The 72,089-nt window shown below is 36.8% G+C and overlaps 2 protein-coding genes and 1 long non-coding RNA gene across 5 annotated transcripts in view; 2 read left to right on the top strand and 1 right to left on the bottom strand.

Annotated features, from left to right (window-relative positions):
• LOC100020542 (sodium-coupled monocarboxylate transporter 1-like) overlaps positions 1-5,674 on the top strand; it is a 229,483-nt gene extending 223,809 nt beyond the window's left edge. The window contains exons 33-38 of the mRNA XM_016425807.2: positions 972-1,028; positions 2,005-2,061; positions 3,033-3,089; positions 4,032-4,088; positions 4,452-4,508; positions 5,477-5,674. Coding sequence (XP_016281293.2) covers positions 972-1,028; positions 2,005-2,061; positions 3,033-3,089; positions 4,032-4,088; positions 4,452-4,508; positions 5,477-5,659 — 468 coding nt within the window. The 3' untranslated portion in view covers positions 5,660-5,674. The remainder of the gene's footprint in view (positions 1-971; positions 1,029-2,004; positions 2,062-3,032; positions 3,090-4,031; positions 4,089-4,451; positions 4,509-5,476) is intronic.
• Positions 5,675-13,575: 7,901 nt separating this feature from the next.
• Positions 13,576-69,231, top strand: LOC103101886 (uncharacterized). 3 transcript variants are annotated; one of them, XM_056798752.1, is made up of 15 exons: positions 13,578-15,804; positions 16,780-16,836; positions 17,822-17,878; positions 18,852-18,908; positions 19,792-19,848; positions 20,826-20,882; positions 21,869-21,925; positions 22,906-22,962; positions 23,333-23,389; positions 23,766-23,822; positions 24,829-24,885; positions 26,958-27,008; positions 28,326-28,451; positions 29,969-30,106; positions 69,135-69,231. In XM_056798752.1, exons 1-14 carry the CDS (start codon positions 15,703-15,705, stop codon positions 30,026-30,028), a joined length of 909 nt encoding a protein of 302 aa, XP_056654730.1. In that variant the 5' UTR covers positions 13,578-15,702; the 3' UTR covers positions 30,029-30,106; positions 69,135-69,231. The 3 variants fall into 3 exon arrangements, with proteins under 3 accessions (XP_056654731.1, XP_056654732.1, XP_056654730.1); XM_056798753.1 differs by lacking the exon at positions 28,326-28,451 and having other exon boundaries at positions 13,576-15,804; XM_056798754.1 differs by lacking the exons at positions 26,958-27,008; positions 28,326-28,451 and having other exon boundaries at positions 13,576-15,804.
• Positions 42,094-47,635, bottom strand: LOC107650071 (uncharacterized). The gene is made up of 3 exons (XR_008912140.1): positions 47,382-47,635; positions 44,067-44,237; positions 42,094-43,308 (listed from the first exon to the last, which is right to left on the bottom strand). It is a non-coding gene; the product is annotated as an uncharacterized LOC107650071 (long non-coding RNA).
• Positions 69,232-72,089: the final 2,858 nt, after the last annotated feature.

Genomic DNA, 72,089 nt, shown 5'->3' with positions numbered 1-72,089 from the left:
AACTAACAAAAACAAAATGGTGGGTAGGGAGGACACATCTGGGCAATTATTCTACAAGGTAGCTACAAATTCTTTGTCACAGAATTATCACTCCCTAGTAGGAAGAAAAAGTAAAAAATACTATGACCAAGATGACTGTTAGGCTTGTATTGCTGGTCAGCATTCAACCCTACTACCAAAGGGAGGTTGAAATGTCTTGCAACACTCTCTGAAAGACCTCATTTTTTCTCCTCTTTGGGAAAGTAGTTTTGAATGCTCAGCCACTAAAATAACCAGGCAAGAACCACCTGCAGCATGACACTACCTAATGCAACCTCTGATTTCAGATTGCCTACCTTGGTAGTTTCTTGGTTATTTTAATGGTGAAATTCAAGTACAAAGGAATGGCCGTGTATAACAAAGTCTACCTAATTTCATTTCTACTTGGTCAGGGAGGAAAATATAAGAAAAAAGCCAATATACAAAGTTTTCCAAATATTCTTATCTCAACATCGTTTATAAGATTTTGAAAGGCAGGAAGCAACAATTCTGGGTCACTACCTTTTCCAAGCTCTTCTTTGAGTTTTAGTAATAGATTGGTTGCCTTATTCTTTGAGATCTGAAAATGAATGAAGAAATTGGTGGCAGTGAAATGCAAGAGATTAAGTGACATGCCATTTGTTCTCAATGAATAATTGAGGGAATTAGAAAGAAGCAGTCACAATTCAATGTTTTCTTAAAAAAATGTCTACAAAACTCTTTGCAAGAGTTCATAGGAAAATTCAAATAAATAGAGAAGATGTCAACCACAAAATTGCTAAGGGAGGAACTTAGGACATTTACTCTGAGGGTTTAGGTGTTAGCAGATTAGGGGCACATGATTCTGGATTTTGGGGGCTTGTCTTCCATGACGGGGATCAAAGGAAAGACTGAGTGAGAAACACAATGAGAGCCAGGGTACCCAGGATCGTCTGCAACATTATACATTACAGGAGGACTCGACCACAAGAAAACTCAGTGTTGCTGAGAGCACCCAAGAGGAAGCAGAGGTGAGCAGAACTAACAAAAACAAAATGGTGGGTAGGGGAGGACACATCTGGACAGTTATTCAACAAGGTAGCTACAAATTCTTTGTCACAGAATTATCACTTCCCAGTAGGCAGAAAAAGTCAAAAATACTATGACCAAGATGACTGTTAGGCTTATAATGCTGGTCAGCATTCAACCCCAATTACCCTACTACCAAAGAGAGGTTGTACTTTCTTGACACATTATCTGAAAGAGTTCATTCCTACTCCACTTTGGGAAAGGGGTTTTGAATGCTCAGCCACTAAAATAACCAGGCAAGAACCACCTGCAGCATGACACTACCTAATATAACCTCTGATTTCAGATTGAATACCTTGGTAGTTTCTTGAAATTCAAGTACAAAGGAATGGCTGTGTATAACAAAGTCTACCTAACTTCATTTCTACTTGGTCAGGGAGGAAAATATAAGAAAAAAAGCCAATATACAAAATTTTCCAAATATTCTTATCTCAACATCCTTTATAAGATTTTGAAAGGCAGGAAGCAACAATTCTGGGTCACTACCTTTTCCAAGCTCTTCTTTGAGTTTTAGTAACAGATTGGTTGCCTTATTCCGTGAGATCTGAAAATGAATGAAGAAATTGGTGGCAGTGAAGTTCAAGAGATTACATGCCATGCCATTTGTTCTCATAGAATAATTGAGGAAATTAGAAAAAAAGCAGGCAAAATTCATTGTTTTCTAAAAAAAATGACTACAAAACTCTTTGCAAGAGTTCATAGGAAAATTCAAATAAATAGAGTAGATGTCAACTACAAAATTGCTAAGGGAGGAACTTGGGACACTGACTCTGAGGGCTTAGGTGTTAGCAGATTAGTGGCACATGAGTCTGGATTTGGGGGCTTGTTTTCCATGATTGGGAGGAAAAGGAAAGTCTGAGTGAGAAACACAGTGAGAGCCAGTGTACCCAGGATCGTCTGCAACATTATACATTACAGGAGGAATCGACCACAAGAAAACTCAGTTTTGCTGAGAGCACCCAAGAGGAAGCAGAGGTGAGCAGAACTAACAAAAACAAAATGGTGGGTAGGGAGGACACATCTGGACAGTTATTCTACAAGGTAGCTACAAATTCTTTGTCACAGAATTATCACTTCCCAATAGGCAGAAACAGTCAAAAATACTATGACCAAAATGACTGTTAGGCTTGTAATGCTGGTCAGCATTCAACCCCAATTACCCGACTCCCAAAGGGAGGTTGAACTGTCTTGACACACTCTCTGAAAGAGTCCATTCCTACTCCACTTTGGGAAAGTAGTTTTGAATGCTCAGCCACTAAAATAACCAGGCAAGAACCACCTGCAGCATGACACTACCTAATGCAACCTCTGATTTCAGATTGCCTACCTTGGTAGTTTCTTGAAATTCAAGTACAAAGGAATGGCTGTGTATAACAAAGTCTACCTAACTTCATTTCTACTTGGTCAGGGAGGAAAATATAAGAAAAAAGCCAATATACAAAATTTTCCAAATATTCTTATCTCAACATCCTTTATAAGATTTTGAAAGGCAGGAAGTAACAATTCTGGGTCACTATCTTTTCCAAGCTCTTCTTTGAGTTTTAGTAACAGATTGGTTGCTTTATTCTTTGAGATCTGAAAATGAATGAAGAAATTGGTGGCAGTGAAGTGCACGAGATTATGTGCCATGCCATTTGTTCTCATAGAATAATTGAGGAAATTAGAAAAAAAGGCAAAATTCAATGTTTTCTTAAAAAAATGACTACAAAACTCTTTGCAAGAGTTCACAGCAAACTTCAAATAAATAGAGAAGATGTCAACTACAAAATTGCTAAGGGAGGAACTTAGGACACTGACTCTGAGGGCTTAGGTGTTAGCAGATTAGGGGCACATGAGTCTGGATTTTGGGGCTTGTCTTCCATGATTGGGAGAAAAAGGAAAGTCTGAGTGAGAAACACAGTGAGAGCCAGAGTATCCAGGATCGTCTGCAACATTATACATTACAGGAGGACTCGACTACAAGAAAACTCAGTGTTGCTGAGAGCACCCAAGAGGAAGCAGAGGTGAGCAGAACTAACAAAAACAAAAAGGTGGGTAGGGAGGACACATCTGGGCAATTATTCTACAAGGTAGCTACAAATTCTTTGTCACAGAATTATCACTCCCTAGTAGGAAGAAAAAGTCAAAAATACTATGACCAAGATGACTGTTAGGCTTGTATTGCGCAGGTCAGCATTCAACCCTACTACCAAAGGGAGGTTGAACTGTCTTGCAACACTCTCTGAAAGAGCGCATTTTTTCTCCACTTCGGGAAGGAGGTTTCTGAATGCTTAGCCACAAAATAAGCAGCCAAGAACTACCTGCAGCATGACACTACCTAATGCAATCTCTGATTTCAGATTGCCAACCTTGGTATTTTCTTGGTTATTTTAAAAGTGAAAACCAGGTACAAAGGGATGATGACTGTTAGTCTACCTAACTTTATTCCTACTTTGTCAGGGAGGAAAGTATAAGAAAAAAGCCAAAATACAAAGTTTTCCAAATTAATTCTCAATGTCCTTTGCAAGATTTTAAAAGGCATGAAGCAACAATTCTGGGTTATTACCTTTTCCAAGCTCTTCTTTGATATTCAGTAACAGATTGCTTGCCTTATTCCTTGAGAGGAGAAACTGAATGCAGAAATTGGTGGCATTGAAGTGCAAGTGTTTATCATGGCCATGCCATTTGTGCTCATAAAATTACAGAGGAAGTTTGAAAAAGGCAGGAAAAATGCTAAGTTTTCCAACAAATCAACTCCAACCCTCCTTGCAGCAGTTTGTAGTAAACATGAACTGAATTGAGAAGATGTCAAACAGAAAAATGTTATGGGAGAAATTTAGTACACGTTGAGGGCTTTAGTTTTTAGCAGTTTAGGGGCTCATGATTCTTGATTTCAAGAAAGACTGAATAAGAAACAGAATGAGAATCAGAGTACCCAGGATAGTCTGCAACATTATCCATTGCAGGAGGACTCAAGTACAAGAAAACTCAGTGTTGCTGAGAGCACCCAAGAGGAAAAAGAGGTGAGCAGAACTAATAGCAACAAAATGGCGGGGAGGGAGGACACATCTGGACAACTATTCTCCAAGTTGGCTACCCATTCTTTGTCAAGGCATTATCATCTCCAGTAGTAATAAAATCCCCAAATTACTATGATTAAGGTGATTCTTGGCCTCACTGGTTAGCATTCAACCGTACATGCACAAAAAAGTTATGGGAGGAATTTTAGGACTCTTGCTCAGGACTTAGGTGTTGGAAGTTTAGGGGAATATAATTCGTGATTTCTGGGACTTGACTTCCATGATGAGGAGGGAAAGGAAAGACTGAATAAGAAACAGAATGAGAGCAAGAGTACTCAGGATACCCTGAAACATTATACCTTACAGGAGGACTCAAGTACAAGAAAACTCACTGTTGCTGAGAGCACCCAAGAGGAAACAGAGGTGAGCAGAAGTAACAGCAACAAAATGGTGGGAGGGAGGACACATCTGGACAATCATCTTCCAAGGTGGTTACCCATTCTTTGTCATGGAATTATCACCCCCCAGTAGGAAGAAAAGCCAGAAATGCAATGACCGAGATGATTCTTAACCTGTATTGCTGGTCAGCATTCAACCCTATTTATCCTACTAGCAAGTAAAGGTTGAACTTTCTTCGTACATTCTATGAAACTTAGCTCATTTATTCTCCATTTTGAGAAAGAGCTTTCTGAATGCACAGCCACAAAAATAACCAGCTAAAACCCACCTTCAGCATGGGCCTACCTAATGCAAACTCTGATTTCAGATTGCCTACTATGGTGGTTGGTTATTTTAAAAGTGAAATTCAGATTGAAAAGGATGGCAGTGGATAAGAAAAGCTCCCTAACTTAATTCTTACTTGTTGAAGGAGGATTGCATAAGAAAAAAAGCCAAAATACTTTGTTTTCTAGCCATTTTATCTCCATGTCCTTTGCAAGATTTTAAAAGGCATGAAAGAAAAATTTACTACCTTTTCCAAGTTCTCCTTTGAGATTAGTTAACACACTTTATGAATTATTCCTTCAGAGATGAAAACAAATGAACAAATTGGTGGGAGTGTAGTGAAAGTTGTTACTTGTGTCATACACATATAACATGAGTGAGGAAGTAAGAAAAAAGGCAGGCAAATTACTAATTTTTCCAACGAAATGCACTCCAACATTCCTTCGACAAATTTCGAGCTAATGGGAAGGGAATTGAGAAGATGTCTAGCACAAAAATGTTATGGGAGGAATTTTAGGACTCCTGCTCAGGGATTTGTTGTTAGCAGTTTAGGGGCACATAATTCTCGATTTCTGGGACTTGCCTTCCATGATGAGGAGGAAAAGGAAAGTGTGAGAAACAGAATGAGAGAGAGTGCCCAGGATAGCCTGAAACCTTATACATTACAGGAGGACTCATCTTCAAGAAAACTCAGTGCTGCTGAGAGTACCCAAGAGGAAAAAGAGGTGAGCAGAAGTAACAGTCACAAATTGGAGTGTAGGGAGGACACATTTGGACAATTATTCTACAAAGTGGCTACCCATTCCTTGTCACTGAATTATCACTCTACAGAGTTACTAGGATCAAGATGATTCTTGACCTTTCTGGTCATCATTCAACTGTATTTACCCTCCCACCAAGCACAAAAAAGCTTTGTGAGGAATTTTAGGACTCCTGCTCAGGGATTTGGTGTTAGCAGTTTAGGGGCACATAATTCTCGATTTCTGGGACTTGCCTTCCATGATGAGGAGGAAAAGGAAAGTGTGAGAAACAGAATGAGAGAGAGTGCCCAGGATAGCCTGAAACCTTATACATTACAGGAGGACTCATCTTCAAGAAAACTCAGTGCTGCTGAGAGTACCCAAGAGGAAAAAGAGGTGAGCAGAAGTAACAGTCACAAATTGGAGTGTAGGGAGGACACATTTGGACAATTATTCTACAAAGTGGCTACCCATTCTTTGTCACTGAATTATCACTCTACAATAGGAATAAAAGCCCCGAGTTACTAGGATCAAGATGATTCTTGACCTTTCTGGTCATCATTCAACTGTATTTACCCTCCCACCAAGCACCAAAAAGCTTTGTGAGGAATTTTAGGACTCCTGCTCAGGGATTTGGTGTTAGCAGTTTAGGGGCACATAATTCTCGATTTCTGGGACTTGCCTTCTATGATGAGGAGGAAAAGGAAAGTGTGAGAAACAGAATGAGAGAGAGTGCCCAGGATAGCCTGAAACCTTATACATTACAGGAGGACTCATCTTCAAGAAAACTCAGTGCTGCTGAGAGTACCCAAGAGGAAAAAGAGGTGAGCAGAAGTAACAGTCACAAATTGGAGTGTAGGGAGGACACATTTGGACAATTATTCTACAAAGTGGCTACCCATTCCTTGTCACTGAATTATCACTCTACAATAGGAATAAAAGCCCCGAGTTACTAGGATCAAGATGATTCTTGACCTTTCTGGTCATCATTCAACTGTATTTACCCTCCCACCAAGCACAAAAAAGCTTTGTGAGGAATTTTAGGACTCCTGCTCAGGGATTTGGTGTTAGCAGTTTAGGGGCACATAATTCTCGATTTCTGGGACTTGCCTTCCATGATGAGGAGGAAAAGGAAAGACTGAGTGAGAAAGAATGAGAACCAGAGTACCCAGGATAGCCTGAATTCTTATACATTACAGGAGGACTCATCTTCAAGAAAACTCAGTGCTGCTGAGAGTACCCAAGAGGAAAAAGAGGTGAGCAGAAGTAACAGTCACAAATTGGAGTGTAGGGAGGACACATTTGGACAATTATTCTACAAAGTGGCTACCCATTCTTTGTCACTGAATTATCACTCTACAATAGGAATAAAAGCCCCGAGTTACTATGATCAAGATGATTCTTGACCTTTCTGGTAATCATTCAAATGTATTTACCCTCCTACCAAGCACAAAAAAGCTTTGTGAGGAATTTTAGGACTCCTGCTCAGGGATTTGGTGTTAGCAGTTTAGGGGCACATAATTCTCGATTTCTGGGACTTGCCTTCCATGATGAGGAGGAAAAGGAAAGTGTGAGAAACAGAATGAGAGAGAGTGCCCAGGATATCCTAAAACCTTATACATTACAGGAGGACTCATCTTCAAGAAAACTCAGTGCTGCTGAGAGTACCCAAGAGGAAAAAGAGGTGAGCAGAAATAACAGTCACAAATTGGAGTGTAGGGAAGACACATTTGGACAATTATTCTACAAAGTGGCTACCCATTCTTTGTCACTGAATTATCACTCTACAATAGGAATAAAAGCCCCGAGTTACTAGGATCAAGATGATTCTTGACCTTTCTGGTCATCATTCAACTGTATTTACCCTCCCACCAAGCACAAAAAAGCTTTGTGAGGAATTTTAGGACTCCTGCTCAGGGATTTGGTGTTAGCAGTTTAGGGGCACATAATTCTCGATTTCTGGGACTTGCCTTCCATGATGAGGAGGAAAAGGAAAGTGTGAGAAACAGAATGAGAGAGAGTGCCCAGGATAGCCTGAAACCTTATACATTACAGGAGGACTCATCTTCAAGAAAACTCAGTGCTGCTGAGAGTACCCAAGAGGAAAAAGAGGTGAGCAGAAGTAACAGTCACAAATTGGAGTGTAGGGAGGACACATTTGGACAATTATTCTACAAAGTGGCTACCCATTCTTTGTCACTGAATTATCACTCTACAATAGGAATAAAAGCCCCGAGTTACTAGGATCAAGATGATTCTTGACCTTTCTGGTCATCATTCAACTGTATTTACCCTCCCACCAAGCACAAAAAAGCTTTGTGAGGAATTTTAGGACTCCTGCTCAGGGATTTGGTGTTAGCAGTTTAGGGGCACATAATTCTCGATTTCTGGGACTTGCCTTCCATGATGAGGAGGAAAAGGAAAGTGTGAGAAACAGAATGAGAGAGAGTGCCCAGGATAGCCTGAAACCTTATACATTACAGGAGGACTCATCTTCAAGAAAACTCAGTGCTGCTGAGAGTACCCAAGAGGAAAAAGAGGTGAGCAGAAGTAACAGTCACAAATTGGAGTGTAGGGAGGACACATTTGGACAATTATTCTACAAAGTGGCTACCCATTCCTTGTCACTGAATTATCACTCTACAATAGGAATAAAAGCCCCGAGTTACTAGGATCAAGATGATTCTTGACCTTTCTGGTCATCATTCAACTGTATTTACCCTCCCACCAAGCACAAAAAAGCTTTGTGAGGAATTTTAGGACTCCTGCTCAGGGATTTGGTGTTAGCAGTTTAGGGGCACATAATTCTCGATTTCTGGGACTTGCCTTCCATGATGAGGAGGAAAAGGAAAGACTGAGTGAGAAAGAATGAGAACCAGAGTACCCAGGATAGCCTGAATTCTTATACATTACAGGAGGACTCATCTTCAAGAAAACTCAGTGCTGCTGAGAGTACCCAAGAGGAAAAAGAGGTGAGCAGAAGTAACAGTCACAAATTGGAGTGTAGGGAGGACACATTTGGACAATTATTCTACAAAGTGGCTACCCATTCTTTGTCACTGAATTATCACTCTACAATAGGAATAAAAGCCCCGAGTTACTATGATCAAGATGATTCTTGACCTTTCTGGTAATCATTCAAATGTATTTACACTCCTACCAAGCACAAAAAAGCTTTGTGAGGAATTTTAGGACTCCTGCTCAGGGATTTGGTGTTAGCAGTTTAGGGGCACATAATTCTCGATTTCTGGGACTTGCCTTCCATGATGAGGAGGAAAAGGAAAGACTGAGTGAGAAAGAATGAGAACCAGAGTACCCAGGATAGCCTGAATTCTTATACATTACAGGAGGACTCATCTTCAAGAAAACTCAGTGCTGCTGAGAGTACCCAAGAGGAAAAAGAGGTGAGCAGAAGTAACAGTCACAAATTGGAGTGTAGGGAGGACACATTTGGACAATTATTCTACAAAGTGGCTACCCATTCTTTGTCACTGAATTATCACTCTACAATAGGAATAAAAGCCCCGAGTTACTATGATCAAGATGATTCTTGACCTTTCTGGTAATCATTCAAATGTATTTACCCTCCTACCAAGCACAAAAAAGCTTTGTGAGGAATTTTAGGACTCCTGCTCAGGGATTTGGTGTTAGCAGTTTAGGGGCACATAATTCTCGATTTCTGGGACTTGCCTTCCATGATGAGGAGGAAAAGGAAAGTGTGAGAAACAGAATGAGAGAGAGTGCCCAGGATATCCTAAAACCTTATACATTACAGGAGGACTCATCTTCAAGAAAACTCAGTGCTGCTGAGAGTACCCAAGAGGAAAAAGAGGTGAGCAGAAATAACAGTCACAAATTGGAGTGTAGGGAAGACACATTTGGACAATTATTCTACAAAGTGGCTACCCATTCTTTGTCACTGAATTATCACTCTACAATAGGAATAAAAGCCCCGAGTTACTAGGATCAAGATGATTCTTGACCTTTCTGGTCATCATTCAACTGTATTTACCCTCCTACCAAGCACAAAAAAGCTTTGTGAGGAATTTTAGGACTCCTGCTCAGGGATTTGGTGTTAGCAGTTTAGGGCACATAATTCTCGATTTCTGGGACTTGCCTTCCATGATGAGGAGGAAAAGGAAAGTGTGAGAAACAGAATGAGAGAGAGTGCCCAGGATAGCCTGAAACCTTATACATTACAGGAGGACTCATCTTCAAGAAAACTCAGTGCTGCTGAGAGTACCCAAGAGGAAAAAGAGGTGAGCAGAAGTAACAGTCACAAATTGGAGTGTAGGGAGGACACATTTGGACAATTATTCTACAAAGTGGCTACCCATTCTTTGTCACTGAATTATCACTCTACAATAGGAATAAAAGCCCCGAGTTACTAGGATCAAGATGATTCTTGACCTTTCTGGTCATCATTCAACTGTATTTACCCTTCCACCAAGCACAAAAAAGCTTTGTGAGGAATTTTAGGACTCCTGCTCAGGGATTTGGTGTTAGCAGTTTAGGGGCACATAATTCTTGATTTCTGGGACTTGCCTTCCATGATGAGGAGGAAAAGGAAAGTGTGAGAAACAGAATGAGAGAGAGTGCCCAGGATAGCCTGAAACCTTATACATTACAGGAGGACTCATCTTCAAGAAAACTCAGTGCTGCTGAGAGTACCCAAGAGGAAAAAGAGGTGAGCAGAAGTAACAGTCACAAATTGGAGTGTAGGGAGGACACATTTGGACAATTATTCTACAAAGTGGCTACCCATTCTTTGTCACTGAATTATCACTCTACAATAGGAATAAAAGCCCCGAGTTACTAGGATCAAGATGATTCTTGACCTTTCTGGTCATCATTCAACTGTATTTACCCTCCCACCAAGCACAAAAAAGCTTTGTGAGGAATTTTAGGACTCCTGCTCAGGGATTTGGTGTTAGCAGTTTAGGGGCACATAATTCTCGATTTCTGGGACTTGCCTTCCATGATGAGGAGGAAAAGGAAAGTGTGAGAAACAGAATGAGAGAGAGTGCCCAGGATAGCCTGAAACCTTATACATTACAGGAGGACTCATCTTCAAGAAAACTCAGTGCTGCTGAGAGTACCCAAGAGGAAAAAGAGGTGAGCAGAAGTAACAGTCACAAATTGGAGTGTAGGGAGGACACATTTGGACAATTATTCTACAAAGTGGCTACCCATTCTTTGTCACTGAATTATCACTCTACAATAGGAATAAAAGCCCCGAGTTACTAGGATCAAGATGATTCTTGACCTTTCTGGTCATCATTCAACTGTATTTACCCTCCCACCAAGCACAAAAAAGCTTTGTGAGGAATTTTAGGACTCCTGCTCAGGGATTTGGTGTTAGCAGTTTAGGGGCACATAATTCTCGATTTCTGGGACTTGCCTTCCATGATGAGGAGGAAAAGGAAAGTGTGAGAAACAGAATGAGAGAGAGTGCCCAGGATAGCCTGAAACCTTATACATTACAGGAGGACTCATCTTCAAGAAAACTCAGTGCTGCTGAGAGTACCCAAGAGGAAAAAGAGGTGAGCAGAAGTAACAGTCACAAATTGGAGTGTAGGGAGGACACATTTGGACAATTATTCTACAAAGTGGCTACCCATTCTTTGTCACTGAATTATCACTCTACAATAGGAATAAAAGCCCCGAGTTACTAGGATCAAGATGATTCTTGACCTTTCTGGTCATCATTCAACTGTATTTACCCTCCCACCAAGCACAAAAAAGCTTTGTGAGGAATTTTAGGACTCCTGCTCAGGGATTTGGTGTTAGCAGTTTAGGGGCACATAATTCTCGATTTCTGGGACTTGCCTTCCATGATGAGGAGGAAAAGGAAAGTGTGAGAAACAGAATGAGAGAGAGTGCCCAGGATAGCCTGAAACCTTATACATTACAGGAGGACTCATCTTCAAGAAAACTCAGTGCTGCTGAGAGTACCCAAGAGGAAAAAGAGGTGAGCAGAAGTAACAGTCACAAATTGGAGTGTAGGGAGGACACATTTGGACAATTATTCTACAAAGTGGCTACCCATTCCTTGTCACTGAATTATCACTCTACAATAGGAATAAAAGCCCCGAGTTACTAGGATCAAGATGATTCTTGACCTTTCTGGTCATCATTCAACTGTATTTACCCTCCTACCAAGCACAAAAAAGCTTTGTGAGGAATTTTAGGACTCCTGCTCAGGGATTTGGTGTTAGCAGTTTAGGGGCACATAATTCTCGATTTCTGGGACTTGCCTTCCATGATGAGGAGGAAAAGGAAAGTGTGAGAAACAGAATGAGAGAGAGTGCCCAGGATAGCCTGAAACCTTATACATTACAGGAGGACTCATCTTCAAGAAAACTCAGTGCTGCTGAGAGTACCCAAGAGGAAAAAGAGGTGAGCAGAAGTAACAGTCACAAATTGGAGTGTAGGGAGGACACATTTGGACAATTATTCTACAAAGTGGCTACCCATTCTTTGTCACTGAATTATCACTCTACAATAGGAATAAAAGCCCCGAGTTACTAGGATCAAGATGATTCTTGACCTTTCTGGTCATCATTCAACTGTATTTACCCTCCCACCAAGCACAAAAAAGCTTTGTGAGGAATTTTAGGACTCCTGCTCAGGGATTTGGTGTTAGCAGTTTAGGGGCACATAATTCTCGATTTCTGGGACTTGCCTTCCATGATGAGGAGGAAAAGGAAAGTGTGAGAAACAGAATGAGAGAGAGTGCCCAGGATATCCTAAAACCTTATACATTACAGGAGGACTCATCTTCAAGAAAACTCAGTGCTGCTGAGAGTACCCAAGAGGAAAAAGAGGTGAGCAGAAATAACAGTCACAAATTGGAGTGTAGGGAAGACACATTTGGACAATTATTCTACAAAGTGGCTACCCATTCTTTGTCACTGAATTATCACTCTACAATAGGAATAAAAGCCCCGAGTTACTAGGATCAAGATGATTCTTGACCTTTCTGGTCATCATTCAACTGTATTTACCCTCCTACCAAGCACAAAAAAGCTTTGTGAGGAATTTTAGGACTCCTGCTCAGGGATTTGGTGTTAGCAGTTTAGGGGCACATAATTCTCGATTTCTGGGACTTGCCTTCCATGATGAGGAGGAAAAGGAAAGTGTGAGAAACAGAATGAGAGAGAGTGCCCAGGATAGCCTGAAACCTTATACATTACAGGAGGATTCATCTTCAAGAAAACTCAGTGCTGCTGAGAGTACCCAAGAGGAAAAAGAGGTGAGCAGAAGTAACAGTCACAAATTGGAGTGTAGGGAGGACACATTTGGACAATTATTCTACAAAGTGGCTACCCATTCTTTTTCACTGAATTATCACTCTACAATAGGAATAAAAGCCCCGAGTTACTAGGATCAAGGTGATTCTTGACCTTTCTGGTCATCATTCAACTGTATTTACCCTCCCACCAAGCACAAAAAAGCTTTGTGAGGAATTTTAGGACTCCTGCTCAGGGATTTGGTGTTAGCAGTTTAGGGGCACATAATTCTCGATTTCTGGGACTTGCCTTCCATGATGAGGAGGAAAAGGAAAGTGTGAGAAACAGAATGAGAGAGAGTGCCCAGGATAGCCTGAAACCTTATACATTACAGGAGGACTCATCTTCAAGAAAACTCAGTGCTGCTGAGAGTACCCAAGAGGAAAAAGAGGTGAGCAGAAGTAACAGTCACAAATTGGAGTGTAGGGAGGACACATTTGGACAATTATTCTACAAAGTGGCTACCCATTCTTTGTCACTGAATTATCACTCTACAATAGGAATAAAAGCCCCGAGTTACTAGGATCAAGATGTTTCTTGACCTTTCTGGTCATCATTCAACTGTATTTACCCTCCCACCAAGCACAAAAAAGCTTTGTGAGGAATTTTAGGACTCCTGCTCAGGGATTTGGTGTTAGCAGTTTAGGGGCACATAATTCTCGATTTCTGGGACTTGCCTCCATGATGAGGAGGAAAAGGAAAGTGTGAGAAACAGAATGAGAGAGAGTGCCCAGGATAGCCTGAAATCTTATACATTACAGGAGGACTCATCTTCAAGAAAACTCAGTGCTGCTGAGAGTACCCAAGAGGAAAAAGAGGTGAGCAGAAGTAACAGTCACAAATTGGAGTGTAGGGAGGACACATTTGGACAATTATTCTACAAAGTGGCTACCCATTCCTTGTCACTGAATTATCACTCTACAATAGGAATAAAAGCCCCGAGTTACTAGGATCAAGATGATTCTTGACCTTTCTGGTCATCATTCAACTGTATTTACCCTCCTACCAAGCACAAAAAAGCTTTGTGAGGAATTTTAGGACTCCTGCACAGGGATTTGGTGTTAGCAGTTTAGGGGCACATAATTCTCGATTTCTGGGACTTGCCTTCCATGATGAGGAGGAAAAGGAAAGTGTGAGAAACAGAATGAGAGAGAGTGCCCAGGATATCCTAAAACCTTATACATTACAGGAGGACTCATCTTCAAGAAAACTCAGTGCTGCTGAGAGTACCCAAGAGGAAAAAGAGGTGAGCAGAAGTAACAGTCACAAATTGGAGTGTAGGGAGGACACATTTGGACAATTATTCTACAAAGTGGCTACCCATTCTTTGTCACTGAATTATCACTCTACAATAGGAATAAAAGCCCCGAGTTACTAGGATCAAGATGATTCTTGACCTTTCTGGTCATCATTCAACTGTATTTACCCTCCCACCAAGCACAAAAAAGCTTTGTGAGGAATTTTAGGACTCCTGCTCAGGGATTTGGTGTTAGCAGTTTAGGGGCACATAATTCTCGATTTCTGGGACTTGCCTTCCATGATGAGGAGGAAAAGGAAAGTGTGAGAAACAGAATGAGAGAGAGTGCCCAGGATAGCCTGAAACCTTATACATTACAGGAGGACTCATCTTCAAGAAAACTCAGTGCTGCTGAGAGTACCCAAGAGGAAAAAGAGGTGAGCAGAAGTAACAGTCACAAATTGGAGTGTAGGGAGGACACATTTGGACAATTATTCTACAAAGTGGCTACCCATTCTTTGTCACTGAATTATCACTCTACAATAGGAATAAAAGCCCCGAGTTACTAGGATCAAGATGATTCTTGACCTTTCTGGTCATCATTCAACTGTATTTACCCTCCCACCAAGCACAAAAAAGCTTTGTGAGGAATTTTAGGACTCCTGCTCAGGGATTTGGTGTTAGCAGTTTAGGGGCACATAATTCTCGATTTCTGGGACTTGCCTTCCATGATGAGGAGGAAAAGGAAAGTGTGAGAAACAGAATGAGAACCAGAGTACCCAGGATAGCCTGAAACCTTATACATTACAGGAGGACTCATCTTCAAGAAAACTCAGTGCTGCTGAGAGTACCCAAGAGGAAAAAGAGGTGAGCAGAAGTAACAGTCACAAATTGGAGTGTAGGGAGGACACATTTGGACAATTATTCTACAAAGTGGCTACCCATTCTTTTTCACTGAATTATCACTCTACAATAGGAATAAAAGCCCCGAGTTACTAGGATCAAGATGATTCTTGACCTTTCTGGTCATCATTCAACTGTATTTACCCTCCCACCAAGCACAAAAAAGCTTTGTGAGGAATTTTAGGACTCCTGCTCAGGGATTTGGTGTTAGCAGTTTAGGGGCACATAATTCTCGATTTCTGGGACTTGCCTTCCATGATGAGGAGGAAAAGGAAAGACTGAGTGAGAAAGAATGAGAACCAGAGTACCCAGGATAGCCTGAAACCTTATACATTACAGGAGGACTCATCTTCAAGAAAACTCAGTGCTGCTGAGAGTACCCAAGAGGAAAAAGAGGTGAGCAGAAGTAACAGTCACAAATTGGAGTGTAGGGAGGACACATTTGGACAATTATTCTACAAAGTGGCTACCCATTCTTTGTCACTGAATTATCACTCTACAATAGGAATAAAAGCCCCGAGTTACTAGGATGAAGATGATTCTTGACCTTTCTGGTCATCATTCAACTGTATTTACCCTCCTACCAAGCACAAAAAAGCTTTGTGAGGAATTTTAGGACTCCTGCTCAGGGATTTGGTTTTGGCAGTTTAGGGGCACATAATTCTTGATTTCTGGGACTTGCCTTCCATGATGAGGAGGAAAAGGAAAGTGTGAGAAACAGAATGAGAGAGAGTGCCCGGGATAGCCTGAAACCTTATACATTACAGGAGGACTCATCTTCAAGAAAACTCAGTGCTGCTGAGAGTACCCAAGAGGAAAAAGAGGTGAGCAGAAGTAACAGTCACAAATTGGAGTGTAGGGAGGACACATTTGGACAATTATTCTACAAAGTGGCTACCCATTCCTTGTCACTGAATTATCACTCTACAATAGGAATAAAAGTCAAAAGTACTTTGACCAAGATGATTCTTGACCTTGTTGGTCAGCATTCAACCCTTCTTAAACTGCTACAATAGAAAGGTTCAACTTTCTTGGCATACTCTGAAGCAGAGCCCATTTTTTCTCTAGTCAGGGAAATTGGTTTTTGAATGCTCAGTTACAGAAAATAAGCAGTGAAAAACTATCTTCAGCATGGTCCTACCCATTGCAACTTCAGATTTAGGTTGCCTACTGTTGTTGCAATTTGTTGATTTAAAACTGAAAATAAGACAGAAATGAATGGCATTAGATACCAAAAGCTTTTAAATTCATTCCCACTTGGAGAGGGAAAGAGTATAAGAAAGAAGGCCAAACATTAATTTTTCAACCAATATTTTCTCAATGTTCTTTGCAAGTTTTTAAAGGCTTGAAGCAGCAACACTGGGTCACTACCCTTTCCAAGCTCTCCTTTGAGATTAGGTAACAGGTTGTTTGCATTATTCAGAGCCGAAAACTAAATGATCAAATTGGTGCCAGTGCAGTGCAAGAGATTACTTGCCATGCAATGTGTGCCTTTATTATGAGTGAGGAAGTTAGAAAAAAGGCAATAAAAATATTAAATTTTCTGACAAAATGGACCCCAACATTCCTTGCAAAAACTTATAATAATAGTCAAAGGATTTGATGAGAAGATGTCAAGAACAAAAATGTTATGTGAGGTATTTAGGACTCTTGGTCAGGGTTTAGGTATTGGCAGTTTAGGGGCACATAATTCTTGATTTCTGAGACTTTTCTTCCAAGATAAGGAGGAAAAGGAAAGACTGAGTGAGAAAAAGAATGAGAAGAAGATAAACCAGGATAGCCTGAAACATACATTACAGGAGGACTCACCTACAAGAAAACTCAGTGCTGCTGAGAGCACCCAAGAGGAAAAAGAGGTGAGCAGGACTAAAAGCAACAAAATGGTGGGGAGGGAGAACACATCTGCACAGTTATTCTACATTGCGGCTACCCATTCTTTGTCACAGAATTATAACTTTACAGTAGGAATAAAAGCCCCAAAGTAATTTGACCAAGATGATTCTTGGCCTTGCTGGTTAGCATTCAACCCTACTTACCCTCCCAACAAGGAAAGCTTGAACTTTCTTGGCACATTCTCTGAAAAAGAGTGTATTTCTTCTCCAATCAGAGAAAGGGGTTTTTCAAGGTTCAGTCACAAAAATAACCAGTCAAAAGCTACATTCAGCCTGACCCTACCTAATGCAACCTCTGATTTCAGATTGACTACCGAGGTGGTTGCTTGGTTATTTTAAAGGTGAAATTCAGGTAGAAAGGGATAGGAGTGTTTAACAAAAGGTACATAATTTCATTCCTGCTTGGTGAATGAGGACATCATAAGAAAAAAGTCAAAATATAAAATTTTCCATATAATATTTACACAATGTCCATTGCAATATTTTAAAAGGCATGAAGCAACAATTCTGGGTCACTACCTTTTCCAAGATCTCATTTTAGATTAGGTAACACATTTGTTGCATTATTCCTTTGGGGCTGAAAATGAATGAACAAACTGTTGGCAATGCAGTGTAAGGGACAACTTGTCATGCTATATGCACTTATTATGATTGAGGAAGTTAGAAAAAAAGCAGATAAAATATTAAGTTTTCCAACCAAATGCACTCCAACACACCTTGCAAGAATGTATAGTAAAAGTCAAGGGAATTGGGGAGAAGATGTCTAGCACAAAAGTGTTGTGTTGGGAATTTAGAACTCCTGCTTAGGGCTTAGATATTACAAGTTTAGGGGCACATAATTCTGGATTTTGGGGGCTTGTCTTCCATGATGAGGAGGAAAAGGAAAGACCAAGTTAACAAAAATGAGAGCCAGCATACCCAGAATAGTCTGAAACATTATACATTACAGGAGGACTCACCTACAAGAAAACTCAGTCTTGCTGAGAGCACCCAAGAGGAAAAAGAGGTGAGCAGAACTAACAGCAACAAAATGGCAGGGAGGGAGGACACATCTGGACAATTATTCAACAGGGTGACTATTCCTTGTCACAGAATTATCACTCTTCCATAGGAACAAAAGCCAAAAGTACTGTGACCAAGATGACTCTTAGTCTTGTCTTGCTGGTCAGCATTCAACCCTCTATATCTTCCTAACAAAGAAAGGTTGAAATTTCTTGGCACATTTTCTGTAAGAGAGCTCATTTCTCCTCCAAATAGGGAGAGGGTTTTTTGAATACTCGGCCACAAAAATAACTATCCAAAAGCCACCGGCAACATGTTCCCACCTAATGCAACCTCTGGTTTCAGGTTGCCTACCTTGGCTTGATTATTTTAAAGGTGAAAATCAGGCAGAAAATGATGGAGTGGATAAGAAAAGCTTCCTAACTATTTTCCTACTTGGTGAGGGAGGAAAGTATAAGAAGTCAAAATACCAAGTTTTCCAACCAATATTTTCTCAATGATTTTTGCAAGTTTTTAAAAGACATTAAGCAACAACACTGGGTCACTATCGTTTCCAAGCTGTCCTTTGAGATTAGGTAACAGATTGGTTGCATTGATTGCAGTAGATTGCTGAAAACAAATGGAAAAATTGGTAGTAGTGTAGTGCAAGAGACTACTTGCCATGCTATCTGTACTTGTAGAGTGATTGAAGAAGCTAATAAAAAGGCAGACAAAATACTAAGTTTTCCACAGAATGCACTCAAACATTCCTTGCAAGAATTTCTAGCTAACGGGAAAGGAATTAAGAAGATGTCAAGCACAAAAATGTTATGTGAGGCATTTAGGACTCTTGCTCAGGGCTTAGGTGTTGGCAGTTTAAGGGCACATAATTCTTGATTTCTGGGACTTGTGTGCCATGATAAGGAGGAAAAGAAAAGACAGAGTGAGAAAATGAGAGTCAGAGTACCCAGGATAGCCTGAAACATTATACATTACAGGAGGACTCATCTTCAAGAAAACTCAGTGTTGCTGAGAGCATCCAAGAGGAAAAAGAGGTGAGCAGAACTAACAGCAACAAAATGGTGGGGAGGGAGGACACATCTAGACAATTATTCTACAAGGTAGTTACCCATTCTTTGTCACTGAATTGTCACTCTAAAGTTGGAACAAAAGCCAAAAATACTATGATAAAGATTGTTCTCATCTTTGCTGGTCAGCATTCAGCCCTAATTATCCTCCTACGAAAGAAAGGCTGAACTTTCTTGGCACATTCTCTGAAACAGAGTTCATTTATTCTCTCATTATTCATTTATGTTGGAGAATGTGGTTTTTGAATGTTCAGCCACAAAAATAACTAGCCAAAAGCCACCTGCTGCATGGCCCCAACTAATACCCAACCTCTGATTTCAGATTGCCTACCTTGGTGGTTAATTGGTTACTTTAAAGGTGAAAATAGGGTACAATGGATGGGAGTGTATTAGATAAGCTACCTAACTTCCTTCTTATTTGGCAAGGGAGGATATTATAAGAAAGAAGCCAAAATACCAATTTTTTCAGCCTATGTCATCTCAATGTCTTTGTAAGTTTTTAAAAGGCATAAAGCAACTACACTGGGTCACTACCTTTTCCAATCTCTCATTTTAGAAATTTAAAATAATTCACAGATTGGCTGCATTATTCCTTCAGAGATGAAAATGAGTGAACAAACTGGTGGCAGTGCAGTTCAAAGGACTACTTGCCATGCTATATGCCCTCATATTATGATTGAGGAAGTTAGAAAAAAGGCCGGTAAAATATTAAGTTTTCCAAACAAATACACTCCAATACTCTTGATTTCTCGGACTTGTCTTCCATGATGGGGGAGGAAAAGAAAAGAGAGAGTGAGAAAAAAATGAGAACCAGAGAACCCAGGGTAGCCTGAAACATTATACATTACAGGAGGACTCACCTACAAGAAAACGCAGTGCTGCCGAGAGCACCCAAGAGGAAAAAGAGGTGAGCAGGACTAAAAGCAACAAAGTGGTGGGTAGGGAGGACACAAATGGACAATTATTCGACAAGGCGGTTACCCATTCTTTGTCACTGAATTATCACTCTAAAGTAGGAACAAAAGCTCAAAATACTATCAAGAAGACTCTCAGTCTTGCTGGTCAGCATTCAGCCCTAATTACTCTCCTACCAAAGAAAGGCTGAACTTTCTTGACACATTCTCTGAAACAGAGTTCATTTATTCTCCAGTTGGAGAATGTGGTTTTTGAATGTTCAGCCACAAAAATAACTAGCCAAAAGCCACCTGCTGCATGGCCCTACCTAATGCCCAACCTCTGATTTGAGATTTGACTACCTTAGTGGTTAGTTGGTTACTTTAAAGGTAAAAATAGGGTACAATGGATGAGAGTGTATAACAAATGCTACCTAACTTCATTCTTACTTGGTCAGGGAAGGATATTATAAAAAAAGAAGCAAAAATAACAAGTTTTTCAGCCAAACTCATTTCAATGTCTTTGCAAGATTTTAAAAGGCATGAAACAACACTGGGTCACTACCTTTTCCAAGATCTCCTTTTAGATTAGTTAACACATTGGTTGCATTATTCCTTCAGAGCTGAAAACGAATGAACAAATTGGTGACTGTGCAGTTAAGAGATTACTTGCCTTTGGATGTGCGCTTGTAGTATGAGTGAGAAAGTTAGAAAAAAGGCAAGCAAAATATTAAGTTTTCCAACCAATTGCACTCTAATGCTCCTTGCAAAAGTGTATAGTAGAAGTCAAATGAAATTGAGATGAAATTAAGCAAAATATGTTGTGAGGAATTTTAGGATTCTTACTCAGGACTTAGGTGTTAGCAGTTTAGGGCACATAATTCTTGATTTCTGGGACTTGTCTTCTATGACAATGTGTAAAAGGAAAGACTGAGTGAGAAAGAATGAGAACCAGAGTAACCAGGATAGCCTGCAACATTATCCATTACAGGAGGATTCACCTACAAGAAAACTCAGTGTTGCTGAGAGCACCCAAGAGGAAAAAGAGGTGAGCAGAACTAACAGCAACAAAATGGCGGGGAGGGGAGGACACATCTGGACAATTATTCTACAAGGTGGTGGCTACCGATTCTTTGTCACAGAATGATCTCTCCTCAGTTGGAAGAAAAGACAAAATACTATGACCAAGATGACACTTAGGCTTGTATTGCTGGTCAGCATTCAACCCTACTTACCCTACTAGCAAGGAAAGGTTGAACTTTCTTGGCACATTCTCTGAAAGAGCTCATTTCTTCAATTTGGGAAAGGGGTTTTGGATGCTCAGCTACAAAAATAACCAGCCAAAAGCCACCGGCAGCTTAGCTTTATCTAATGACACCTCTGATTTCAGATTGTCTATCTTGGTGATTGTTTGGTTATTTTAAAGGTGAAATTCAGGGCCAAAGGGAAGGCAACGGATAACAAAAGCTCCCTAACTTCATTCCTGTTTTGTTAGAGAGGATATTATAAAAAAGAAACCAAAATACCAAATTTTCTAATCAATATTTTTTCAATGTGCAATGTCCATTTTTAAATGGCATGAGGTAACAACACTGGGTCACTACCTTTACCTAGCTCTCAGTTAAGATTAGGTAACATTATTGGTTGCATTATTCCTTCAGAGCTGAAAATGAATGAACAAATTGGTGGGAGTGCAGCACAAGAGATTACTTGCCAACCTAGCTGTGATTATAGAATGAGTGAGGAAGTTGGACAAAAAGCAGGCAAAATACTTAGTTTTCAAACAAATGCACTCCAATACTCCTAGCAAGAGTTTCTAGCTAAAGGCAAGGCAATTGAGGAGATGTCAAGCACAAAAATATTATTTGGGTTATTTTAGGACTCTTGCTCAGGGCTTATGTTTTAGTAATTTAGGGGCACATAATTCTCAATTTCTGGGACTTGTCTTCCATGATGAGGAGGAAAAGGAAAGACTGAGTGAGAAAGAATGAGAACCAGAGTACCCAGGATAGCCTGAATTCTTATACATTACAGGAGGACTCACCTACAAGAAAACTCAGTGTTGCTGAGAGCACCCAAGAGGAAAAAGAGGTGAGCAGAACTAACAGCAACAAAATGGTGGGGAGGGAGGACACATCTGGACACTTATTATTCTACAAGGTGGTGGCTACCCATTCTTTGTCAGAATGATCTCTCCTCAGTAGGGAGAAAAGACAAAATGACTATGACCAAGATGACTCTTAGACTTGTATTGCTGGTCAGCATTCAACCCTACATACCCTACTAGCAAGGAAAGGTTGAACTTTCTTGGCATATTCTCTGAAAGAGCTCATTTCTTCAGTTTGGGAAAGGGGTTTTGGATGCTCAACTACAAAAATAACCAGCCATAAACCACCGGCAGCATGGCTTTACCTAATGCCACCTCTAATTTCAGGTTGCCTACCTTGATGTTTTCATTTAAAAGAGAAAATCAGGCACAAATTGATGGGATTTGATAAGAAAAGCTACCTAACTTCATTCTTACTTGGTGAGGGAGGACAGAACAAGAAAGAAGCCAAAATAGGAAGTTTACCAGTCAATCTTATCTCAATGGCCTTTGCAAGTTTTTAAAAGGCATGAAGCAACAACACTGGGTCACTACTGTTTTCAAGCTCTCCTTTGAGATTATTCCACACATTGGTTGCATTATTCCTTCAGAGCTGAAAACAAATGAATAAGTTGGTGGCAATGCAGTGCAAGAGATTACTTGCCATGCTATGTGTGCTCATATATTAAGAATGTGGCAGTTAGAAAAAAGCAGGCAAAATATCATGTTTTCCAACCAAATGCACTCCAACACTCCTTGCACATGATTTGAATAAAAATCAAAGGAATTGAGGAGAAGATGTCAAGCACAAAAATGTTATGTGAGGTATTTTAGGACTCCTGCTCAAGGCTTAGGTGTTAGTAGTTTAGAAGCACATAATTCTCGATTTCTGGGACTTGCCTTCCATGATGAGGAGGAAAAGAAAAGTGTGAGAAACAGAATGAGAGAGAGTGCCCAGGATAGCCTGAAACCTTATACATTACAGGAGGACTCATCTTCAAGAAAACTCAGTGCTGCTGAGAGCACTCAAGAGGAAAAAGAGGTGAGCAGAACTAAAAGCAACAAAATGGCGGGAGGGAAGACACATCTGGACAATTATTCTACAAGGTGGCTACCCATTCTTTGTCACTGAATTATCATTCTATAATAGGAATAAAAGCCCAGAGTTACTATGATCAAAATGATTCTTGATCTTTCTGGTCATCATTTAACTGCATTTACCCTCCTACCAAGCACAAAAAAGTTTTGTGAGGAATTTTAGGCCTCCTGCTCAGGGATTTGGTGTTAGCAGTTTAGAAGCACATAATTCTTGATTTCTGGGACTTGCCTTCCATGATGAGGAGGAAAAGGAAAGTGTGAGAAACAGAATGAGAGAGAGTGCCCAGGATAGCCTAAAACCTTATACATTACAGGAGGCCTCATCTTCAAGAAAACTCAGTTCTGCTGAGAGCACCCAAGAGGAAAAGGAGGTGAGCAGAAGTAACAGCAATAAAATGGTGGGGAGGGAGGACACATCTGGACAATTATTCTACAAGGTGGCTACCCATTTTTTGTCACAGAATTATCACTCTACAATAGGAATAAAAGCCCCAAATTACTATGATCAAGATGATTCTTGACCTTTCTGGTCATCATTCAACCGTACTTACTCTCCTACCAAGCACAAAAAAGTTATGTGAGGAATTTTAGGACTCTTGTTCAGGGCTTAGGTGTTGGAGTTTAGGGGAACATAATTCTTGATTTCTGGGACTTGCCTTCCATGACGAGGAGGAAAAGGAAAGACTGAATAAGAAACAGAATGAGAGCCAGAGTTCCCAAGATAGCCTGAAACATTATACCTTACAGGAGGCCTCATCTTCAAGAAAACTCAGTTCTGCTGAGAGCACCCAAGAGGAAAAAGAGGTGAGCAGAAGTAACAGCAATAAAATGGTGGGGAGGGAGGACACAGATGGATAATCATTCTCCAAGGTGGCTACCCATTCTCTGTCACAGAATTATCACTCCCCAGTAGAAAGAAAAGCCAGAAATACTATGACCAAAATGACTCTTAGCCTTGCTGGTCAGCATTCAACCATACTTACCCTCCTACCAAAGAAAGGTTGAACTTCTTGGCACATTTTCTGAAACAGAGTTCATTTATTCTCCAGTTGGGAAAAGGCGATTTTGAATGCTCAGCCAAAAAAAAAAAAAGTAACTAGCCAAAAGACACCTGTTGCATGGCCCTATCTAATGTAACCTCTGATTTCAGATCGTCTACCTTGGTAGTGTCTTGCTTGTAGTGTCTTGCTTATTTTAAAGGTGAAAATCAGGTTCAAATGGATGGGAGTGGATTACAAAAGGTACCTAACTTTATTCCTACTTGGTGAGGGAGGACAGTATAAGAAAGAAGCCAAAATACCAAGTTTTCAAGCCAATCTTATCTCAATGTCTTTTGCAAGTTTTTAAAAAGCATGAAGCAACAACACTGGGTCACTAACTTTTCCAAGTTCTCCTTTGAGATTAGGTAACAGATTGGTTGCATTATTCCTTCAGAGCTGAAACCTAATGAATAAATTGGTGGCATTGCAGTGCAAGAGATTACTTGCCATGCTATGTGCACTTATATTATGAGTGAGGAAGTTAGAAAAAAAGTAGGTAAACACAAGTTTTCCAACCAAGTATACTTCCAACATTCCTTGCAAGAGTTTCTAGCAAAAACAAAGGAATTAAGGAGAAGACGTCAAGCACAAAAATGTTTTGTTAGGAATTTTATGACTCTTGCTCAGGTTTAGGCATTAGAAGTTTAGTGGTACATAATTCTTGATATCTGGGACTTGTCTTTCATGATGAGAATAAAAAGAAAATACTGAGTGAAAAACAGAATTTGAGCGAGAGTGCCCTTGGTAGCCTACAATATTATACATTACAGAAGGACTCACCTACAAGAACACTCAGTGCTGCTGAGAGCACCCAAGAGGAAAAAGAGGTGAGCAGAACTAACAGCAACAAAATGGTGGGGAGGGAGGACATATGGGAACAATCATTCTACAATGTATCTACCAATTCTTTTTCACAAAGTTATCTCTCTCCAGTAGGAACAAAGGCCAAGAATACTATGCTTAAGATGACTCTTAGCCTTGTTTTACTGGTCAGCATTCAACTCTAATTATCTTCCTACCAAAGAAAGGCTGAACTTTCTTTACACACTCTGAAACAGTGCTCATTTCTGTAGTTTGGGAAAGGGATTTTTGAATACTCAGCCACAAAAATAACTGGATAAACGCCCTACCTAATGCAACCTCTGATTTCAGATTGCCTACCTTGGTGTTTGCTTTGTTATTTTAAAGTTGTAAATCAGGTACATGGGATTGGAAGTGGATAACTAAAGCTACCTAACTTCATTCCTATTTAGTGAGGAATGGCGTTACAAGAAAGAATTCAAGAAATTAAATTTTCCAACCAATGTTATCTCAATGTCCTTTGTAAGTTTTTGTAGATGTCAAAGAGAACAGACCAAAATATTATGAGATGATGTGTCAGAAATTTGATTTGGGTAATATGTGTAAGGATTATTAGGTGGCAGGTATTTCCTGATATTTGGGATCTCCTAATGAATGAGATGAGTGCACATTCATTGAATCTGTGTAAGAAACTGAGTTTTAAGTATAAGATGCAGTATTATCCTTTGCATATGCATTCACCTACAAGAAAGTTCAATGCTACTGAGAAGATGATGTCATGGCAGACAGAAAAGGTAAGAAGACTTGGGAATGTCAAAATGGATGGGGGAGAAAGTAGATGGAAGGGGGAGAGTTTTAGACAACCACTTTTAATCTGGCCACCTGTCTGTCTTCTTGTAAGGAAGCACCACTTGACCTAAAATAATAAATACTAAAATCCTTAAATTATCCACAATCCTACACTTCCTCTTCACCATCTAACCATATCTATCCTCCTTCCAAAGGTAGGGTTCACTTTCATGTCACTCTCCATGTTAAAAAAGTCAAATCTATAGGAAGGGGGAAGAGTTTAAAAATGTAGAATGTAAAAATAAGGGCCTCAAAGCTCCTATACTGTGGCACACTTGTTCCAAACTGCTCTTTGAGATTGACTAAATGGTTATCTGCATGTTTTTTTTACAGTTGAGAAGCAAAGAATACATGGGGGAACATGGTGTGCAATGAAAAAGGCTATCTAGTCTCACTCCTGCTGTGTGAGAGATAAAGTTAGAAAAAGGAGAATCAAAACAGACTAAAATGTTCTTTTCAAGATTTTGTAGAAAACAACAAAAGAATTGATAAGAACATGCCAAAATAGAAAAAAAATAGAATATGAGGGGAGGCCCTTCAATTGGGGAATGGCTGAACAAATTGTGGTATATGTTGGTGATGGAATACTATTGTGCTCAAAGGAATAATGAACTGGAGGAATTCCATGGGAACTGAAATGACCTTTAGGAAGTGATGCAGAGTGAGAGGAGAAGAACCAGGAGAACGTTGTACACAGAGACTGATACACTGTGATACAATCGAATGTAATGGACTTCTCTATTGGTAGCAATGGAATGATCCAGGACAATCCTGAGGGACTTATGAGAAAATGCTATCCACATTCAGAGAAAGAACTGTGGGAGCAGAAACACAGAAGAAAAACAACTGCCTGATCACATGGGTCGATGGGGATATGGTTGGGAATGTAACTCTAAATGATCATCCTAGTGCAAGCATCAATAATATGGAAACAGGTTTTGATCAAGGACACATGTAAAACCCAGTGAAATTGCTCATCAGCTATGGGAGGGTGTGGGGAAAGGGAAAAACATGATTCTTGTAACCAAGGAAAAATATTCTAAATTGACTAAATAAAAAAAAATTTTAAAAAGGACATGCCAAAATATCATAAAGTCTTAGATGGGGACTCAGGGCTTTGGGTAAGAATAGTTTGGGGGCAAGTAATCCTTGATGTCTAGGATTTTCTTCTTACTAAGGAAAAGGACAGAGTTTTGGTAACTCATTGAAAGTTACTTTGCAGCACAAAATGCACTATTATCTGTTACAGAATGGTGTACCTTTAAGAAAATTCAGACCTTCTGAGGAACTTTCTGAAGAGGTGAGCAGAACCAATGACCAGCAACATGGTGGGAAAGGAGGACAGATCTGGGGAAATTTTTCCATAATGTGGCTAGACATTAACTGCCACAGAGTCCCCAGTAAGTGACTAAAGCCTGAAATTCTCACTAAGCTCACTTCACATCCTGATCATGCTCCAAGCCAACCTAAGTAAAATTTGGGTCCACTTTCAAATCAGACTCAATAAGGCAAAGGTCATCCCTTTTTTTCAGGAAAGGAGGGTTTTTGAAAATATATAATATAAAAATCAGAGCATCAAAACACCTATACCATGTCACCACCTTTTCCAACTCATTTCACATTAAAGAACATGATGACTGCTTCATTATTATGGAGCTGGAAATCAAAACCAACAAATGAGTTGCAGTGCAGGGCAAGAGGTTGCCTGCCCTTAGCTCTACTCTGTGAGTGAAGAAGTTAGAAAAAAAAAAGGAGTAAAGAGACCAGGTTTTCCAAACAACCAATTCCAGTGTTCTTTGCAAGATTTTGTACAAGGAATCAAAGAAATTGATGAGAACATGCCAAAATGTCACATAGAGAGTTCTCTGACTATGACTAAGGAATTCATATGTAAGCAGTTAGGGAACAAGTCATTCCTGATTTCAGAGGCCTTCTTTGATGGTGAGGGGAATAGGGACAGATTGAAAGAATTACAACAAGGGAGGCAGAGTCGCCAGCTTAATATGCAACATTGCCCATTACATTGGGACTCAACTAAAAGAAAACTCAGTGCTGCTGAGATCCAACAGGAGGCATAAAAGATGAGCAGAAGCTAGAGAAATAAAGGGTTAGGAAAGGTATAAGCTATTTGGGTAGCATGTAATGCCTGATACCTGAGATTGAAGGTAAGGGTTTTAAAAAAAAGTTGTCACTTGGCAATATGTCACTAAAGCCTAAAATCCTATGACAAGAGGATCCCCAGGCTTCCTGCTGAGCATCTAATGCTCTCTACCCTGTCGTCAAAATGAGGTCTCACTTTCTTGGAACATCCATTGAAGTAATGCTCCCTCCTTTCTTCATGGGAGGAGAGGGTTTAAAAAAAATACTGAGCCTCCAACAAGGAAACCAAACCACCTAGACAATAACAACAACTCTCATTTTAGATTTCTTTACAAAGTGGTTGCTTGGTCACCTGAGTTGAAAATCAAAGGAATATTGGATGCAATGATTTCTAGAAGGCTACTTAACTTTCTATCTAATCAGTGTGAAAGGAATTTACAAAAACCAAGATTCTGTGAAAAAAACATTTTAGGGACAGGAAATTATGTCTGTGGATTTGATCTCTAATGGAAACTAGGAGGAAGAGTATTGGAGTGAAGCAATGGATGATACCTGGAGTATCAGGGATAAGATGCAATTGAAAAAGGACTCATCTGCAGGAAAACTCAGTGATTCTGAGAAGACTCCACAGGAAACAGAAAGTGTGAGTAGACACAAGAGCACCAGAGTGGAAGACAAGGAAGAGAGCTTTGGGCAATCATTCTGTCACTTAAGCCACAAATCCTTTGTCATAGAGGTAGCATTCCCAGTAAATAACTAAGCCTAAAATTCCATGACCACGCTCACACTAGCCTTACTGGCAAGCGTGTGGCCCTAGCTATCCTCCTGCCACAGCAAGTTCAGTTTCATGTCAAACTCGGTGATTCAAGTATAAAATTCTATGACCAAGCGCCTTCACTTCCTGGCCATGCTTCAATCAACTGTGAATTCAGTGGTTCACTTTTATATGCAATGGCAACCAGCTCCCAAATATGGCCTTTTCTTTGTAAATTTTATTTACATCAGATGGCAAATGGTTAGTTTCTGGTTGTTTTAGAACATAGAAAATAAAGGAGTCCTGGGTTAGGTTGGAGAACAGATGGTCACCTTCTCTATGGATTAGGGAAAAAGAAAATAGAAAACCAAGATCATTTGTTTTCCACCTCAATGTGCCCTTGTGCTCTTTGCCAGAGAGTAGATTTTTTTTTTTTTAGGGAGCTACTGAAGGATTTTATTTTTTATTTAATTTTTCCTTTTTAAAATTTAGACTATTTTTCCATGGTTACATGATTCTCCCCACACCCTGCACACTCTTTTCTCCCCTCTCCTGAAGTCACCAAGTAATTCCATTGGTTATACATGTATCTTTGTTCAAAATCTATTTCCATGTTATTCATATCTGCAGTAGAGTGATCTTTTAACATCAAAACTCCAATCATATCCCTATCACACTACGTGATCAATCACATATTTTTCTAATGCATTTGTTTTCACAATTCTTTCTCTGGATGTGGATAGCGTCTTTCTCCAAAATTCCTCTGGATTGTCCTGGGACATTGCATTGCTGCTAGTAGAGGAGTTTATTCTATTCAGTTGTGCCACAATGTATCGGTCTCTGTGTACAATGTATCGGTCTCTGTGTACAATGTTCTCCTGGTTCTGCTCCTTTTACTCTGCATCACTTCCTGGAGTTTGTTCCAGTTCACATGGAATCCCTCCAGTTCATTATTTCTTTGAGCACAATAGTATTCCATCACTAACATACATCACAATTTAATTATTCCCCAGTGGATGAACACCCCCTCATTTTCCAATTTTTTGCTACCACAAAGAGCGCGGCTATAAATAGTTTTCTATAAGCATTTTTCGTTATTATCTTTTGGGGGTACAAACCCAGCAGTGGTATGGCTGGGCCAGAGGGTAGGCATTCATTTAAAGCCCTTTGCATATAGTTCCAAATTGCCCTCCAGATGGTTGGACCCATTCATAACTCCACCAGCTGTGTATTAGTGTCCCAATTTTGCTACATCCCCTCCAACATTTAGAGAGTAGATTAAAATTGAGGGTGACCAAGAAATCTCAAGGGAAAACATTGAATTATGGGAAAATGTAACAAAAACAGTATCCTTTTTTCAATAAATAACATTTTTATTTTCACTCATTTATCCAACATATAACTAGGATATGGATGAAATGCATAGCACAATAGCTGAGAGTGAGATTTTCAAAGAGCCCTTCTGACTTGATGTACAACAGTTGGAGTCAGCTACAATCAAGCTTGAGGCTGCTGAGAAGGAGAGAGAGCAAAAGGAAAAAGAGGTGAGAAAAATGAAGAATTAAATGTTGGTAAATCATCATTAACTTAGTAAGTTTCACAGGCAACATCTCACTTCTCCATTATAGAAAGAAAATGAATCATGATGCCTGTACTTTAATAGAACAAAGGAGCATTTCTAACAGCTTTCTCAATGATTTCTCTACTGGCTTCTAGTGTTTTCATCTGCTTACAATACTAGCTTTCTAGAATTTCACCATCACATTGGCATTTATCATTTTTACTATTTTTCTAACCCTAACCCTAACCCTAAATTCTTAGCATGAATTCCAGGCTCTTTGGTGCCCACCCTCATTTCTGCTGAACTATATTCCTTTTCTTCTTCAGAAAGCCATAATTTCTGTTTACAAAAGACCCAGTAATTTCATTTCAGAAAGAGCCATTTGGATTATAAAGTTCCACTTTACTCAGTTTTAAGTCTCAACACACTAATTTCTAGAGTTAAGCTCAATGAACTCCCACAACAATAGATTTCATAAATCCAATCTCCTGGCCATTGCAATGAATGGAAAAAAAAGCAGCATTGAAACACAACTGATACTCTGTGTGAAGAAAGAAAACCAAACATAGGCATTGTTAAATCAATGAAACTTTAGACAAAACTCCAAAGCACCAGAAGACAACTCTGCACAATCATTTTATAACTTAGCTAATCAGTCTTTTTTGCACTCATTGAGACTGAGTTCACTTATTCTCCATACTTTTGAAAATACAGATTTTCAGATTTTAAAAGGCAATTAGCTGGTTCAGTGATGCAGAGTAAGGTGTGGAGTAGGGAGTTCCTGGGTTAAAATCTGGCCTCAGGGATTTATCAGTTGTGTAACAATAACCAAGTCACTTAACTCCAATTACCTAGCTATTAATTCTATTCTGCCTTGGGACCAAACCCAGCATTGTTTCTCATTCAGGAGCTAAGAGTTTAAGAAAAATATAGATTTCAAAGAAATTCTAAACAACCTGGACCTCAGGAGCACTATTCCCAACATCTTACCTGAATCTGGCTAAATTGGATGATTGTTAATCTGTGGGATAAAAGTGAGCATGAGTGCCCCAACCACTCAAATATAAAAAACCTAGAGTCAGAGACAGAGTTGAAGACACAGAAGTTCATTTCTTCTTTCTCATGAGAAAGGGCACCCCTCCTAAGTGAGGCAAAAATGGAATTACTGGGCACACACAAACATTATATAGATTCTTATCAGGAGACCCACCCCCTCTCTGTCCAACTTCCATTTTTTTCTGAGAACCAGGACTTAAAATCTAGGAATAAATTTTACCCCAATTATCTAATCACTAGTCTTTAATTTGGTGGGGGTAAAGTTAAGAAGAGATAAGAAGGTAGGACAGCTTGAGCCCTGATGATGTCCTTGAAATGAGATAAAGAGTCTGGTCCTAAAATGAACAGACATCCCTGAAGCTAAAATAGACTTATTTACACATTTGATTCCTGATTTGGGGGAAGGGGAAAGTTAGCTGGATGCTTTCACACACTTTATTTTATTTCATTTAATCCCCACCTTTTTTCTGCTGTGTGATTCTCAATCTATTGATGGAAGATTGCTTCAGTTTCCCTCTTTAAAACTAGATATTCTGGGCAATCTTTTTCTACTAGTTTTTAGTGCCATAACGTTGTTCCTTTCCAAATTATAGCCATCCTTCATCAATCAGAGAAGACCACTTATGAACTGGCACATGAGCTGATCTGCATTGCCAGCTGCTCAGGTTGCAGTACTTTGCTCAACATTTCAGTATGAGTCAATGTCTTCCTTTCTCTAGAGAACATACCCCTCTCTTCCCAAATTTCCCCAAATATGTGCACTTCCCCCCATGTACTTAGAATCAGTAAAAATATTTCACCCTCATTCTCCTTGCTTCTTCAGAGCTCAATTAAGGGTATATAGTTCACAAGTTTGAGCTGAACATGAATTTGGAATTTGGCTTCTATCTACCAAAGGAGCCTTATCTCCATCAATTATACCATATCCATTCCTTTGTTCCCATCCAATATTCAAAAGGATCCATCTATAAATAGGTTTATTTCTCCTGGTCAGGGAGACTCTTGAAAATCCCCTCTTAATTATATTCCATTCCCTTTATGAACTCTTTTCCAGTTTCCCATAGAAACATAGCAGGGATCAAATTAACACCCCTTTGTTGTAAAAGGGTACAATATTTGATGGGGAGAGCTCACTATCAGACTTCCCCCAATGTCCAACTTTTTGTTCTCTTCCACCAGGGTTGTGGTGACAGCCACAGCTAGAGGCCATTCTCTCATTACTGAATCTAGATTTTGGAAAAGAAAGCCACTGGCCTGTTCCGTCCTCCCCATGTTTGTGAGAGAACCTCCAGGCCTCATTTTACTCTATTTTCTAATTGGACTCCTCTTATTCTATCTATCATAAATTTCTTCTGACTGCCTTGAGGAGGTCTAAGCCTTGATTTCCAGAATCAAGAATACCATTCTTCTTAGTACCATAATTTATTCCTTCTTGTCACTTAATTCTTTAGTAACCATTATCTGCGGATTCCCAACTGTTTTTTGAACAAATTCTACAAAGCCTGTATTTAAGCAAGGAATTATTAACACAGTGCAAAGGGAAGAGAAATGCTGATGATTTATGTGGGTTTATTTTACAAACTGCAACTATGCCAAAATTAATTATTTAAATTAGTTTTCTGGCTAATTATTGAGGATTCTCTTAAATATAACATATCATCTACAAAAAGTGATAGCTTTATTTTCTCGTTGCCTATTCTAATTTCTTCTTATTGCTATAATTAGCATTGCCAATATAATATTGAACAGTAGTGGTGATAATAGTCATCTCTGTTTCACTCCTGATCTTATTGTGAAGGTTTCTAGCTGATCCCCATTATAGATAATCCTTGCTAATGGTTTTAACTATATGGTATTTATCATTTTGAAGACTGTTTAATTTACTCCTGTGTTCTCTTTTGTTTATAATGGGAATCAATATGTATTTTGTCAAAAGCTTATTTATGTATCTATTGAGAAAATATGATTTCTATTGGTTTTATTATTGATACGGTCAATTATTCTGATACTTTTCCTAATATTGAACCATCGGGAGGCAGATCCAATATGGTGGAGTATAAGCAGGGAAAGCTCAAACTGCCATAAGAATCCTCTCCAACCAAACTTAAAATAACACCACAAAACAAATACTGGAGTGAAGGAATCAACAAGGAGATGAAGTGAAGCAACTTTCATGCAGAGAAAACTTGAAAGTTAGGCAGAGAGCTTCTGTTCCATTGGGGAGAAGTAGAAGTATAGTCAACAGAAGGCTATATCAAGGAGTATGGCACAAGCCAATGTCAAGCCTTCCTACCCTACATCTGTGGTTCTCAGTTTTGAACCTATGCTTAAGCCAATATCCATATAGACCCTGACCAAGCCCATAGCAGTGCAACCAAAAACACACCCCATAAAGTTCAAAAGACCGAGAAAAATCCTGGAGTAAGATCCAGAATCCCAGCATGAGGAAGGCTGTGTAGCATGCCTCATCTGTAAACCACGAGAGAGACCAGGAATCCCAGCCCAAGCTTATAGTTGGGACATGAATTCCAGAGTAAGACAATCTGTGCAGCATTCCTGGTATGTGTAAACCCAGAACTAGACCCTCAGTTGCTCAGGACAGTCCCCAGGGCACTGACCTGTGGGACCACATACCTAGCTAGCCCTTACCAAAGATCAAGACAGCAACAAAGGCAAGGCAGTCTACAATGTACCTGATCTGATCAAGCCCGGGGTGAGACCAAATGCCCCCTCTGAAGCCTGATGCTGGAATTTGAGCCCCAACATAGGGTAGCTCACAGTGTTCTGAGCCCTGAAAGCCATTAGCAGTTGTAAGAGGTGATTGAATCAACAGTTGGAGGTGGCTTTCAGAATTCCTAGCTAACAGGTCATCATACCACTTTGGAAGAACTGAAATGTGCAGAAATCCAGCAATCAGGCTAAGGGTAGCATTAAGGAAGAAAGGAAGTTTAAGAGACTGCCCTCTTGTTCCAGAGAACAGTCCACTTTTAAATTAAAAGTGAAAGTCAAGAAACAATTGGGAAATGAGCAAACACCAAAACAATAACAACAATACCACCTAATCATAGAAAAATTTTATGGGGACAAAGAGCAAGGACAGACAGAATGGGGGGGCAGTGAAAGAAAAGCAAACATATACAAAGTTTCACTGAAAAATATGATTTGATCTTTAATTTTGGAAGAGGTCAAAAAGGATTCTAAAAATCAATTAAGATAAGAGAGGCAGAGGAAAAATGGGGAAGAGAAATGGAGGCAAATGCAAGGAGAAATGAGTTAAATAAAAAAGCAAGAAAATCATTCTTTAAAAATTAAAATTGGGCAATTAGAAGCTCATGACTTTATGAGATATCAAGAAGCAATAATACAAAATCAAAACAATAAAAAATAAAAGAAAACATGACATATCTAATTGTAAAAATAATCAACCAAGAAAAGGTATCTCAGGGAGACAATTTAAGAATTATTGAACAACCTGAAAGTCAAGATCAAAAAAAGAAAATTGGACATGATAATACAAGAAATTATAAAAAAAAAAATCTGTCTTGATATTACTGAACAATTGAGAGTAAAATAGACATTGAAATAATCTACAGATCACCTCTGGAAAGAAATCCCCAAATGAAAACTCCTAGGAATATCATCTCTAAATTCAAGAGCCCTCAAGCCATGGAGAAAATACTGCAAAAAGCCAGAAAGTAACAATTAAATATCATGGAGCCATGGTAAGAATTACATAGGACTTGAGCAGCCTCCACATTAAAGGATTAAAAGACTTGAAACATGATATTTGGGAAAGCAAAAGATTAAGTTTACAATCCAAAATCACCTACTCAGAAAAACTGGGTATATTTTTTAAGGGGAAAAATATGTTCATCTAATATTGACCCATTCCTGCATGACTGGCATATAAAACCCATCTTTGTAATATATTGCTGAAATATCCTTGATAGTATTTTATTTAAAGTCTCGCACAAATATTCATTAGGGAAAAGGGTGTATGGCTTTCCCTCTTTTTCTCTTCCTGGTAAGTATCACTATCTTATTTATGTCAATAAGTAATTTAGTAGGGATCCTTTCCTAGCTATTTTGTCAAATTGTTTATATAGTATTAAAGTTTATTCTTTAAATGTTTGACAGAATTCACTTGTGAATTTATCCAGCCTGTGGGATTTGTTTTCCCTTAGGGAATTTGTTGACAGATTTTTCAATTTCTTTTCCTGATCTGAGATTGTTTAAGTATTCTATTTTTTCTCCTGTCATATGGTCAATTTATATTTAAATATTCATCTATTTCACTTAGATTATCATATATATTGGCATATAATTGAATAATTGCCTTAATTTCCTCTTTGTTGGTTAGAAATTTGCCCTTTTTTCATTTTTTATACTGGAAATCTGGTTTTCTCCTTTCTTTGTTTTCTAATTAACCACTAGTTTATTTTATTGGTTCTTTTTAATGAAACCAGCTCCTATATTACTTTCAATTTTATTAATTTTTTCCTTTGAATTTTGGGTTTTCTAGTTAGTATTGAAAAGATTTATTTTTAATAATATTTTTTAAATTTCTGAATTTTGAATTAAGGCTCACACTTGTCCCTTGACCTCTGTACTCATTCCTTTGAATACCCCATCCTGAAGACTTTTGGATTGTAGGGTTGATAGAAAACTTAACTCTATCTTCATCTGCTCTTTACCTGTCTTAATGGTATAATAATTTAGTTATACAATTTCTCCCAAATATTGCTTTGGCTGTTTAGCCCAAATTTTGGTATGTTGTCTGTCTCTTTGTTTTCATTCTTTTTATGACATTGTTGAATGTTCCTATGATTTATTTTTTTATTCACTCATACTTAAGATAAGGTATTTAGTTTCTAATATATTTTAATCTTTTTTTCTGTAGCCCTTTGTTAAGTAATTTTTATAGCATTATAATATTAAAAAGATGCATTTGAAATTTCTGCTTTTCTGTATTTGATTTTGAGACTTTTATGACCTATTATATTATCAGTTTTTGTATAATTGCCACATGCTACTGAAACAACATATATTCCTTTCTATTCCCATTCAGTTTTCTCCAGAGGTCTATCAAATTTAACTTTTCTAAAATCCTATTCACCTTCTTAATTCCTTTCTTGCTTATGTCTTTGGTTTGATTTTTCTATGTCTGAGAGGTGACGTTTTAATGTAATCCCACAAAAGAAGCATTCACCTATAGGTAGATTGTCACCAGATTCTTGCCATTATATGCCCCTTGTCGACATATTCACTGTCAACCCTACCAGACTTCAGCCTTTACTACTATCTGCTTGTGTTCATGTAGAAGGAAATTTCTTCCTGGTCCCTTTGTTCCTGTAACTGTCATTTCCTGCTACATTTATTTATTCTTCATGCATTTTTGTTCTTGGAGTATTTGAGAGGCTAAATTTCCACTTTGGTTTTCAATTTCTTTCTGTGAATATTTCAAACTTTTTATTAGTCAATAAATAAAAAATAAATTTTGTCCTGAATGGTCAAGCACAGAATTGCAAAATAGATCATCCTAGATTGCATCCTGGGATACAGTGCTCTTTGGAAGATGTTACTTGTTTTGTTTGCCCACTCTCTTTTGAAGTGGATGTGGATTAGTCTTATTTAATGATGTTTCCTTTGCAGTTGAAGGTCCTCATCCACTGGCTCGTAGAACTTTTGTTTTTGAGTTGATTTATAAAAAATTAACCACTACGTATCTTAGAATTTACAGCCTTCAATCTCATGACTTCTTCATATTTGAATTCTTTTTTTGGCTACTGTAATGCATTTATTTTTTACCTAAAAGATCTAGATTCTGTTTTTAATATTTCTGAGAATTTGCTTTTTAGGGTTTCTTTCTCAAGGTCATGTGTAGATCTTCCTATTTTCACCTTGCTCTCTTCTGAGTTTTCAGCATGTTTCATTTATTTATTTTAATTTTTTTGTTTGTTTTGGAAAATTTTATTTAATTAGTTAATTTATAATATTTTTCCATGGTTACAAGAATCATGTTCTTTTCCTCCCCTCCACCAACCCCCTTCCATAGCCAACACATAATTCCACAGGGTTTTACATGTGTCCTTGATCAAAACCTATTTCCATATTATTGATATTTGCACTAGGGTGATCATTTAGAGTCTATATCCCTAATCATATCTCCAATGACCCATGTGATCAAGCAATTGCTTTTCTTCTGTGTTTCTACTCCCACCATTCTTTCTCTGAATGTGGGTAGTGTTCTTTCTTATAAGTCCCTTCGAATTGTTCTGGATCATTGTATTGCTACTAGTAGAGAAATCCATTCCATTCGATTGTACCACAATGTATCAGTCTCTGTGTATAATGTTCCCTTGGTTCTGTTCCTTTCACTATGCATCAATTCCTAGAGGTCGTTGAGTTCACATGGAATTCCTCTAGTTCAGTTGTCCCTAAACTATGGCCCTAAACTATGGGTCACATGCGGCTCCTTGAGGTCATTTATCCAGTCCCCACTGCACTTCTGGAAGAGACAACTTTTTCATTGGTGGTTAGTGAGAGGGGCACTGTATGTGGTGGCATTGCAACGGGAGGCATAGCTAAGGTACAGTACTACTTCCTGTGACATAATCCTTTGTATGGAGGCTGAGAACGAGGCATCACACAAAGGAGTATGTGGCTGCACAATGGAAGACATTAGCACTGTGAGTGGAGGAGGGGATTCCACTGTGTTTATACTGCTGCAAGGTTAGAGTTAGGGTTAGGTTTTTATAGTCTGGCCCTCCAACAGTCTTAGGGACAGTGAACTAGCCCCCTGTGTAAAAAGTTTGGGGACCCCTCCTCTAGTTCATTATTCCTTTGGGCAAAATATAATTCCATCACCAACAGATACCACAATTTGTCCAACCATTCTTCAATTGGAGGACATCCCCTAATTTTCCAAATTTTTGCCAATGCAAAGAGCACAGCTTTGAATATTCTTATATAAGTCTTTTTCCTTATTATCTCTTTGGAGTACAAACCCAGCAGTGCTATGGTGGATCAAAGGGCAAATAGCCTTTTAGCACTTTGGGGGCATAGTTCCAAATTGCCTTCCACAATGGTTGGATCAATTCACAACTCCACCAGCAATGCATTAATGTCCCAAATTTGCCATATCCCTTCCAACATTTATTATTTTCCTTTGCTGTCATGTTAGACAATATGCTAGGTGTGAAGTGATACTTTGGAGTTGTTTTGATTTGCATTTCTCTGATTATAAGAGATTTAGAACACTTTTTCATGTGCTTATTAATAGTTTTGATTTCTTTAACTGAAAATTGCCTATTCGTGTCCCTTGCCCATTTATCAATTGGGAATGGCTTTATTTTTTTGTACAATTGATTTAGCTCCTTATAAATTTGAGTAATTAGACTTTTGTTATAAAGATTTTTTCCAAATTTGTTGCTTCTCTTCTAATTTTGGTTACATTGGTTTTGTTGGTACAAAACTATTTTCATTTAATATAATCAAAATTTTTATATTTTGTAATTTTTTCTAACTTTTCCTTAGACTTTAAAATTTTCTTTTCCCAAAGATCTGACAGGTATACTATTCTGTGTTCACCTAATTTACTTATAGTTTCCTTCTTTATATTCAAGTCATTCACCCATTCTGAGTTTATCTTGCTGTAGGGCTTGAGGTGTTAATCTAAGCCCAATCTCTCTCCTACTGTTTTCCAATCTTCCCAGCAGTTTTTGTCAAATAGTGCATTGTTTTATCATCAGCTCTCTCTGAGGTCACTAACCCCAAGTCTATTCCACTGATCCTCCCTCCTATCTCTTAACCAGTACCATATTGTTTTGATGACCACTGCTTTATAGTACATAACTTTGTTATGGTTTTTTTTTTTTCTAATTCAGTAAAAAAGTTTCTTGGTAGTTTGAATGGGTATGGCATTAAATAAGTACAATAGTTTGGGTAGGATTCTCATTTTTGTTATGTTAGCTCATCTAATCCATGAGCTATTAATGTTTTTCCAATTATTTAGATCTAGTTTTAATTGTGTGGAAAGTGTTTTGTAGCTGTGTTCATATAGTTCCTGTGTTTGTCTTGGCAGATAAATTCCTAAGTATTTTATATTATCTAGGGTGATTTTAAATGTAATTTCTCTTTCTAACTCTTGCTGCTGAGATGTGTTGGAAATATATATAGAAATGCTGATGACTTATGTGGGTATATTTTGTGTCTTACAACTTGATTATTTCCACTAGCTTTTTAGTTGATACTCTAGGATTTTTTAAATAGATCATCTTATCATCTGCAAAGAGTGATAGCTTGGTCTCCTCACGGCCAATTTTAATACTTTCAATTTCTTTTTCTTCTCTAATTGCTACTGCTTGTGTTTCTAGTACAATGTTAAATAATAGAGGTGATAATGGGCATCCTTGTTTCAATCCTTTATCCCCATTTCAGATGATGCTTGCTGATGATTTTAGATATATGCTGTTTATTATTTTTAGGAAAGGCTCTTGTATTCCTATACTTTCTAGTGTTTTCAATAGGAATGAATGTTATATTTTTCCAAAGGCTTTTTTCTGCCTCTATTGAGATAATCATATGATTTTTGTTGGTTTGCTTCCTGATATGGTTTATTATATGGATGGTTTTCCTAAAATTGAACCATTCTTGCATTCCTGGTATAAATCCCACCTGATCATAATGAATCATGATCACTTGCTGGAGTCTTTTTGTTAGTATTCTCTTTATAATTTTTGTATCTATGTTCATTAGGGAGATTGGTCTGTAGTTTTCTTTCTCTATTTTTTAACTACCTGGCTTTGGAATCAGTACCATATTTGTCAAAGGAATTTGGTAGAGATCCTTGTCTTCTTATTCTGTCAAATGATTTGTATAGTATTGGGATTAATTGTTATTTTAATGTTTGATAGAATTCATTTGTAAATACATCTGAGAGCTCCATGGCTTGTTCAATTTCAATTCCTTTTTCTGATATAGGGTTATTTAGGTATTTTATTTCTTCTTCTGTTAATCTAGGAAATTTATATTTTTAAATATTCATCCATATAACCTAGATTGGCATATTTATTGCCATATAATTGGGCAAAATGTTTTTAATGATTGCCTTAATTTCTTCTTCATTAGAGGTGAGGTCTCCCATTTCATTTTTGATACTGTTAATTTGATTTTCTTCTTTCCTTCTTTAAATTAGATTGACCAGTACTTTGCCTATTTTATTTGTCTATTTTTTAAAAATTCTAGTCTTATTTAATAATTCAATATTTCTTTTCTTTCAATTTTATTAATTTCTCCTTTAAATTTTAGGATCTCCTATTTAGTTTTCATCTGAGGATTTTTAATTTGTTTACTTTCTAGTTTTTAATTTGCATGCCCAATTTATTGACTGCTGCCTTCCCTAATTTCTTAATATTTGAACTCAAGGATATAAATTTCCCCCTGAGTACTGCTTTGGCTGTATCCCATAGATTTGAAAGAATGTCTTATTGTCATTTCCTTCAATGAAATTATGAATTGTTTCTATGATTTATTCTTTAACTAACTGATTTTGGAGAATCATATAATAATTACATAATTATATAATTATTATATATATTATATAATTATAATTATAAATATATAATTATAATATAATCCCAATTAATTTTTTATTTTGCCTCTCCATGCAACCTTACTAATTATTATTTTTATTACATTATGATCTGAAGAGGTTGCATTTAGTATTTCTGCTCTTTTGAATTTGTTTGAAATGTTTTGATGCCTAGTACATGGTCAGTCTTTGTGAATGCACCATGTGCTACTGAAAAGAAGGTGTATTCCTTTTTGTTCCTATTTATTTTTCTCCACATATCTATTAACTCTAATTTTTCTAAGGTTTCATTAATATCTCTTACATCTTATTTATTTTTTGGTTTGATTTATTTAGATCTGATGGAGGAAGGTTCATTTCTCCCACTAGAATAGTTTTACTATCTTTTTCATTCTTGAGCTCCACTAGTTTCTCCTTTAGAAATTTGGATACTTTGCCATTTGTTGCTTACATGTTGAGTACTGATATTTCCTCATTGTTTATACAGCCTTTTATCAGGATGAAATTACCTTCCCTATCTCTTTTAACTAGATCTATTTTTACTTTGACTTTGTCAGATAATGTCTTTGTGACTCCTGCCTTCTTTTTCATAGTAGAAACCCAATAGATTTTGCTCCAGTCTTTTACCTTTACCCTGTGTGTGTCTACTTGCCTCATGTGTATTTCTTGTAAACAACATATGATAGGATTTTGGTTTCTAACCTACTCTGCTATTTGCTTCCATTTTAGAGGTGAGTTCATTACATTCACATTCAGAGTTATGATTGCCAGCTGTGTATTACCCAACATTTTGATTTTCACTCCTAGTCCTGTCCATTCTTCTTTAACTATTTTCTTCTACACCAGTGTTTTTTTTTTAATAAGTCCCCCTAATTCCCACTCTTATTTTTCTTCCATCTCCCCCCTTCTCATTCCCCTCTTATTTTTCTTTAGGGTCTTTTAAAACTACCCCCACACACTCTCCCTCCTTTGTATTGGTTCCCTTTCACCAGTCTGTTTGTTACCATTCTACTTCTCTATAGGACATGAATCAATTATCTGTCTCAATGGATCTGATTGTTCTTCCCTTTTTGAATCAATTTGAATGCACCTAAAGATTAAGTATTTCCTGTCTCCAACCTCTTTCCTTCCAGTGTATTGGTGTTTTTGTGTTCTCCCCCATTACCTTCATGTGCTTCTTTATGAAATATAAATTTACCCTATTTTGTCCCTTTTCCCATTTCTCTTAGTATTGACCTCTTTTTTTACCTCTAGTTATATATATATATATATATATATATATATATATATTTATGTATACATATAGACATATATATATACACATACACCTATTTTATCCCAATCAGTGAGTCACTGTTCCCTCTAAGTAGAATTCTTCTAGATAGCCAGGTGATAATTACAATTTTTAAGCATTACCAATATCACCTTTTTTTTATAGGAATACCAATCATTTTAACTTATTGAGTCCCTTTAAAAGGGTTTTTTTTGTTTGTTTGTTTCCCCTTTTTTAATTACCTTTTGGTGATTCTCTTGAGTTCTGTGTTTGGGCATTAAATTTTCTGTTGAAGTCTGGTCTTTTCTTTATGAATGCTTGAAAGTCTTCTATTTTATTAAATGACCATACTTTCTTCTGCAAGAATATAGTCAGTTTTGCAGGGTTGTTGATTCTTGGTTTTAGAGGCAGTTCCCTTGCTTTCTGGAATATCATATTCCATGCCTTTCAGTCCTTCAGTGTAGATGCAAGCAGATCCTGTGTTATCCTAACTGTGGTTCCATGGAATCTGAATGATTCCTTATTAGCAACTTGTAATATTTTTTTCCCTTGGTCTAGTAGTTCTTGAGTTTCCCTGTATCTTTCCTGGGCATTGTCAATCGAGGAGTAAGTACATGAGGTGATCTGTGAATTCTTTAAATTGCCAAGTTTCTCTCTTGCTCTAGAATGTTGGGGCAGTTTTCTTGGATAATTTCCTGTGGAATGATGCCTAGGCTTTTTCTTTTGTCATGATCTTTTGGTAGTCCTATAATTCTTAAATTGTCTCTTCTGAATCTGCTTTCAAGGTCTTTGTTTTTGTCAAAGATGTGTTTCATGTTTTACTCAATTTTTTCATTATATTGATTTTGTGTTATAGCTTCCTGCTGCCTTGTGAAGTCATTTGCATCTAGTTGTTGGATTCTAGTTTTTAAAGACTGAATTTCATCCCTGGCTTTTTGGTCATCCTTCTCCCTCTGGTCTGATTTTCTTTGCAAGTCATCTTTCATCTTCTTTGTCTTATTTTTCATCTTTTTTTGCCTAATCTTTCATCTCCTTTGCCTCATTTTCAAGCTGGTTAATTTTGGCTTTCAAGACATTATTTTCTGTTTTAAGATGGCTTATTTTGTTTTTTATGTTCTTTTCCCAGTTGTTTTCAACCTCTCTTAATTGTTTTTTGAATTGTATTTTGGGTTTTTAAAAGCCTGTGTCCAATTTGCTGGAGTCTCTGTATTTTTGCTTATTTTTCCTCGGTCCTCCTCTGTTCCATTTGATCTTTGTTCATTACCTGGATAGAAGATGTCAATTGTAATTTCTTTATTTTTCTGTTGTTTATGTATGTATTTTTTTACTTCTTTCCCCCCTGTAATTGCCTGTAATCTCGCTCCTTTGATTATGTGCTGGTTCTGTGTGTTTGGGCTATTCTGGCCTGAAGGGACTTCTTCTATGCTCTGTTGATTGATCAGGTTAGGCTTATAGTATTGATGAGCCCTGAGGACAGATCTTCCCCAGCTGATAGCAGAAGCTAAAAAGGAGCTGGACTTCCCACCCTGTTATCAAGGCTGTAGCCTATAGTGGTTGCAGACTTTGCTCTTGGAGCTTAGTCAGCAAGGCTCTCAGACCAGTCTATGGGGGAGGGGTTTTGGAGCTTGAGTTTCCTTGCCCTCTGAAGGCTTCTTATCTGCCCTATTGATAAGATTCAGCCAGGGAAAAGTTGATCTGCAGAGCTGGATGTGCCCTGAGCCCAAAATCTCGAGAAGGGGGGACAAGATTGAATGTCTTGGCTGTGACTAGGTTGCCCTCTTTATGCTTCTCCTCCAGCTGTCTCCCTGCCAACTGTGTTCAAGCCCTGAGCCTGGCACAGCTATGGCATAGCTATGCCAGCAATGTACTCCCTCTGGACTATTGCCCACCCGGAGATTCCAGCCACCACTGGAGGATCAGCATTGTAGGTGGGGGATGGTTCCTGGGACCTTCCTTCTTCCTTCCCCTTAAAACTAAGTATTCAAGAATTCAGGCTTTTTTTTGGGGGGGGAGGGGTAGTACCTTTTAAGTTGAGTCCAACAGGAGGGTTCTCTAGCTCTGTCCTGTTGTTGGATTTGGTTTTCTGTCCCCTCAAAGCATTGTGCTTTTGATTGGTTTGGAAAGGCTTTCAAAGGCCTGGACTTTTGTTGTGTCTTGACTCTGCCTCTCTATCAATGTTTCATTTATAATTTCCTAAAATACAATAACCATATTTTTAAGGATAATTTTCAGATAGTTTGAGAATTCTTAGTATTCTTGATTTATTTTCCAGCTCAAAATATTTTAGGTATTTTTAAATATTTTCTTATTTTTTTCCCTCTCTTTTAGTCGTATTTTGTTTTGATACCTTTTTGTTATATTGCTGAATCACTATTTCTGGTTGGTTCCATTTTTATTTTCAGCCATTTGCTTTTTGAGATTTTCCACCATTTTGGGGGAGTTTTTTATTGTTTATTTATTAATTTTTAAGTATTTTTATATGGTTACAGAATTCATGTGTCTTCCCTCCCCTTTTCCCTTCCCCCCCAAAGCTGACAAACAATTCTACAGAATTATACATGTATTATCACTCAATATGTCTTTCCATATTATTCATTTTTGTAATAGAGTAATCTTTTAAAGACCAAACCCCACAATCCTATATACATATTAAACAAGTGATAAATCATATATGTTTCTAATCCCACAGTTTTCTTTCCATGTGGATAGCACCAGTATTTTGCTTTCTATCCTGAAATTACCTCCCTTTTCCTTATTTCCTTTCTACTTCTCTGTAAAGATAGTATTCTATACCTCAATAAGCATATTTGTTTTTCACTCTCTGAGTTGGTTAAGATTGAGAGTAAAATTTAAGCATTGCTTCTCACCACCCTTATTCTCTCCTCCCCATAAATATATATAAAGTTATATAATCTACCCCATTATCTCTCTCTTCCCTTTTCTCTCAGTGCAATCCTTTTTTATTTTTTAATTCATCATATCTTCATAATGAGCTTACTTCCCCACCCTCTTTCTAAGTATATATTCCTTCTATGCTCTAATATTAAGATCAATATTTGTGAATTACAGATATCCTCTTTCCATGTACAAATAGAAACATTTTGACTTTGATGAGTCCCTTAAATCTTCTGTTTTAAATTTACATTTTTAGGCTTCTCTTGGGTCTGTGAATTTTAAAACTATTCCACCCTAATCAGATCATTCTTTAGAATATGTGATTTAGCTATTTCCTGATCAGTAACAATGGAGATACTTGGAATAACAGAATTAGGTCTTGGAAACTCTACATTCTCCACCCTACTCAGTTTAACAAGATTGTTAAGGTCTGCATCAAACTCAAGATTTAATTATCTGCCTTCAGCAGACATGTGCAAAAAAAAAAAAAAGGACAGACCCCTGGGCTGTTCTAAGTCAAGCTAAGTCCTCATTGGTACAGATGAGACACATAAAAGTGATGTAAAAATGTCCATATAAGGAATGTCAGTTCCTGCCTTTTTTTTCTTTCCCCGGAGAGACAACTCTGGTTGGCAGCATGCTAAGCTTTCTGACATCTTGGAGTGTTGGGTGGTGAGTTTTGCTCTGGAGCTGATTTAAGGTTTGGGCATCTTAGCTGAGCCCCTTTGGAGGTCAGGCTGATTCCTTCCTCCTTCATACTCTAAAGCCTTACTCCCTTATCTCCTGATCTTCCCGCCCAATATTAATCAGGAGAAGGGGGAGAGGGTGAGAAAAAACCTACTCTTCTTTCTTCTTAATCTTCTCTACTATATCAATTAAATCACCATAAAATCTGGCAGCTGACTTGGGTATTTTATTATTTGGGTTTTTCATGAGGATTTTTATAAATAAAACCCTTGACAACCTAAATTAATTATACATTCAGTCTCAGCCATAATTTCACCTTTTACAGGTCTCATGTTTGGTTTCCAAGTTTTTTCTTTAGGTCTGGCTTATTCCTCAGGAATGCTTGGAAATCTATCTCATTTAATGTCCCTCCCCCCAATAAATATACCCAGTTTTTCTGGATACGTATTTACCTGACTCTGAGTTGTAAACCTAGACCTTTCACCCTCTTGAATATAATATTCCTTTAGATCCTTTAATGTAGAAGCCAAAATGTCCTGTTTGATCCTGATTTTAGCTCTCTAGTATTTGAATTATTTCTTTCTGGCTGTTGGTAGTATTTTCTCCTTGACTTGGGGGCTCTTGAATTTAGCTATCACATTCCTGGATGTTGTCATTTAAGGATTTCTTTCTGGAGCTTATCTGTGGATTCTTTCAATTTCTACTTTATTTTATTGTTCAAGATTATCTATGTAGTTTACTTTAATAATTTCTTGTATTATGATGTACGAGCTTTTTTTTTTTTTTGATCATGACTTCTAGTCAGTCTAGTGATTCTTAAATTGTCTCTCCTGGATCTATTTTCCAAGTCAGTTGTTTTTTCAATGAGATATTTCATGTTTTCTTTTCATTTTTCATTCTTTTCATTTTCTTTTCTTGGTTCTTGGTTTCTCATGATATCATTCATTTCTAGTTGCTCAATTATAATTATAATTTTTAAGGCCTGATTTTCCTTTCTCAGCTTTTGTGTCTCCATTTTCATTTGGCCTACTTTTTGCATTGCTTTTATTTCTCTAGTCCCCTTTTCCTCTGCCTCTCTTAATTAGTTTTTGAATTCCTTTTTGATCTCTTCAAGAATCAGTGTCCCATCCATATTGTTCTTTTGGGTGTTGCCTGTGTTTACTTTGCTTTCACTCTCCCTTTGTGTGTCTGTACCTTGTTCTTTGTCTCCATAAAAATTCTTTAAAGTTAGGTCCTTTTTATGTTGTATGCTCGTTTTTTCCTACTTTTTTATAGCTAGTCTATGTTCTCTGGGGTTCAAGTTACCCTTTTAAAAGCCAGTCTTTCCTTGATGCTACTGTTTTCTTTATTTCTTGGATTCTTCCAGTTTCAGTTCTTCTAAGATGGTATGATAATCTGACAGCTATGAGCTCTGAGGGCTGCCTCCCACTGATAATTCAATTAATCCTTGAGATGCAGATAACTTAAAGACTTGACTTGGGTTTGGGTATAAGCTTTTGGTCTCACTGTGAGCTTGATCAAGTCATTGTTAAAGTAAAGGATTTAGAAAAGGTTTTAGGAAGGGTAACAGATGATAACATCAATAAATATATAAACAAGGTTATATATAATTTATAAGAATAAAGGGAATTAGGAGGGAATTAGGAGAATCTACTACTAATAACCCACCCAGTTAATAAATTTAAAATAAAGTTAACTTAACTAACTAAACTAAACTACAAGGGATTAGTAATGTCCACAGGGCCAGATTCTTACAAACTCCAGATGGCTGGTTCAGACAGCAGGATCAAGTTGTAGTGTCCTCACAATGTCCAAAAAGGGAGAATGTTCTCACCATTTACAATGTCCACCACTGTGAAGGGGAACACTCACTCAACCAAAATCCTTGGCAGTTTCTCAATTGGTTCTTCAGGGAGATATTAGGCACACCTTCAAGTCTGACTAGCTTGAGAGAGAGAGGTTTCCAACTGCCTTAGAATCCTGACTCAGCTAAAGTCTGTGGAATCTTGCTCTTGCAGGATGCCAGCCTGCATTACTTTGCCCTGCTAGAAATCCTTTCCTACATCATTGAGTGCTCAAATTCTACCCTCAGGCTTAGGTGTAAGTTTTTGGTCTCATGGTGTACTTGATCTTATCAGGCACACAGTTGATTACTTTGTCCTGATGCTCTTCCCTGAGCTTTTGGTAAAAAGATCAGGACCACCTTTGGGTCTACCAATCACCCCAAACTGGGATCTATGTCCTTGCCACCATCCCAGACTTGGACTCCTGGTTTTGCTCTGGGTCCACACAGATAAGCCACTTCAGCATAGATTACCCTGGGCTTGGATTCTGGACTTCACTACAGATTTGAAATTTCAAAGGGTATGGGTTAGTTGAGCATCTATTTACCTAGGCAGGGTCTCTGGATCTGGATGTTGACTTGGGCTTAGTATCTGAACTTGGAAGAGCAGATTGAAGTGGGTGGGTGTGATTTGCTCTTAGCTTGCTCTTCACTGCTTCCTGTAGACTCTTGTTGACTGTGCTCCCTTCTTACCTGAGTGCACCAGATGTTCCCTTGACTACCTTTTAGATTTTTCTTTTTTTGAAAGTTGTTTCACTCTTGTCTCCTTATTGGTTCATTCACTCCTGTATTCATTTTGTGGCATTATTTTAATATTGATTGGAAAGGATTCTCATGATGACTTTGAACTTATCTGCTCTACTTCACCATTTTGTCTCTACCCACTAAAATCACACCATTTGTTTAAAAATATCAATTTCCTTTTTTTCATTCTTCCTTCCTTAGCATTTTATTTTGTTTTTCTTCTCATTCTCATTTTTTATTTCTTAGAATTCAGAAAGTATGATGAAAACTTATTGCCCTACTATTCTGATATGCTTATTATTCAACAGATAATCATTGCATAGGTTGATAAAATGTTTGATTTTTGTAATTTAATAAAAGCATTGGGAGGCAACTTCATCTTTTATGATCTCACTGAAAATATTTCCAGGACTACATTACTAACAAATCAAGTTATGGGTATAATATATGCTTCTTATTATTTACATATCCCTTTTATTTCTTTTAGATCTATATTTTGAGAGATTTTAATTCCAAAATTTGGAAATTATTTCCAAATTATTTGGAAAATTTTGGAGATTATTTCTATTCAATACAAGACACTTATGAAAAACATTTTTTATGGGTTTTAGTGTTTTTATGTCTGAAACAATGGATTGTACTTTTGTCTATAATATGTTCTTTTTTCATGACACTTTATTTTCTCAGCTCTTTAGGATATTACCTGTTACTTTATGAAAGACAGTGAACTACAGAGTTCAAAACTGGAGCTTAGATGATGGAGTAAAAAAAAAATTAACTCACTCAAACCCTCTCAACACCCAAAAATACAATATAAAATGCCTCAAAACAAAGGAGGAAAATGTCTCAGTTGGGCGAGAGGGAAAGTAGCATGGAGTTCATGCCAGAGGGAGCTTGCAGAGGGAGGAGCCCTTTCATGTAGCCTGAGGCCACAAAACAGTCAGGAAATTTCAGAGCTGGGAACAGCCCTAGTTGAGGCCTGAAGCAATGAAACTAGCAGAATGTGGAAGCAGCTCAATGCCAATTCTACCTGCTTTATTCTGACCTGAAATAAGAAAATGATAGAATTGAGAATAGCACTAGAAGTTGCCAAATGGCATGAGGCAATGAAATAGCAGATATTGGAGTGGTAATGAGATAGAAGAGTGGAGGAGTAATGCTACCATTGGGCTTCTACATGGCCTGAGGAAACAAAAGGACAGAGCAAGGAGCAGCCCAATATTAGCCATAAGTGCTTCCATGTGGCCTGAGGCAAAGAAACTGCTGAACAGGCCAACATAGGAGACAACAAGGAAACCAAAAGCAAGAGGAATGAAATCCAAAAGGAAAAAAAGAAAAGGTTCTACACAAAAAGGAAGTAAGTACACATTGTTTGGCATCCAGGCCTACCCAAAGAATAAAAAAAAAATCTACACTACAGTCTTGGAATAGTGGTCTCTGATCATAACTGATCATAGGAGCAGAGCAGAATCTCGACAGAAAATGTTATGAGGGAGGCAAATAATAACTAAAAAGTAAGAAAAAGACAAAGAAAAAACTAATCTTAGAAAGTTACTTTAGTTACAGGGAAGATGAAAAAAATAAACTCAGAAGAGGACTGCAATGGGGAAAAGGAAACATTTGAAGCTTTAAAGGAAAATGATAAAAGATTTCAGACCCCAAAAGACCTCTTGGAAGAACTTGAAAAGAAGTTAAAAATAAAATAATAAAAGGAATGATAGAAATATTCAATAACCTGAAAAGTAGAATTGGCCAAATTGAAAAGGAGGCAAAAATGCTCAAGAAAATAACTTTCTAAAGAATTGAATGGACCAAATGGAAAAGGAAAACTCAAAGCTCAAGGAAGAAAATAACTCCCTAAAATTAGAATTGAGCAAATGGAAGCTAATCTCACAATAAGGTTTCAGAAAACAAGACAAAATTAAGTGGATGAGAAAAATAAAAGAAGAAAGAAATACTTTACTAGAAAATAACTCTCTTTGAAAATAGATGATTAAAATAAGCCTAGACATCACATTACAAGACATCATCAAGGAAAACTGTCAAGATATCTTCAAAAAGGAAGGGAAAGTGGAAATTGAAAGAATCCACACATCACTCTATAAAACACCCCAGGACATTTTTAGCAAAATTTTAAAAAATCAAACAAACAAACAAACAAACTCCTTGCAACCAGAAGGAAACAATTAAAATATCAGGGATCCACAGTCAGGATTACACAAGACCTGACAGTTTGTACATTAAAAGTCCAGAAGTTATGGTACATGATATTCCATAAGGCAAAGGATCTAAGTCTACAATCAGGAATTATATATTCAGCAAACTTGAGAATAATGTTCCAGGGGGGGAAAATGATACTTAATGAAACAGAGGACTTTGATGTATTCCTGAGTAAATTAAAAAAAACAAAACCCTGAGATGAAAAGAAAATTTGATGACAAGAAGAGCAAAAAAAGCAAAATCTTGAGGGCTTCACTAAGGTTGAGAATTAAGATATTTAAAATATCTATATCTACATAAGGAGAGAGAGAGAGAAGAGAGATGACATTGGAGACATATAAGGGACTTAAAGTATTCAAATACTTAACATACTTGAGGTACTTAAGAATTTTATCACTATTTGGACATTAAGATGGAGTATACACAGAAGACAATAAGTAGAATAGAATGAGCTAATATACACAAAATAGTAAATGGACTTGAAAGAGGTTCACATGGGGGAGAAGAAAAAAGGAAAGACAAAGGAGCAAATTAGATTACATGATGTGATGCCAAATAATACAGTGGAGTAGAAGATGGGGTGTGTGTTGGGAAATGCTTAAACTTTACTCTTACAAAAATTAGCTCAAAGTTGGAATAACATCCATACTCAGCCAGCTATAGAAAACTACTTTACATTATTAGGCAGTAGGAGAGAAAAGGGAATAAAAGGGAGAGGTGGATAAAAAGGAAGGTTAACTGAGGGAGGGCAGTTGTCAAAAGAAAAAAAAACATTTTTGAACAGTAATGGCTGCAGGAAAAGAGAAAGGTAAATAGAATGAAAATAAGATGGAGGAAAACACATAATTTGTAATCATAACTGTGATTGTGTATGGGATGAACTTAACCTATAAAATGGGAAAGGATAACAGAGTGAATTAAAAATCCAAATCCCACAACATGTCTACAAGCAACACATTTAAAGCAGATAGACCCATTTGGAATAAATATTAGGAGCTAGAGAAGAATCTATTATACTTCAGCCAAGGTAAAAAGCAGGGATAGTTATCATGATCTCAGACAAACCGAAAGTAAAAATTGATCTGATTAAAAGAGATAAGGAAAGAAATTACAAGTTGATAAAAGACGCCATAGATAATGAAACAATATCAAAACTAAATATATATGTACCAAGTGGCATATGATACAAATTCCTAAAGAAGAATTTACATGAGTTACAGGCGGAAATAAGCAGTAAAACATTATGAATGGAGGACCTCAAACTTTACATCTTAGAACTAAATAATTCCAACAAAAAATAAGAAAAATGTTTTGGATATCAATAAAACTTTAGAAAAGTTATATATGATAGACCTCATGAGAAAACCACATGGGAATAGAAATGAATATACTCTTTTCTCATCAGTACATGGCAGACATTTTGACAAAAATGTGGCAATGAGATCACAAAAACCTCAAAACCAAATGTAGAAGTGCAGAAATCTTTAATACAGTCTTTTCGGACAACAATGCAATAAAACTATATTCAGCAAAGAGCAGCAGAAATACTAAAAAATAATTGGAAACTAAATAATTTTATCCCAAAGAATGAATGGGTCAAAGAAGAAATCAGAAAAAACCCAACAGTTTCATTAAAGAGAATGACAATGATGAGAATATGTCAAAATTTATGAGTTGCAGACAAACTGGTATTTAGGGGAAATGTATATCTCTATATGTTTACATCAAGAAAATAAAGAACAGGACTTCCGGGTAAGCATTGCGGCAGATTAGACACAGCTTGCTTCCCCTCCACAGACCCAATGATATAGACGACTTCAAAAGAAAATAAAGAACAAATCAATTAACTGGGCAGACAACTAAAAAAACTTGAAAAAGAACAAATTAAAATTCCCCCAAATAAACACCAAATTAGAAATTCTGAAAATCAAATAAGGGATAAAATTGAAAGAAAACCAGTGCACTGATAAAAATGAGATATTTTTATGAAAGGAAAAAAAAAACAAAACAGATCAATAATTGGAGAATTTGATTGAAAAAGAAAGAAGGAAACCAAATTGCCAGCATCAAAAATTAAAAAGATGAAATCACAAGCAATAAAGAAGAAACTAAAGCAATTATTATTGCTAATTATTGCTAAAAATATATTGTCCAACTGTATGGCAATGCATTTTACAATCTAAATAAAAGGTATGTACTTATATAAAAGTTTAAATTCAGGTTTTATACTAAATATGAGAATTCTAAAGTAATATTATGGTTGCCAATTTAACAATATTATAGCTTAAGTCAAAATGATTTTTCGCAACTTTATTTACAAATAGACGGAAAGTGGAGAAATGTAGTTAAAGAGACAGTTTCTTTTTTTTTTCCTTTTAAACATTATTCTATTTGGTCATTTTCAAACATTATTCATTAGAAACAAAGATCATTTTCTTTTCTCCCCACCCCCACCCCTCCCATTGGCGATGTGTGATTCCTCTGGGTATCACATGTATCCTCGATCTGAACTCATTTCCATGTTAATAGTTTTTGCATTAAGGTGTTCATTTAGAGTCCCTCCTCAATCATATCCCCTCCACCCCTGTAGTCAAGCTGTTGCCTTTCCTCAGTGTTTTTACTCCCACCATTTGTCCTCTGCTTGTGGGTAGTGTTTTTTTCTCGTTGATCCCTGCAGGTTGTTCAGGAACATTGCATTGACACTACTGGAAAAGTCCATTATGTTCGATTGTACCGCAGTGTACAGAGTACAGTCTCTATGTACAGTGTTCTCCTGGCTCTGCTCCTTTCACTCTGCATCATTTCCTGGAGGTTGTTCCAGTCTCCATGGAATTCCTCCACTTTATTATTCCTTTGAGCACAATAGTATTCCATCATCAACATATACCACAATTTGTTCAGCCATTCCCCAATTGAAGGGCATCCCCTCATTTTCCATTTTTTTTTTGCCACCACAAAGAGCGCAACTATGAATATTCTTGTACAAGTCTTTTTACTTATTATCTCTTTGGGATACAAACCCAGCAGTGCTATGGCTGGATCAAAGGGTAGACAGTCTTTTATCGCCCTTTGGGCATAGTTCCTAATTGCCCTCCAGAATGGTTGGATCAATTCACAACTCCACCAGCAATGAATTAATGTCCCAACTTTGCCACATCCCCTCCAGCATTCATTGCTTTCCTTTATTGTCATGCTAGCCAATCTGCTAGGTGTGAGTTGATACCTCAGAGAAGAGACTAATAAGACTAATAAGCCTACCAGCCCTTCTCCTGAGAAGCCAGGCTCAGCTCTTGCAGAGCTTCCCCAAGACTCTGTCTCCATGTGGATTTACCAGTAATCCTCAGCCAGAAGTCCTGGTGGTGTCTTCAGCCAGAGGTTCACCAATGTAGCCTCCTCCAAAGCCAAGGCAGGAATCTCAGTCACCAACAGAGGATCCAGGAAACATGTCTCCATGAAGCCAGGAAAAGAATCTCTGGAACCAATCTCTCCATAAGTCAGAAAAGTAATTCCTGGAACCAGTCTCTTCAAATACCAGGAAGGGAATGCTTGCTAGATTCTGTTGGTATCTTTTTATACCCCTTTTTTCCATGTCACTTCCTGTCATTTCCTGTAATCCCTCCTTCACAGAAACCAATGGCAGTTTTTCAATTTGCCTACCATTGCCCAAGGGGGGGGGGAACAATGTCCTTTGGAGTTGTCACTTATTCTAGGAAGTGACTTGTGAACTCTCATACTTAATGTTAAGTATAGGTACTTTAAATTCTTGATTTGATTATCTAAAAATAGACAAGGGGAGAATTAATTCTATGTTCACACATATATAGACTGCCCAGATTAATAGAGAAGAAATAGAAAACAAATAACCCCATTACAAAAAAGGAAAATTTACAAACTATTACAAAGTTCCTCACACAAAAGGCCTCAGCAACAGTTGAATTTTACCAAACTGTATTATTCCTTTGAGCACAATAGTATTCCATCACCAACATATACCACAATTTGTTCATCCATTCCCCAATTGAGGGTATCCCCTCATTTTCCAATTTTTTTGCCACCACAAAGAGTGCAGCTATGAATATTCTTGTACAAGTCTTTTTAATTATTATCTCTTTGGGGTACAAACCCAGCAGTGCTATGGCTGGATCAAAGGGCAGACAGACTTTTAGTGTCCTTTGGGCATAGTTCCAAATTGCCCTCCAGAATGGTTTCATCAATTCACAACAATGTCCCAACTTTGCCACATCCCCTCCAGCATTCGTTATTTTCAATTGCTGTCATGTTAGCCAATCTGCTAGGTGTGAGATGATACCTCAGAGTTGTTTTGATTTGCATCTCTCTGATTATAAGAGATTTCGAACACCTTTTCATGTGCTTATTAATTAATAGTTTTGATTTCTTTAACTGGAAATTGCTTATTCATGTTCCTTGACCATTCATCAATTGGGTAATGGCTTGATTTTTTGTACAATTGGTTTAGTTCTTTATAAATTTGAGTAATTAGACCTTTGTTATAAAGATTTTTTTTCTAAATTGATTTCTTCCCTTCTAATTTTGGTTGCATTGCTTTTGTCTATACAAAAACTTTTTAAGTTGATGTAATCAAAATTATTTATTTTACATTTTGTGATTTTTCCTACTCTTGCTTGGTTTTAATATCTTTCCTTTCCCAATGATCTGACATATATACTATGCTGTGTTTACCTAATTTACTTATAGTTTCCTTCTTTATATTCAGGTCATTCACCCATTCTGAGTTTATCTTGGTGTAGGGTGTAAGATTTTGATCCAGCCCCAATCTCTCCCATAGTGCCTTCCAATTTTCCCAGCAGTTTTTATCAAATTGTGGATTTTTGTTCCAAAAGGTGGGATCTTTGGGTTTATCATAGACTATCTTGCTGAGGTCACTTACCCCAAGTCTATTCCACTGATCCTCCTTCCTGTCTCTTAGCCATTACCAAATTGTTTTGATGAACACTCCTTTATAGTATAGTTTGAGATCTGGGACTTCAAGGCCACCTTCCTTCCCATTTTTTTTATGATTTCTCTGGATATCCTTAATCTTTTGTTCTTTCAAATGAACTTTGTTATGGCTTTTTCTAATTCAGTAAAAAAAAATTTTTGGTAGTTCAATTGGTATGGCACTCAATAAGTAAATAACTTTGGGTAGAATTGTCATAATTATTATTTTAGCTCATCCTATCCATGAGCAGTTAATATTTTTCCAAATTTTTAGATGTAGTTTTAATTGTGTGGAAAATGTTTTGTAGTTGTTTTCATATAGTTCCTGGGTTTATCTCAGCAGATAATTCTCAAGTATTTTATATTGTCTGGGGTGATTTTAAATGGAATTTCTCTTTCTAATTCTTGCCTCTGAGATGTGTTGTAGATACATAGAACTGCTGATGACTTAAGTGGATTTATTTTGTATACAAAAACTTTGCCTAAGTTGTTGATTAGGTCCACTAGCTTTTTATTTGATTCTCTAGGATTCTTTAAGTAGATCATCATATCATCAGCAAAGAGTGATAGCTTGGTCTCCTCAATGCCAATTTTAATACCTTCAATTTCTTTTTCTTCTCTAATTGCTACTGCTTGTGTTTCTAGTACAATGTTAAATAATAGAGGTGATAATGGGCATTCTTATTTCACTCCTGTTCTTACTAGGAATGCATCTAGTTTATCCCCATTGCAGATTATGTTTGCTGATGGTTTTAGATGTATACTGTTTATTATTTTTAGGAAAGGCTCTTGTATTCCTATACTTTCTAGTGTTTTCAATAGGAATGAGTGTTGTATTTTTTCAAAGGCTTTTTCTGCATCTATTGAGATAATCATGGGATTTTTGTTGGTTTGCCTGTTGATATGGTTAATTATGTGGATGGTTTTCCTAATATTGAATCATCCTTGCATTCTTGGTATAAATCCTACCTGGTCACAATGAATAACCCTCCTGATCACTTGCTGATCTTTTTGCTATTATTCCATTTAAGATTTTTGCATCTATGTTCATTAAGGAGATTGGTCTATAGTTTTCTTTCTCTGTTTTTGACCTGTCTGGCTTTGGAATCAGTACCATATTTGAGTCATAAAAGCAATTTGGTAGAACTCTTTCCTTGCTAATTATGTCAAATAGTTTGTTTAATATTGAGATTAGTTGTTCTTTGAATGTTTGATAAAATTCACTTGTGAAGCCATCAGGCTCTGGGGATTTTTTCTTAGGGAATTCTTTGATGGTTTGTTCAATTTATTTTTTGATATGGGATTATTCAAGAATCCTATTTCTTTTTCTGTTAATCTAGGCAACTTATATTTTTGTAAATATTCATCTATATCACCTAGATTGCCATATTTGTTGCCATATAATTGTGCCACATAGTTTTTAATGATTGCCTTAATTTCTCCCTTTTCATATATGATACTGTTAATTTGGTTTTCTTCTTTCCTTTTTTTATTAGATTGACCAGTACTTTGTCTATTTTGTTTGTTTTTTTCAAAATGCCAGCTTCTAGTCTCATTTATTAATTCAATAGTTCTTTCACTTTTATTAATTTATCCTTTAATTTTTAGTATCTCTAATTTAGTTTTCATCTGGGGGGTTTTAATTTGTTCCCTTTCAAGTTTTTTGACTTGCATTTCCAATTCATTGACGTCTGTCCTCCATAATTTGTTAATAAATTAACTCAAGGATATAAATTTCCTCTTGAGTACTGCTTTGGTTGAATGCCATAGATTTTGAAAGAATGTCTCCATTGTCTTTTTCTTCAATGAAATTATTAATTATTTCTATGATTTGTTCTTTAGCTGATTTTGTAGATTCATATTTAATTTCCAATGAGTTTTTGAATTGGCTCTCCATGTACCCTTACTGATTATTTTTTAAATTGCATTATGATTTGAAAAGGTTGCATTTATTATTTCTGCTTTTTTGCATTTGTTTGCCATGTTTTCATGCCCTAGTACATGGTCAATCTTTGTGAATGTACCATGTGCTGCTGAAAAGAAGGTGTATTCCTTTTTTGTCCCTATTTATTTTTCTCCATATATCTATTAACTAATTTTTATAAGATTTAATTCACATCCCTTGCCTCTTTCTTTTTTATATTTTTTTATTTGATTCATCTAGATTTGATAGTGGTAGGTTCAGGCCTCCCAGTATTCTAGTTTTACTATCTATTTCCTCCTTCAGTTCCACTAGTTTCTCCTTTAGAAACTTGGATGCTATCCCATTTGGTCTATACATGCTTATTACTGATATTTCCTCATTGTTTATACTGCCTTTTATCAGGATTTTGTTACCTTCCCTATCCATTTTAATCAGATCTATTTTTACTGTAACTTTGTCATATATGATCACAATTCCTGCCTTCTTTCTGTCAGCTGAAGCCCAATTGATTTTACTCCAACCTTTAATTCTAACCTTGTGCATGTTTCTCATGTGTGTTTCTTATAGAGAACATGTGGTAGGATTTTGGTTTCTAATCCACTCTGCTATTTGTTTTCATTTTATGGGTGAGTCCATCCCATTCACATTCAAAGTTATGATTGCCACTTGTGTATTCCCCTGCATTTTGATATCCTTTCCTAGTTCTGTCCTTTCTTCTCTTGCTATATCTTTTTAAACCAGTGGTTTGCATTTAATCAATCCCCCTAATCCCCTCCCTTAATATGCTTCCCTTTCTAGCCCCTCCCTTTTTGTTTCCTTCTTGTTTTGGGGGGGGTCTGTTAAGTTCCCTCTCCTCCTCTCTTTCCCTCCTTTTTTCTATTCCCTCTCTCATTCCCCCCTTAGTTTTCTTTTCTCACTTTCCCTTTAGGGTAAGATAGAATTCAATACCCCAATGGATCTAGATGCTCTTCTCTCTCAGAATTGGTTTCACTGAGAATAAGATTTAGGTATTACTTATTAGAACTCTCTTCCTCATCTTCTTATAATAGTATTCTTCCTCTCCCCTTCTCATGTGCTTCTTTGTGTGGCATAGATTATCCTATTTATCTTATTTATTCAAGTTTCTCTTGGTGGCATCTTCGATTCCCCCTTCCCTTTTTTTTTTTGCATATCATCTGATACCACTTCTTACCCCAATCTGTTCCTGTGAATGAGTCTTCTAATTACTATAATAATGAATATAAAATTTTTGAGTTACAAATAACATTTCCCCCATATATTGATATAAACAATTTGATCTTATTGAAGCCCTTACAGAAGAAAGTTTGAATAAAAAACATTTTTCCCCTATCCTCTCTCTTTCTTATTTACCTTTTCATATTTCTCTTGATTTTTGTATTTGGATATCAAACTTTTCACTTAGTTTTGGTTTTTTCTTTACAAATACTTGGAAATCTTTTATTTTGTTGAATGCCCATACTTTTCCCCTGGAAGTATATAGTCAACTTGAGAGTCTCTGCAGCTCCTGCTCTTTGCTGCTCTTCTCTGTGCTATCTCTGTACTAGATCCCACAGTATGTGCTCTTCAGACTGCTGGGGTTTCAGGTTTAGCTTCTCTCAAAGGTAGGTCTTTGGTGGTCTTAATCATCTTCCAAGGACCTAGAGGTTCCCCTCACTCTCTCTAGAGGTGCCCGTAGCTCACTCACTGATTCTAGCAAGCTGGCTCTGACTCTGGCTCTATAGGTGAGGTAGGGGAGGGTGGATCACCTTGCATTTTGGTGGAAGCTTTTTCACCCCCTTCTGTTGTGGAGATGCCCAAATACCATATACCTTCAATGCTGTGCCCTACTGTTGAGTCCCTTCATTTATATGAATTTGATTTTTTTTTTTTGGCTTTTTGAGGTAGTCTATATCAGTAGCTGGTGAGGAGAGGAAGAGTCCTGTGTCTAGTATGCCACCATGTTTACCTGGAAGTAGGATGTTCCCTAATTCTATTTTAAAGTAGTAATCATCAAAATAATCTTGCACTTGCTAAAAAGGATGATTTCAAAAACAAATTAAAGGAACACCAAAAACTTTACCTGTCAGATTTATGGATAAATGTCATTACCAAACATGATATATTGAGACCATTATGAAAAATGAAATGGCTAATTTTGATTGCATTAAATTTAAAAGTTTTTTGTAAAAATAAAAATAAAATCAATGCTACCAAGATTAGAAGGAAAGCAAATTGGAAAAAAAATAGTACCTTTCTATTAAGTAGAAAGGCCTCAATTCCCCAAAATATAGAGAATTGAGCCAAATTTGTAAGGAATACAATGCATTGTCCAAGGTAGTTCTCATTTGAAGTTATATATTTATAGTTATAAAAGGAAATGTTCCAAATTATCTCATTAGAAAAATGCAAATAAAAGTCAATCTGAGATGCCACCTCAAACATAACAGAATGGGTAATGCAATCAAAAGTAAAAATAATACATGTTGGAGGTGATGTAGGAAAACTGGGATATTAATGCATTATTGGTGAAAATGTGAACTGATACAACCATACTGGAGAGCAATATGGAGTCACACCAAAGGGCCATAAAATTAAACATACATTTTGATACAGCAATACCTCTACTGGATATATAATCCAAGATATAATCCAATATATAATCCAAGAAAAGATGGAGGGGAAGAACCTACCTATAAAAAAAATTAACAGCTCTTTTTGTTGTGGGAAAGAATTGGAAACCAAGGGGATATCCATTCATTGGGGGAATGGCTGAATAGGCTGTGGAATATAGTTGTAATGGAAAATTATTCCACCATGCGGAATGATGAACACAAGTTCAGAAATACCTAAAAAGACATATTAACTGGTACAATGTGAAGTAAGCTGAGCTAGAAGAGTATATACAACAAGAGAAATATATAATGTCAGATGTGAAGGTCTAAAGCATTATCAGCTAAACAAAGTTCCAAGATAATCTTAAGGGTCTCATGAAACAAACAAACAAACAAACCTGCTATCTATAGCCAAAGAAGGAACTATTGGAATTTCATTTCAGATGAGAGCATAAAATTCTCCACTTTATTTCCTTCATGAGTTTTGCAGAGTATATGTGATGTGTCTTCATTCATATGGGGAATATAGAAATACATATTTTACAGAAGCACAGGGATTACATATATCAAACTACTTACTGCCTCAGGGATGGAGAGAAGTAAGGGAGAGAATCTTAGTCACAAAATAACAGAAAAACATTATTAAATATTGTTTTCATATATGATTAAAAATGAATAAAAAAGTGGACTTCTAGTGTATGATACTAGCCACCAGGTCATATATTGCTATAGTTTCTCTTTTGTATATTTTAAGTGAATTTTTGCATAGATTTTTTTTTACATTTTTATTCATTTTAAAAATATTTTTTTTCATATTTCATGATTTATGTTATTTCCCTTCCATCTTCCCTCCCCTCTCCCAGAGCCAACAAGCAATTCCACTGGGTTGTACAAATGTTATCACCTGATACCAATTTCATTTTATTATTCATTTTAAAAAATACATAAAAAATATTTTTCCATGGTTACATAATTCATGATTTTCCCAACCCTGTTCTTTACCCTCTCCCAGTGCTGACAAGCAATTTCACTGGGTAAAACATTCATTGTTCAAAATCTATTTCCACATTATTCATATTTAATATAAGGTGATCTTTTAATGCCAAAACCCCAATCATATCCCTATTGAACCACATGATCCATAATATGTTTTTCTGCTGTGTTTCTGCTCCCACAGTTCTTTCTCTAGATGTGGATAGCATTCCTTTTCATAAGTTCCTCTGGATTGTCCTGAATCATTGCAATGCTGCTAGTAGAAAAGTCAATCACATTCTATTTTGCCAAAATATATCAGTTTCTGTATTCAATATCCTCCTGGTTCTGCTCCTTTCACTCTGCATAAATTCCTGGACATCTTTCCAGTTCACATAGAAATCTTCTAATCCATCATTCCTTTCAGCACAATAATATCATACCATCATCAGATTCCACAATTTGTTTGGCCATTCCCCAATTGATGGACACTCCATCATTTTCCATTTTTGTCACTACAAAGAGTGTGGCTATGAACATTCCTTATTATCTCATTGGGGTACAAACCCCACAATGGTATGGCTAGATCAAAAGACAGGCATTGTTTTAAAGTCCTTTTGCACATATTTCCAAATTACCCTCCAGAATGGTTGGATTAATTCACAATTCCACCAGCAGTGTATTAGTGTCCCAATTTTTCCAAATTGCCTCTAACATTTATCAGGGATTTAGAACACTTTTGCATGTGTTTATTGATAGTTGTGATTTCATCCCATGAAAACTGCTTATTCATATTCCTTGACCATTTGTTGATTGTGGAATAGCTTGATTCTTTGTAAATTTGACTTAGTTCCTTAAATATTTGGTAAATTAAACCGTTGTCAGAGAGTTTTGTTATAAAAATGTTCTCCCAGTTTGTTGCTTTTCTTCTAATTTCGGTTGCATTCATTTTGTTTGTACAAAACCTTTTTAATATCATGTAATCAAAGTTATTTATTTTACATTTTGTAAGGTTCTCTATCTCTTGTTTAGTATTAAATTCACTACTTTTCCACAGACCTGACATATATATTAATTTATTTTCACCCAATTTATTTATGATTTCATTCTTTATATTTAATTCACTTATCCAATTTGAATGTATCTTGATATAGGGTATAAGATACTATTGTAAACCTAATTTTTCCCATATTATTTTCCAATTTTCCCAGCAGTTTTTGTCAAATAGTGAATTTATTTCCTGAAATCTTGGATCTTTGGGTTTATCACACACTAGTTTTCTGAGGTCATTTACCCATAGTCTATTTCATTGATCTACCCTTTTGACACTTAGCCACTACCATATTGTTTTGACAGACCATTGATTTATAGAACAGTTTAAGATCTGGTAATCCTAGACCCATCCTTCACATTTTTAAAAAATCATTTCCTTTGATATTCTTGATCTTTTGTTCTTCCAAATGAACTTTGTTATAATTTTTTCTAATTTGATAATAAAAATTTTAGTAGTTTGATGGGTATGGCATTGAATAAATAAATTACTTTGGGTAAGATGAGCAAATAATGTTTTTCCTATGATTGAGATCTATTTTTAATTGTGTGGAAAGTGTTTTGTAGTTGTGTTCATATAATTCCTGTGTTTTTCTTGGCAAATAGATTGCTAAATATTTTATATTGTCCTGAGTTATTTCAAATGGAGTTTCTCTTTCTCCTGCTACTGAATTTTGTTGGAAATATATAGAAATGCTGATGATTTATGTGGGTTTATCTTGTACCCTGCAACTTTGCTAAAGTTAGTAATTATTTCCATTAGTCTTTTAGTTGATTTTCTAGGATTTCTTAAGTATACCATGATATCATCTGCAAAGAATGATAGTTTAATTTCCTCACTACCTGCTTTAATCCCTTCAATTTCTTTTGCTTCTCTAATCACTACTGCTAGGATTTCTAGTACAATATTAATAATAGAGGTGATAGTGGGCATACTAACTTCACTCCTGATCTTATTGTGAAGGTTTCTAACTTTTCCCCATTGCAGATGATACTTGCTGATGGTTTTAAATATATACGGTTTATTATTTTTTAGGAAAGGTCTATATATTCCTATACTTTATAGTGTTTTCAATAGGAATGGGTATTTGTAAAAGCCTTTTTCTGTATCTATTGAGATGATAATGTAGTCAATTATGTGGATGGTTTTCCTAATATTAAACCATCCTTGCATTCCTGATATAAATCCCACCCAGTCATAATGAATGATCCTTATGATAACTTGCTGTAGTCTCTTTGCTATTATTTTATTTAACATTTTTGCATCTATGTTCATTAAGAAGATTCATCTGTAATTTTCTTTCTCTGTTTTTGGTCTTTCTGACTTTGAAATCAGTACCATATTTTTGTCATAAAAAGAATTTGGCAAGACTCCTTCTTTGCTGATTTTATCAAATAATTTGTATAATAGTGGGATTAGTTGCTCTTTAAATGTTTGATGGAATGCACTTCTGAATCCATCGGGTCCTGGGAATTTTAAGTATTCTATTTCCTCTTTTTTGAATCTAGGCAATTCATATTTTTTGTAAATATCCACCCATTTCACCTAGATTGTCATATTTATTGCCATATAATTGGGCAAAATACTTTTTAATAATAACTTTAATTCTTCATTAGAGGTAATATCCCCCTTTTCATCTTTGATACTATTAATCTGATTCTGTTTTTTCTTTCTTTTTATTAAATTAACCAGTACTTTACCAATTTTATTTGTTTTTTTAAGAACCAGTGCATAGTCTTATTTATTAAATAAGTTCAATAGTTCTTTTACTTTCAATTTTATTAATTTTTCCTTTAATTCTTAGGATTTTCTATTTAGTTTTTATCTGGGGATTTTTAATTTATTTTTAATTTTTAAAATTGCAAACCCAATTCATTGATCTTCTCCCTCTCTATTGTATTGCTATAGGCACTCAGAGCTATAAAATTTCCCCTGAGTACTGCTTTGGCTGTGTCCCATAGGTTTTGATATGATGCCTCTTCATTTTCATTCTCTTTAATGATGAAGTCCATAATTGTTTTTATGGTTTCTTTTTTGACTTATAAATTTTGAAGAAATAGATTTAGTTTCTAATTAATTTTAAATTTGTCTCTCCATGAACTCTTGTTAACTACAATTTTTATTTTATTTTTATCTGAAAAAGTTGCATTTATTATTTCTGCCTTTCTGCATTTGTTTGCAATATTTCTATGCCCTAGTACATGATCAATCACTGTTTATGTACCATGTACTAATGAGAAGAAGGTATTTTCCTTTTCATAGCTGTTCAATTTTCTCCACATATCTATTAACTGTAATTTCTCTACCATTTCATTCTTTCCCCTTAATTCCTTCTTATTTATTTTTTTGTGGTTCAATTTCTCTAGTTCTGAAAAGGGAAAGTTGATATCCCTCACTAGTACAGTGTTACTATCTATTTCCTCCTTGAAATCTTTTAATTTTTTCTTTAGAAACATAGATGCTATACCATTTGGTTCAGAAATGTCTAGTTATTATGTTACTTCTTTTTTATGAAAATTTAATTTGGGGGGGGAAATTTTATTTAATTAATTTAGAATATTTTCCCATGGTTACAAGATTCATGTTCCTTCCCTCCCCTCCCCCAAACACCCTCCCATTCCCATTGTACAATTCCACTGGGTTTTACATGTGTCATTCATCAAGACCTATTTACATATTATTGATATTTGCACTAGAGTGATCATTTAGATTCTACATCCTCAATCACATCCCCATCCACCCATGTGATCAAATAGTTGTTTTTCTTCTGTGCTTCTATTCCGACAGTTCTTCTTCTGAATGTGTATATCATTTTTTCTTAAAGTCCCTCAGAATTGTCCCAGATCATTGCATTGCTACCAGTAGAGAAGTCCATTATATTCAATTATACCACAATGTATCAGACTCTATGTATAATGTTCTCCTGGTCTTGCTCCTTTCACTCTGCATCAATTCCTGAAGGTCATTCCAGTTCACATGGAATTCCTCCTGTTCATTATTCCTTTGAGCACTATAGTATTCTATCACCAACAGATATCAAAATTTGTTAGTCATTCCCCAATTAAAGGGCATCCTCTCATTTTCCAATTTTTTGCCACCACAGAGTGTGACTATAAATATTTTTGTGCAAATCGTTTTTCTTATGATCTCTTTGGGGTATAAACCCAGCAGTGATATGGCTGGATCAAAGGGCAGACTCTCTTTTATCACCCTTTGGGCATAGTTCTAAATTGCCATCCAGAATGGTTGGATCAATTCACAACTCCACCAGCAATGTATTAATGTCCCAATTTTGCCACATCCCCTCCAACATTTATTACTTAAAAATGCAATTTTAGCAGAATGCAATTTCTTTCCTTATCTCTTTTAATCAGATCAATTTCTACTTTAGCTTTGTCTGTTATCATGATTGCTACTACTGCTTTTTTTTTTTTTACTTTAGATGATGCATAATAAATTTTGTGCCAGTCTTTTATCTTGAATCTGTGTGTCATCCTGCCTCAAATATCTTTATTATAAACAATTTATTTAGTATTTTATTTTTTATTCCACTCTGCTCTCCAACTTCAGTTTTATGGGTGAGTTCATCCCATTCACATTCACCGTTATGACACTGTGTATTGCCCTTCATCATATTATCCTCTTTAGATCCTGTTCTATTCATTTTAACTCAGTTCCTACTTACCAGTATTTTGCTTTTTGTCACCCCTGCCCCACTTACCCCTCCTTCAGTTACTTTCTTTGTCTTATTCCCCTTCTACTTCTCTGTTGGGCAAGATGGAATTCTATATCCCACTGAGCATACTTGTTTTTCTCTCTCTGAACCAGTTAAGATAAGAGTAAATTTTAAGCATTGACTGTCACCACCGTTATCTTCACCTCTCTATAATGATTTTTCATACCTCTTTATGTTATATAATTTATCTCATTCTATCTCTCCATTCTCTTTTCTCTCTGTGTAGCCTTGTCTTTCACCCTTTGATTTTTTAACATATTATTCATATACATTCATATCACACACACATATAGTTTCATATCATCACATTTATATATACACATCATATCTCTTATCATATCCATCATCTTGTAAAATTTAAATTAATATCCAATAATCCAAGTATTACATTTTTAAAGATTTATTAATAATCACTTGAAATAAAAGAAATAAAAGAAAAAAATTGAAAGCCTAAGAGAAATTTTCCCAGCTGTGTTTTCATGAAAAGAGAGAGAGGCAGGTTTACACACAAACTTTATCTCCAAGATGTAAGAACATAATGTAGGAATGAAAGTGGGAAGCTGAGAATTGGAGTTCTAGGGAGAAGATTCTAAAAACACAATATTATTATAATCACCTTACTTTCTCCCCTTCCTTCTGGGAAATTCCTTTTATCTTCTCTATTACTAAGAACAATTTTTGAGAATTACTGACATTATCTTTCCATGTAGACATATATACATTTTTACCTTAATTGAGTCCCTTAAATTTTCTCTTTCTTATTTTTCTTTTTGGGCTTCTCTTGTGTCATGTGTTTGGACTTTAATATTTTTTTTTTGTTTAGCTCTGACTTATTCCTCAGGAATGTTTAGAAATATTTAGAAATAGAAATTAGAAATAGAAAAATCTCATTCAATGTCCATTTTTCCCACTGAAAGACTATACATATTTTTTGCTGGATAGGTGATTCTGTGTTGTAAATTCAAATCTTTTGCCTTCCCAAATATCATATTCCATGCCTTTCTATCCTTTAATGTAAAAGCTGCTAGATCAAGTATGAACCTGATTGTAACTCCATGGCATTTGAAATGTTTCTTTTTGGCTTCTTGAAGGATTTTCTCCTTAGCCTGTTTGCTCTTGAATTTAGCTCTTACATTTCTGGAAGTTGTCATTTGAGGATTTCTTTCTGGAGGTGAATTCTTTCTATTTCAATTTTATTTTCTTGTTTCAGGATCTCTGGGCAGTTATCTTTGATAATTTCTTGTAATATGATGTCTAAGTTTTTTTCTTGATCATGCCTTTCAAGTAGTCCAATAATTCTCAAATTGTTTCTCCTAAATCTATTTTCTAGATCAGTTTCAATTAGATATTTCATGTTTTCCTCTGTTTTTTTTTTTTGATTTCTCATGAAATCATTAGTTTCTAGATTGTCAATTCTGATTTTTAAGACCTGATTTTCCTGTCACTTTTTGGTACTCCTTTTAAAATTGGCCCATTTCTTCTTCTATCACATTCCTTTCTTCTTGCATCAGTTTCCTTTCTCTTTGCATCACTTTTATTTCTCCTTGCATCACTTTCATTTCTCTTTCCCACTTTTCCTCTATCTCTCTTAATTGGTTTTTGAAGGTTTTTTGAGTTCTTCCAGAATCTGTTTCCAATCCTTACTTTTCTTTTGGACTTTGAGTGTGTTTCCTTGGCTTTCACTGTCTCCTCCTGTGTCTATACCTTGCTCTTTGTCTCTATAAAAATTCTTTAGAGTTAAGTACTTTTTTTATGTTTGTTCATTTTTCCTATCTAATTTTAAGTAGTCTAGGGAGATGATGTCATGGTCTGAGGGCTATGAGCTCTGAGAGCTCCCTCCCACCCCCTGCTGAATCAATAGACTCTTGAGTTGCTGATAGCTTAAAAAAACATAGCTTTTTAAAAAAATCATTTACTCATAAACTCTACATTAATTTGTAGAAACTGCCCAATTTTCACTCTTTCTCATACTACATTTCTTTTTTTAAATTAAATTATATTTTAAAAATTGACATTTTTCTCTCTTTTTCTTTTCCTATCCCAACTAAGAAAAAAAAGAAAAATATAGTTGAATTAAAACATAGTAAAAAAACCCAAATTCTGATGTTGGCCATACAAAATACCTTCTTTTCATCTGGAGTCTAGCATCTCTGTCAGGAGTTGGGCTGCATACTATGTCAACATTTCTATGGAATCATATTGGCTGTTATGTTGATAAGAATTCTCAAGTCTTTCAAAATTATCTTTACAATTTTATTGTCATTTATGTTGTTCCCTGGCTCCCTGGTTGTTTGTCCCTTTCCTCTGCATTGCCTCATATTAATCTTTCTAGGTTTTTCTGAAACTCTCTCTTTAGATCTATGTATTTCATAAAACTCAGTAATATTCTTTTCCATTTGTATATTGTACTTTGTTCAACTATTCCTCAATTATTGGGTATCCCCATGGTTTCCTTTTTTTGGTGTCTATGAAAAGAAGTGCTATAAAGTGACCAAACTGATGGTCTTTTCTCAACTTTCATCCTTCTTCCTGTTGCATTTGAAATTGTTGACTACTCTCTCGTCCTAGATACTTTTTTCTCTTTGGGATTTTGTGATGTGATCTCTCCTGGTTAGCATTATACTTGTCTAGCCACCTTTATCCTCCTTTATAGGCTCATCATCCATACCATACCATCTAACTCTAGGTGCTCTCCATGATCTAGTCCAGGATCCTCTTCTCTTTTACCTCTATAGACTATTTCTCCCTTAACCCCATCTCTCCCAATGGCTCTGCTCTCTCCTTGTTTTATATTGTGTAAGGCTCTTTGCAAACCTTTAAAGCAATATGACCAAGTAAATCTGCCTGTATATGTTTTTAATATGGGCCAGATAGCTGAGATGATTAAAAATGATGCTAATAAGGTCAAAATCTTAGATTAAGTTTATTTTGATTGAATATTTACAGAAAGCTAGGCACATAGCTTAAAAACACTCAGTGGAAAAAAAAAACACACTACATATTCCAGCCTTTAAGAATTTTACAATCTAATAGTGATGAGAATAAAGTAAGTGACAGAGATGATCAGGGTTTAAGGCTATTAATATTATAATAAAGGTAAATACAAAGGTACCTGTATAGAGAGTTGAGTCATAATTAAGATATATAACTGGAATGTATATGTGTGTATATATACATACAGATGTGGTATATATACATGCATGTATATTTACCACTGTGAATATTGGGGAGTGAATGTTTAGGCAATCAGATAATCATGCTATGTAAAATAAAGTTGCTTTTTAGTATATGGACTTTATGTCAACTATTACTAACCCCAAAGGCCTAATTCTTGGTTTGTGCAGGTCTTCAAGATGGTAGATGTTGTTGGAATTCTGACCCCTACAGTAGTGGCATCTTATTGTTGAGCATGTACTTTTTTGTTATTGTGTTAATTTTTTTTTTTAGGTTAACAAGTGGACGTTTCAGCAGCACTCAATTAGTATGAACACATTGGAAGAAGCTGACCACCTTAAGAAACTTAAAATAAAGAGATAAAAAGAAATACAGTCTTTTATATGGGTGGATAAGAATTGGTGAGCCTGTATGATAGATTATTTTTATATTTCCTACAAATCTGCACCAAATTAAATCTTGATATATATATTTTATGGAACTGGACCCCTACCATGTAGGAAACCTCTCGGTACAGAGAAAACAAAGCATCACTTTGGTAATGAAAACAAACAGAGCATCTTTTATTAAAACACAAAATCAAGATTTATTATTTTAAATATAAATTATACAACACATGTACTCATTAACACAAGCACACTTAATAATCTGAGCAAATGAATCCAGGCTTAAGACTGATGAAGAACAAGCACATCTTGAGCAAAGTCTAAGGAAAACACTTTTTTTTAGACAGAAAATTTTAGAGAGTTGAATTTTTCTCCATTACTTCACAGATGATACATTTTATTGTCTCCAATTCTGGTCTACACTAAACTATGGATTAACTAGAAATCTAGACTTGACTGTGAGAGAATACAGTCTTATATCTCACCCATCTTACTGAGAATCACTGGTTCTGGGAATCAATCATTTACTCCATGACTTGAAATGACTCATGTTCAAAGATATTCTGAAATCATCTTTGCATGAACATTTTCTCATGTTTGGTTTTTGCATATTTTATTCTTAAATATTAAGGATGCCAACCAAAAGCTTTGCTTTCTTGTACTTCCTATTTTGTCTTCTATTGTCCTGACTCTTATTTTTTTATGTTAAACCTTATAGAAATATCTAGATTTTAAGTATCATAGTCTTTATTGCTATCAGAAATTCATAGTGCATGTTTTTAAGAAATTTCATAATTCCTTACAATTATGCTTTAAACATTTTAAAGACTAATCTGATTATTGATGGATATATAATAGCATTACTCCAGAAATCAGAAAGTTGAATGCTGTTTTTGCCTGAGGATTTACTATAAAACTTTGCAATTAATTTGTAATTATGAGGAAGATGATTCATAGACGATGAACTTTTTTCTCAACCACAACTAATAATATACATTTTGAAAACTTAGAGTAGATTTTCCTTTTGGAAACTAAGATGCTGGAGTGAAGAACCCTTCCAGCTCACCCAAATCCTTTTCAAAACAGCCATGCAAAAGAAGGAAAAAAAAAGCCTTAAAACTAAGAAAATTAGTAGGGACACAACTTATTGGGTTGAGAAGGAAGAGTAGCTCAGCATGTGGGATAATGGGGGAAGTAAGAGAACAGGGACCAGCCTACTACACAAAGCCCAAGGTGAAACACATATCTGCGAATGTTATTGGGGGGTACAGCCTACACAACACATATGAAAGTTTGCTAATGAACCATCCAATCTAGCATGGCCAGGGGGGAAAGGATCATTGGAATCGGGACCAGACCACATCCTGAGACAACAAAGGGAACTGGCAAAAAGAAGAATGGAATCTAGTTGACCAAGACAACTGCAATTGTTCTCAAAGCAATCTAGTGTGACCATTCCCCACCCAAGCACATTTTGTGGAACTTAAAGGCAGAAAAAAACACCCCCCAAGCACCAGAGCAGGCTACATTGCAGGTTTGGAACAATACTCACTCTACACCTGAAGCAAAGTAGTACTTCAAACATATATCCAAAGTAACAGGAAAAAAAATAAAAATGAGATAGTCAAAAGACAAAGAAGAAAAAAAAAACCTGACCATAGAAAGTTATTTTAATGGCAGGGAAGATCAGAATCCAAACCTGGAAAAGGACAACAATGGCAAAACAGAAACATGTGAAGCCCCAATTGCAAAAGTAAAAGGGTATTGAGGGGGCCCCAAGTAGGGAGCTACTCAGTACAACACGTATCACTGTAGAACATCTGACCAACAGACCCCTGCCAGGGAACCTAAATGTGCCGACGCCCAAAACATAGAGTCCAGGAGAAACTTGTACTGACACCCAAAACATAGATTCCAGGAAAAACTTGTACTGACGCCCAAAACATAGATTCCAGGAGAAACTTGTGGGCCACATATGGTGGCTAGTGATATGCTGTCAGGCTTCGGGTATAAAAGACTCTGCACTCACAACTGCAGGTGGAACTCCTGTGCTGAGCTTCCCCTGGTGTATACCAGAATAAAGGACCCTCCTGCTTGATTGCATTGTCTGTGGGGTCTTCCATGGTGGCGGGCAACGCACTGGACCCTAACATTTGGGGGCTCACCGGTACCCCTCCACCTTGGAACACCCCAGACAGGAGGGCCTAAGGCACTGCCTTGGACTGGATCTTCAGGTGAGCTGAGTGTTGTGTGGCTGTGGGTGCGAATGGTGACAGAATGTGTATGGGGGAGGTGAGGACCCCTGATGGGCATAAGGCTCAGTAGGGCATTTGTTCTTGCGGTTTAAACAAGAGACCCTATGCCAAGCCCCAGGGCCCGCCTTTTTCTAAGGTGAGAGGCTTAGCCTCGCGGCATCGGTCCAACCCTCCCACCTGTTTCTGAGTGTGGACTTGGGATTACCACATTTCTTTGTCCTTCAAGAGAAGGCCAGTCGGGAAACTGAGGAAGCGTCTATGATCAGCGGTGGGGAAAGGATATGGTCCAGGGCAGGTGCCGAGCTTGGAACTTCCAGGTGGTTAGAGGCCCTTGAGGACAGAAGTCTGACTCTGCCATATGGAGTTAAAGTCTCTGTTTGGTCTGACTCTGTCGTATGGAGTTAAAGTCTCTGTCAGGTTGAGAGAGCCCTGGGTGCGGAGCTCCGTGTCTCTGCTAGGTGGCCACTGCTCTCAACTGGTTTGAAGGGAAAGGGGTTCAAGTCCCCTTTTGGGAAGATACTGCACCTCTAAGGGAGACCGGGAGATACCCTGCAATCTCTAGGTGATTTTTTACAGCCCCAGGAGAC

Source organism: Monodelphis domestica, chromosome 5, assembly GCF_027887165.1.
Source record: "Monodelphis domestica isolate mMonDom1 chromosome 5, mMonDom1.pri, whole genome shotgun sequence".
NCBI lineage: Eukaryota > Metazoa > Chordata > Mammalia > Didelphimorphia > Didelphidae > Monodelphis > Monodelphis domestica.
This window is presented reverse-complemented; position numbering and strand designations above follow the sequence as displayed.

Excerpts from the sequence above, each read along its gene's own strand:
- LOC103101886 (XM_056798752.1), top strand. The coding sequence starts at position 15,703 with ATGAGAGAGAGTGCCCGGGATAGCCTGAAACCTTATACATTACAGGAG. Across the intron at positions 16,837-17,821 it reads GCACCCAAGAGGAAAAAGAG|GAGGACTCACCTACAAGAAA; the intron begins GTGAGCAGGACT and ends TATACATTACAG. Across the intron at positions 17,879-18,851 it reads GCACCCAAGAGGAAAAAGAG|GAGGACTCATCTTCAAGAAA; the intron begins GTGAGCAGAACT and ends TATACATTACAG.